Source organism: Pseudorasbora parva, chromosome 14 (genome assembly GCF_024679245.1).
Source record: "Pseudorasbora parva isolate DD20220531a chromosome 14, ASM2467924v1, whole genome shotgun sequence".
Taxonomy (NCBI): domain Eukaryota; kingdom Metazoa; phylum Chordata; class Actinopteri; order Cypriniformes; family Gobionidae; genus Pseudorasbora; species Pseudorasbora parva.
The window spans coordinates 35,695,375-35,767,463 of NC_090185.1; positions in this window are offsets into that span (position 1 = coordinate 35,695,375).

Genomic DNA, 72,089 nt, shown 5'->3' on the forward strand with positions numbered 1-72,089 from the left:
CTCTACTTTTCTCCAAAACTATACAATAAAATGACTGAAAACATAATACAGTAATAGTCAGGGTCACTCTGATCAAAGGAAAGATTTGTATGAATTTTTGAAAATTGGACTGTAAGTCCTTGAATGAATTTTGGGAGAGTTTGATTGCACTTTTCTTCAAAACTATACAGTAAAATTACTTGTAAATAAATACAGCAATAGTCAGGGTCACTCTGAACAAATATCAAATGACTGAATGAGCAAAAGTATAAAGGAAATATTTTTATGAATTTTTGAAAATTGGACACAGTGTAAGTGTTTGAATAGACTTGAACTTTCTATATACGAATAGATTACTTCTGTTGTTTCATCTGTAGTTGAAGGAAGACTTTTTTGAAAAATAAAAATTCTGACCCTCGATCCTATGAACTTGAACTTTCTATACATAGTAATAAATACATCAGTAGTTCAAGTGTGAAATTTTGAATACATTTTTTGGCCAAGGAGTGTTTGAACTTTAAATGTATGAACTCACTTATGGCTTTATGGTGTTTCTTCAGAAGTTCAAACATGACTTTTTGAAACAAAACAATCTGAGCCTGGATTCTGTTAACTTGAACTTTCCATGCATACCCATATGAACTTGAACTTTCTATATATACTAATAGATTCTGTAGTTCAAGGATGAACTTTTGAATTTATTTTTTGCATAAGAGTATTTGAACATGAACTTTCTATATACGTATAGATTCCTATAAGGAAATAATTCCATCAGTAGTTGAAGGATGACTTTAAAAAAAAAAAAAAAAAAAAAAAATTCTGACCCTGGATCCTATGAACTTGAACTTTCTATACATAAACAATAGACTCCTTATATTTCATCAGTAGTTCAAGTATGAGCTTTGAACTTATTTTTTCCCAAACAGTCTATGAACTGGAACTTTCTATACAGAGTAATTAATTTATCAGTAGTTCAAGTGTGAAAAAATTTTGAATACATTTTTGGCCAAGGAGTCTTTGATCTTCAAATGTATAAACAGTTGAAGGGTGACCTTTTTTGAAAAAAAAAATGTTTTGACCCTGGATCCTATGAACTTGAACTTTCTATGCATACCAATAGACTCCTTCTGTTGTTTCATACGTAGTTTATGAATGAAGTTTTGAATTTATTTTTACCAGAGTGTTTGAACTTGAACTTGCTATATATACTAATAGATTCCATCATTCAAGGATGAATTTTTGAACTTATTTTTGACTAAGAGTATTTGAACTTGAACTTTCTATATACAAATAGATTCCTTCTGTTGTTTCATCAGTAGTTGAAGGATAACTTTTTTTGAAAAATAAAAATTCTGACCCTCGACCCTATGAACTTGAACTTTCTATACATTGTAATAGATTCATCATTAGTTCAAGTGTGAACTTTTGAATACATTTTTTGGCCAAGGAGTGTTTGAACTTTAAATGTATAAACTCACTTATGGCTTTATGGTGTTTCTTCAGAAGTTCAAACATGACTTTTTGAAACAAAACAATCTGAGCCTGGATTCTGTGAACTTGAACTTTCCATGCATACCCATATGAACTTGAACTTTCTATATAAACTGATAGATTCTGTAGTTCAAGGGTGAACCTTTGAACTTGTTTTTTGCATAAGAGTATTTGAGCTTGAACTTTCTATATACGTATAGATTCCTATAAGAAATAGATTCCATCAGTAGTTGAAGGATGACTTTTTTGGAGAAAAAAAAAATCTGTCCCTGGATCCGATGAACTTGAACTTTCTATACATAAACAATAGACTCCTTATATTTCATCAGTAGTTCAAGGATGAGCTTTGAACTTATTTTTTTCCAAACAGTCTATGAACTGGAACTTTCTATACAGAGTAATACATGTTTCAGTAGAAGTGTGAAATAATTTTGAATACATTTTGGCCAAGGAGTCTTTGATCTTCAAATGACTTTTTGAAAAATAAAAATGCTGACCCTGGATCCTATGAACTTTAGCTTTCTATGCATACCATTGACTCCTAATTTTTCATTAGGAGTTCAAGGGTGACTTCTTGTGAAAAATATTTTTTTGTATGCAATACTTAAGCACTAATCTCATTGCACAAGTTTTTCCGTATTCAATGCAATGGTATTGCTAATATCTTGTTATTGCTAATACCTTCATTGCACGAGATGTATGCAACGCAAAGGCACTGTCTCTGCAAAGCGAGTTTTTTTATGCAATGCAATGCAAAACCAATAAACTCCTCATTGCACAAGGTTTTTCGTATTCAATGCAATGCAAAAAAACACCTACTCTCAGTGCACAGCGACTTAAATGCAATGCATTAGAAACCACTAATTTCTTGAATGCACAAAAGGTTTTTGTATTTTGCAAAATACAGTTTTTTCGCATGCAATGCAATGCAAAAGCGCTCTTCTCTTTATTGCACCGCGAATTCTAAAATGGAAGACAAAACCGCTATTAACTTCATTGCACGAGATCTATGCAATGCAGAGACACTCGCTATGGGGTGCAATGTGAGTTTTAAGCAATGCAATCCAGAAGCAATAATCTCCTCATTGCACAAGTTTTTTTGCATGCAATGCAATGCAGAATAACTAATCTTATTGCACAAGGTTTTTCGTATTCAATGCAATGCAAAAACACCTACTCTCATTGCACATCGACTTAAATGCAATGCATTAGAAACCACTAATTTCTTGAATGAACAAAATGTATTTATATGCAATGAATGCAAAAAGTCTTCTATGCACGAGTTTTTTGGTATGCAATGCAATGTAATGCAAAAGCACTCTTCTCTTTATTGCACCGCGAATTCTAAAATGGAACACAAAACCGCTATTAACTTCATTGCACGAGATATTCGTTGCATTTCGTTGCAAAAGTTCGTTGCATTTTTAATGCAAAAGCACTCTTCTTTTTATTTATACGAGCTCTATGCAATGCAAAGACACTGGCTCTGCGGTGCAATGCGAGTTTTTTGCAAATGCAAAGACACTGGCTCTTCGGTGCAATGCGAATTTTTTATGCAATGCGATGCAATGCAAAAGCAATAATCTCCTCATTGCACAAGTTTTTTTTGCATGCAATGCAATGCAGAATAAACTAATCTTATTGCACAAGGTTTTTCTTATTCAATGCATTGCAAAAACACCTACTCTCAGTGCACAGCGACTTAAAACAATGCATTAGAAACCACTAATGTCTTGAATGAACAAAAAGTTTTTGTATGCAATGGATGCAAAAGTCTTCTATGCACGATTTTTTTTCGTATGCAATGCAATGCAAAAGCACTCTTCTCTTTATTGCACCGCGAATTCTAATATGGAACACAAAACCGCTATTAACTTCATTGCACGAGATCTATGCAATGCAAAGACACTGGCTCTGCGGTGCAATGCGAGTTTTTTGTATGCAATGCATGCAAAAGTCTTCTATGCACGAGTTTTTTCGTATGCAAAGCATTGCAATGCAAAAGCACTCTTCTCTTTATTGCACCGCGAATTCTAATATGGAACACAAAACCGCTATTAACTTCATTGCACGAGATCTATGCAATGCAAAGACACTGGCTCTTCGGTGCAATGCGAGTTTTTTATGCAATGCAATGTAATGCAAGAGCAATAATCTCCTCATTGCACAAGTTTTTTTGCATGCAATGCAATGCAGAATAAACTAATCTTATTGCACAAGGTTTTTCTTATTCAATGCATTGCAAAAACACCTACTCTCAGTGCACAGCGACTTAATACAATGCATTAGAAACCACTAATTTCTTGAATGAACAAAAAGTTTTTGTATGCAATGGATGCAAAAGTCTTCTATGCACGATTTTTTTCGTATGCAATGCAATGCAAAAGCACTCTTCTCTTTATTGCACCGCGAATTCTAATATGGAACACAAAACCGCTATTAACTTCATTGCACGAGATCTATGCAATGCAAAGACACTGGCTCTGCGGTGCAATGCGAGTTTTTTGTATGCAATGCATGCAAAAGTCTTCTATGCACGAGTTTTTTCGTATGCAAAGCATTGCAATGCAAAAGCACTCTTCTCTTTATTGCACTGCGAATTCTAATATGGAACACAAAACCGCTATTAACTTCATTGCAAGAGATCTATGCAATGCAATGACAGTGGCTCTTTGCTGCAATGCGAGTTTTTTACGCACTGCAATGCAATGCAAAAGCAATAATCTCCTCATTGCACAAGTTTTTTTGCATGCAATGCAATGTAAAATAAACTAATCTTATTGCACAAGTTTTTTCTTATTCAATGCATTGCAAAAACACCTACTCTCAGTGCACAGCGACTTAAATGCAATGCATTTGAAACCACTAATTTCTTGAATGAACAAAATGTTTTTGTATGCAATGCATGCAAAAGTCTTCTAAGCACGAGTTTTTTCGTATGCAATGCAATGCAATGCAAAAGCACTCTTCTTTTTATTGCACTGCGAATTCTAATATGAAACACAAAGCGCTATTAACTTCATTGCACGAGATCTATGCAATGCAAAGACACTGGCTCTTCGGTGCAATGCGAGTTTTTATTGCAATGCAATGCAATGCAAAAGCAATAATCTCATTGCACAAGTTTTTTTGCATGCAATGCAATGCAGAATAAACTAATCTTATTGCACAAGGTTTTTCTTATTCAATGCCTTATTCAATCTTATTCAATGCAAAAACAAAAACACCTACTCTCAGTGCACTCTTCTTTTTATTGCACTACGAATTCTAATATGGAACACAAAACCGCTATTAACTTCATTGCACGAGATCTATGCAATGCAAAGACACTGGCTCTTCGGTGCAATGCGAGTTTTTTGTATACAATGCATGCAAAAGTCTTCTTTGCACGAGTTTTTTTGTATGCAATGCAATGCAATGCAAAAGCACTCTTCTCTTTATTGCACCGCGAATTATAATATGGAACACAAAACCGCTATTAACTTCATTGCACGAGATCTATGCAATGCAAAGACACTGGCTCTGCGGTGCAATGCGAGTTTTTTGTATGCAATGCATGCAAAAGTCTTCTATGCACGAGTTTTTTTGTATGCAATGCAATGCAATGCAATGCAAAAGCACTCTTCATTTTATTGCACTGCGAATTCTAATATGGAACACAAAAGCGCTATTAACTTCATTGCACGAAATCTATGCAATTCAAAGACACTGGCTCTTCGGTGCAATGCGAGTTTTTTATGCAATGCAATGCAAAAGCAATACTTCTCATTGCACAAGTTTTTTTGCATGCAATGCAATGCCGAATAACTAATGTTATTGCACAAGGTTTTTCGTGTTCAATGCAATGCAAAAACACCTACTCTCATTGCACAGCGACTTAAAGCAATGCATTTAAACCACTAATTTCTTGAATGCAAAAAAGGTTTTTGAATACAATGCATGCAAATGTCTTCTATGCACGAGTTTTTTAGTATGCAAAGCATTGCAATGCAAAAGCACTCTTCTCTTTATTGCACCGCGAATTCTAATATGGAACACAAAACCGCTATTAACTTCATTGCACGAGATCTATGCAATGCAAAGACACTGGCTCTGCGGTGCAATGCGAGTTTTTTGTATGCAATGCATGCAAAAGTCTTCTATGCACAAGTTTTTTTGTATGCAATGCAATGCAATGCAATGCAAAAGCACTCTTCTTTTTATTGCACTGCGAATTCTAATATGGAACACAAAAGCGCTATTAACTTCATTGCACGAGATCTATGCAATGCAAAGACAGTGGCTCTTTGCTGCAATGCGAGTTTTTTATGCAATGCAATGCAATGCAAAAGCAATAATCTCCTCATTGCACAAGTTTTTTTGCATGCACTGCAATGTAAAATAAACTAATGTTATTGCACAAGGTTTTTCATGTTCAATGCAATGCAAAAACACCTACTCTCATTGCACAGCGACTTAAAGCAATGCATTTAAACCACTAATTTCTTGAATGCAAAAAGGTTTTTGAATACAATGCATGCAAATGTCTTCTATGCACGAGTTTTTTAGTATGCAAAGCATTGCAATGCAAAAGCACTCTTCTCTTTACTGCACCGCGAATTCTAATATGGAACACAAAACCGCTATTAACTTCATTGCACGAGATCTATGCAATGCAAAGACACTGGCTCTGCGGTGCAATGCGAGTTTTTTGTATGCAATGCATGCAAAAGTCTTCTATGCACGAGTTTTTTTGTATGCAAAGCATTGCAATGCAAAAGCACTCTTCTCTTTATTGCACCGTGAATTCTAATATGGAACACAAAACCGCTATTAACTTCATTGCACGAGATCTATGCAATGCAAAGACACTGGCTCTTCGGTGCAATGCGAGTTTTTTATGCAATGCAATGCAATGCAAGAGCAATAATCTCCTCATTGCACAAGTTTTTTTGCATGCAATGCAATGCAGAATAAACTAATCTTATTGCACAAGGTTTTTCTTATTCAATGCATTGCAAAAACACCTACTCTCAGTGCACAGCGACTTAATACAATGCATTAGAAACCACTAATTTCTTGAATGAACAAAAAGTTTTTGTATGCAATGGATGCAAAAGTCTTCTATGCACGATTTTTTTCGTATGCAATGCAATGCAAAAGCACTCTTCTCTTTATTGCACCGCGAATTCTAATATGGAACACAAAACCGCTATAAACTTCATTGCACGAGATCTATGCAATGCAAAGACACTGGCTCTGCGGTGCAATGCGAGTTTTTTGTATGCAATGCATGCAAAAGTCTTCTATGCACGAGTTTTTTCGTATGCAAAGCATTGCAATGCAAAAGCACTCTTCTCTTTATTGCACTGCGAATTCTAATATGGAACACAAACCCGCTATTAACTTCATTGCACGAGATCTATGCAATGCAAAGACAGTGGCTCTTTGCTGCAATGCGAGTTTTTTATGCAATGCAATGCAATGCAAAAGCAATAATCTCCTCATTGCACAAGTTTTTTTGCATGCAATGCAATGTAAAATAAACTAATCTTATTGCACAAGGTTTTTCTTATTCAATGCATTGCAAAAACACCTACTCTCAGTGCACAGCGACTTAAATGCAATGCATTTGAAACCACTAATTTCTTGAATGAACAAAATGTTTTTGTATGCAATGCATTCAAAAGTCTTCTAAGCACGAGTTTTTTCGTATGCAATGCAATGCAATGCAAAAGCACTCTTCTTTTTATTGCACTGCGAATTCTAATATGAAACACAAAATCGCTATTAACTTCATTGCACGAGATCTATGCAATGCAAAGACACTGGCTCTTCGGTGCAATGCGAGTTTTTATTGCAATGCAATGCAATGCAAAAGCAATAATCTCATTGCACAAGTTTTTTTGCATGCAATGCAATGCAGAATAAACTAATCTTATTGCACAAGGTTTTTCTTATTCAATGCCTTATTCAATCTTATTCAATCTTATTCAATGCAAAAACAAAAACACCTACTCTCAGTGCACTCTTCTTTTTATTGCACTACGAATTCTAAAATGGAACACAAAACCGCTATTAACTTCATTGCACGAGATCTATGCAATGCAAAGACACTGGCTCTTCGGTGCAATGCGAGTTTTTTGTATACAATGCATGCAAAAGTCTTCTATGCACGAGTTTTTTTGTATGCAATACAATGCAATGCAAAAGCACTCTTCTCTTTATTGCACCGCGAATTCTAATATGGAACACAAAAGCGCTATTAACTTCATTGCACGAAATCTATGCAATTCAAAGACACTGGCTCTTCGGTGCAATGCGAGTTTTTTATGCAATGCATGCAAAAGTCTTCTATGCACGAGTTTTTTTGTATGCAATGCAATGCAATGCAATGCAAAAGCACTCTTCTTTTTATTGCACTGCGAATTCTAATATGGAACACAAAAGCGCTATTAACTTCATTGCAAAAGATCTTTGCAATGCAAAGACAGTGGCTCTTTGCTGCAATGCGAGTTTTTTTTGCAATGCAATGCAATGCAAAAGCAATAATCTCCTCATTGCACAAGTTTTTTTGCATGCACTGCAATGTAAAATAAACTAATGTTATTGCACAAGGTTTTTCATGTTCAATGCAATGCAAAAACACCTACTCTCATTGCACAGCGACTTAAAGCAATGCATTTAAACCACTAATTTCTTGAATGCAAAAAAGGTTTTTGAATACAATGCATGCAAATGTCTTCTATGCACGAGTTTTTTAGTATGCAAAGCATTGCAATGCAAAAGCACTCTTTTCTTTACTGCACCGCGAATTCTAATATGGAACACAAAACCGCTATTAACTTCATTGCACGAGATCTATGCAATGCAAAGACACTGGCTCTGCGGTGCAATGCGAGTTTTTTGTATGCAATGCATGCAAAAGTCTTCTATGCACGAGTTTTTTTGTATGCAATGCAATGCAATGCAAAAGCACTCTTCTTTTTATTGCACTGCGAATTCTAATATGGAACACAAAAGCGCTATTAACTTCATTGCACGAGATCTATGCAATGCAAAGACAGTGGCTCTTTGCTGCAATGCGAGTTTTTTGTATGCAATGCATGCAAAAGTCTTCTATGCACGAGTTTTTTTGTATGCAATGCAAAAGCACTCTTCTTTTTATTGCACTGCGAATTCTAATATGGAACACAAAAGCGCTATTAACTTCATTGCACGAGATCTATGCAATGCAAAGACAGTGGCTCTTTGCTGCAATGCGAGTTTTTTATGCAATGCAATGCAATGCAAAAGCAATAATCTCCTCATTGCACAAGTTTTTTTGCATGCAATGCAATGTAAAATAAACTAATCTTATTATACAAGGTTTTTCTTATTCAATGCATTGCAAAAACACCTACTCTCAGTGCACAGCGACTTAAATGCAATGCATTTGAAACCACTAATTTCTTGAATGAACAAAATGTTTTTGTATGCAATGCATGCAAAAGTCTTCTATGCACGAGTTTTTTCGTATGCAATGCAATGCAATGCAAAAGCACTCTTCTTTTTATTGCACTGCGAATTCTAATATGGAACACAAAAGCGCTATTAACTTCATTGCACGAGATCTATGCAATGCAAAGACACTGGCTCTTCGGTGCAATGCGAGTTTTTATTGCAATGCAATGCAATGCAAAAGCAATAATCTCATTGCACAAGTTTTGTTGCATGCAATGCAATGCAGAATAAACTAATCTTATTGCACAAGGTTTTTCTTATTCAATGCCTTATTCAATCTTATTCAATGCAATAACAAAAAAACCTACTCTCAGTGCACAGCGACTTAAATATGCATTAGAAACCACTAATTTCTTGAATGAACAAAAGGTTTTTGTTATGCAATGGATGCAAAAGTCTTCTATGCACGAGTTTTTTTGTATGCAATGCAATGCAATGCAAAAGCACTCTTCTCTTTATTGCACCGCGAATTCTAATATGGAACACAAAACCGCTATTAACTTCATTGCACGAGATCTATGCAATGCAAAGACACTGGCTCTGCGGTGCAATGCGAGTTTTTTGTATGCAATGCATGCAAAAGTCTTCTATGCACGAGTTTTTTTGTATGCAATGTAATGCAATGCAATGCAAAAGCACTCTTCTTTTTATTGCACTGCGAATTCTAATATGGAACACAAAACCGCTTTTAACTTCATTGCACGAGATCTATGCAATGCAAAGACACTGGCTCTGCGGTGCAATGCGAGTTTTTTAAGCAATGCAATGCAAAAGCAATAATCTCCTCATTGCACAAGTTTTTTTTGCATGCAATGCAATGCAGAATAACTAATCTTATTGCACAAGGTTTTTCGTATTCAATGCATTGCAAAAACACCTACTCTCAGTGCACAGCGACTTAAATGCAATGCATTAGAAACCAATAATTTCGTGAATGAACAAAATGTTTTTGTATGCAATGAATGCAAAAGTCTTCTATGCACGAGTTTTTGAGTATGAAATGCAATGCAATGTAAAAGCACTCTTCTGTTTATTGCACCGCGAATTCTAATATGGAACACAAAACCGCTATTAACTTTATGCAATGCAAAGACACTGGCTCTGCGGTGCAATGCGAGTTTTTTATGCAATGCAATGCAAAAGCAATAATCTCCTCATTGCAGAAGTTTTTTTGCAGGCTATGCAATGCAAAAGTACTCTTCTCTTTATTGCACTGCGAATTCTTATATGGAACACAAAAGCGCTATTAACTTTATTGCACGAGATCTATGCAATGCAAAGACACTGGCTCTTTGCTGCAATGCGAGTTGTTTATGCAATGCAATGCAAAAGCAATAATCTCCTCATTGCACAAGAAACCATCTGATATTAAATGGCCAGAAATATGTTAAATATGGAACCTTTTTGTGGCCGAATTTGTATGAATGTTTAATGTTAAAACTCAGACACACAGACTTCAATGTTTCATCGCAGTTCAAGAATGAAATTTTGAACATTACTAGCCAAAGACTCTTTACATTTTTGAATTTATATACATGTATATACTTGTATTTGGATGTTTCATCAGTAACTTATGACTTTCTGATGTTTTATCAAAAGTCCAAATGTGGCTTTTTGAAGAAAAATTCTAACCCTGGATTCTATGAACTTGAACTTTCTCTTCATAAGATTCCTTCTTATTGTTTCATAAGTGTATCAAGGATACGTCTTTGAACTTGAACTTTAGAACTTTCTAATAGATTCTGTAGTCCAAGGATGATCTTTTGAACTTATTTATTGCCAAGAGTCTATGAACTTGAACTTTCTATACATAGTAATAGATTCATCAGTAGTTCAAGGATGAACTTTTGAACTTATTTTTTGCCAAAGGGTCTATGAACTGTAACTTTCTATACATAGATTCAACTTTCTATCCATATGACTTCATGGTGATTCTTCAGAAGTTTAAACATGACTTTTTGAACTATTTTTTTCTGACAGTAGTTCAAGCATGACTTTTTGTGAAAAAAAAATCACCCTAGATTCTATGATCTTGAACTTTCTATACATAGTAACAGTCATCAGTATTTCAAGGGTGAAATTTTGAACTTATTTTTTTACCAGAGTCGTTGAACTTGAGCTTTCTATGCATAACAACAGACTCATAATATGATTAAGGATTATTTTGAAAAAATATTCTGACCCTTGATTCTACAAACTTGAACTTTCTATTCATATGAATAGATTCCTTCTGTTGTTTCATAAGTAGTTCAAGGATGAACAATTGAACTTATTTTTGCTAAGAGTATTTGAATTTGAACTTTCTATATATGAATCCTTCTGTAGTTTCCTCAGCAGTTGAAGGATGAGTTTAAAAAAAACAAAAAACATTCTGACCCTGGATCCTATGAACTTGAACTTTCTATACATAGTAACAGTCATCAGTATTTCAAGGGTGAAATTTTGAACTTATTTTTTTACCAGAGTCTTTGATCTTGAACTTTCTATATATACTAATAGATTCCATTGTTCAAGGATGAACTTTTAAACTTATTTTTGCCAAAGAGTATTTGAATTTGAACTTTCTATATACGAATAGAATCCTTCTGTAGTTGAATGATTACTTACTTACTATTAGTAGTTGAAGGATTACTTTTTTTTGAAAAATAAAAATTCTTACCCTGGATCCTATCAAATTGAACTTTCTATACATAGTAATAGATTCATCAGTAGTTCAAGTGTGAATTGTTGAATAAATGTTTTAGCCAAAGAGTGTTTGAACTTTACATGTATAAACTCACTTATGGCTTTATGGTGTTTCTTCAGAAGTTCAAACATGACTTTTTGAAAAAAAAAAATCTGACCCTGGATCCTATGAATTTGAACTTTCTATACATAAACAATAGACTCCTTATATTTTATCAGTAGTTCAAGGATGAGCTTTGAACTTATTTTTTCCAAACAGTCTATGAACTTGAGCTTTCTATGCAAACAAATAGACTAATAATGAAATATTTACTTAAAATTGACTTTTCAAAGAAAAAATGACTTTTTATGAAAAAAATAAATCTTCTGACCCTGGATCCTATGAACTTGAACTTTCTATATATGGTAATAGATTCATCATTAGTTACAAGTGTGAAATTTTGAATAAATGTTTGGCCAAGTCTATTCAAAAACTTACACTGTGTCCAATTTTCAAAAATTCATAAAAACATTTCCTTTATAGGTTTGCTCATTCAGTCATTTGATATTTGTTCAGAGTTACCCCGACAATTACTGTATTTATTTACAAGTAATTTTACTATATAGTTTTGGAGAAAGGTGCAGTCAAACTCTCCCCAAAATTCATTCAAGCAAGTCATTTTACTGTATACTGTACAACAAGTCATTTTACTGTATAGTTTTAGAGAAAAGTACAATCAAACTTGCCCAAAAAATATCAACGTGCACTCAAAAAATTACACCGTCCCATTTTTTCAAAAATTCATAAACAATTTTACTTCATAGGTTTTCTCATTCTGTCATTTGAAATGTGTTCAGAGTGACCCTGAATATTACTGTATTTATTTACAAGTCATTTTACTGTATAGTTTTAGAGAAAAGTACAGTCGAATATGCCCCAAATATCAACGTGCATTCAAATACTTAAACTGTCCAATTTTTAAAAAAAATTCATAAACAATTTTACATTCTAGGTTTTCTCATTCTGTCATTTGAAATTTGTTCAGAGTGACCCTGAATATTACTGTATTTATTTACAAGTAATTTTACTGTATAGTTTTGGAGAAAAGTGCAGTCAAACTCTCCCCAAAATTCATTCAAGCACTTACAGTCCAATTTTCAAAAATATCATAACAATCTTTCCTTTAAAGGTTTGCTCATTCTGTCATTTGATATTTGTTCAGAGTGACCCTGACTATTACTGTATTTATGTACAAGTCATTTTACTGTATAGTTTTAGAGAAAAGTACAGTCAAAATTTGCCCCAAAAGTAATTCAAGCAAGTGCACTCTCCAATTTTCAACAATCCATAAAAATATTTTCTTTATAGTTTTGCTCATTCTGTCATTTGATATTTGTTTAGAGTGACCCTGACTATTACTGTATTTATTAACAAGTCATTTTAGTGTACAGTTTTGGAGAAAAGTACAGTCAATATCACCCCAATATTAATTCAAGCACTTACACTGTCCAATTTTCAAAAATTCATAAAAATCTTTCCTTTATAGGTTTGCTCATTCTGTCATTTGATTTTTGTCCAGAGTGACCCTGAATATTACTGTATTTTTTTACAAGTCATTTTACTGTACGTTTTTGGAGAAAAGTGCAGTCAAACTGCAAATACTCTGTCTATTCAAACCCTTACACCGTCCAATTTTCAAAAATTCATAAAAATCTTTCCTTTATAGGTTTGCCCATTCTGCCATTTGATATTTGTTCAAGGTGACCCTGACTATTAATGTATTTTTTTACAAGTCGTTTTACTGTATATCTTTGGAGAAAAGTGCAGTCAAACTGCAAATAATCTCTCTATTCAAACACTTACACTGTCCAATTTCCAAAAAATCATAAAAATCTTTCCTTTATTTCCTTTATAGGTTTGCTCATTCTGTCTTTTGATATTTGTCCAGAGTGACACTGACTATTACTGTATTTATTTACAAGTAATTTTACTGTATAGTTTTGGAGAAAAGTGCAGTCAAACTCTCCCCAAAATTCATTCAAGCACTTACAGTCCAATTTCAAAAAATCATTAAAATCTTTCCTTTATAGGTTTGCTCATTCTGTCATTTGATATTTGTTCAGAGTGACCCCGACTATTAATTTATTTATTTACAAGTCAATTTACTGTTTATTTTTGGAGAAAAGGGCAGTCAAACTGCAAATTATCTGTCTATTCAAACACTTACACTGTGTCCAATTTACAAAATTTCATGAAAATCTTTCCTTTATAGGTTTTCTCATTCTGTCATTTGATATTTGTTCAGAGTGACCCTGACTATTACTGTATTTATTTACAAGTCATTTTACTGTATAGTTTTAGAGAAAAGTACAGTCAAACTTGCCCAAAAATCAAATTGAATTCAAACACTGTACAATTTTCAACAACAAAAAACATAACAATATTTTTTAATAGGTTTGCTCATTCTGTCCTTTGATGTTTGTTCAGAGTGACCCTGACTATTACTGTATTTATGTACAAGTCATTTTACTCTATAGTTTTAGAGAAAAGTACAGTCAAACTTGCCCAAAAATCAGATTGAATTCAAACTGTCAAATTTCCAAAAAAAACCCAACATAAATATATTTTCTTTATAGGTTTGCTCATTCTGTCCTTTGATATTTGTTCAGAGTGACCCCGACTATTACGGTATTTATGTACAAGTCCTTTTACTGTATAGTTTTAGAGTAAAGTACAGTCCAATTTGCCCCAAAATTCATTCAAGCGCTTGCACTGTCCAATTTTCAACAATTCATAAAACTCTTTCCTTTATAGGTTTGCTCATTCTGTCATTTGATATTTGTTCAGAGTGACACTCACTATAACTGTATTATTTTCAAGTCATTTTAGTGTATATTTTCAGAGAAAAGTGCAGTCAAACTGCAAATAATCTCTCTATTCAAACACTTACACTGTCCAATTTCCAAAAATTCATAAAAATCTTTCCTTTATTTCCTTTATAGGTTTGCTCATTCTGTCTTTTGATATTTGTCCAGAGTGACACTGACTATTACTGTATTTATTAACAAGTAATTTTACTCTATAGTTTTGGAGAAAAGTGCAGTCAAACTCTCCCCAAAATTCATTCAAGCACTTACAGTCCAATTTCAAAAAATCATTAAAATCTTTCCTTTATAGGTTTGCTCATTCTGTCATTTGATATTTGTTCAGAGTGACCCCGACTATTACTTTATTTATTTACAAGTCAATTTACTGTATAGTTTTGGAGAAAAGTACAGTCAAATTCTCCCCAAAATTAATTCAATCACACACTCTCCAATTTTCAACAATCCATAAAATCTTTCCTTTATAGGTTTGCTCATTCTGTCATTTGATATTTGTTTAGAGTGACCCTGACTATTACTGTATTTATTAACAAGTCATTTTACTGTATAGTTTTAGAGAAAAGTACAGTCAAATTTGCCCCTAAAGTAATTCAAGCAAGTGCACTCTCCAATTTTCAACAATCCATAAAAATATTTTCTTTATAGTTTTGCTCATTCTGTCATTTGATATTTGTTCAGAGTGACCCTGACTATTACTGTATTTATTTACAAGTAATTTTACTGTATAGTTTTTGGAGAAAAGTACAGTCGAATATGCCCCAAATATCAACGTGCATTCAAACACTGTCCCATTTTTTCCAAAATTCATAAACAATTTTACTTCATAGGTTTTCTCATTCTGTCATTTGAAATTTGTTCAGAGTGACCCTGAATATTACTGTATTTATTTACAAGTCATTTTACTGTATCCACCTTTTTCCGGGGGGCGCTACTGTAAAAAAGAACGTGGGTACAACTTCCGGTGAGACAGCGGAAGTAGTATGCCAATGGTATTTTGTGTGCTAGTTAGTGACGAGGCTACGTTTTTATTTAATTATTCGGATCATTGTTTTAATATGTAAAGTCGCAAACCTTTAAGAGAGATGTCGTTGCGGGGCTCAGGGACAACATGTGCTGTTCGCGGGTGTACAAATAACCAGACTAAACTAATTCAGTGGCGTAAACGTGAGTGTTTTGAACATAACTAAGTCAGAGTGTTCCTGCCAACGATGGTACAGTTTCCATCGTCTCCCAATAGACGACGAACCAAAAAGAATATGGTTGAAGAACTTAAACTTAAAAAAAACACCCAAACATCTGTTTTTGTGATCGTTTCACTTCGTTGACAAGAAGCCAACACAGGATAACCCGTACCCAGCGCTTTTTCTGGGTTACGAGAAGCCACCAGAGAAGAGACGCCGACCCAGGGCTAGACATGCTAAATTTATTTAATTAAATGTTCTGGATACCACTGCTAACTGAATGTGCAAGTAAAAAATGTTTTGATAATTACTGTCTTTGTGTATTTATTTCTTCAGAATATCCGTGGACTAAAACTGATTGTATAGTGTAAACCAGGGCTATTCACATCTTAGGCTTTCATTGTGTTGTTGGCAAGGCTTCAAATTTTAAATTTGTACTTTTTTTTTTACCAGATTGTGCCACAAGAGCTACAAGAGCGTCCTGGCCCTGCAATACATGAACAACCCGCTGTCTGTAAGTTAACTTACTTCACCTGTCACCGATGCTAGCACCCAAGCCTTATGATGGGATACGTGAAGGCTCTCGCTCGGCTCAACGTCCGCTATTAGATAAACTAGGTTGTTTCCAACATCCTTAAATAACACCCGACCGACTTTATCACTATGCAAATACTGATACGCCTCTGAGCTTTTCAAATTGCTCATTGCCTTACCATCACAGGCTACTGAATCAAGAAAATAGCTAAAAATACCACCGTACGTGATACGAGGCCACTTTTTTACGTCATCTTCCCAACCAACTACAGCGGAGGGTAAAGGTACTGTTGTTTCACCATTTTTAAGTTCGTTGAGGTTGTGTTCCCACATAGTTAGCACGTTTGGATAGCTTGAATGACTGTCAATTGTTAAATGTCAATGTCGTCCCGCTTGTTTATTTCGAACCGGAAGACGCGCCCACTTTTGACGCAAGTGTTCATGGGGCGTAGGAAACTTGTGGATAGTTTTAGAGAAAAGTACAGTCAAACTTGCCCAAAAATAAAATTGAAATCAAACACTGTACAATTTTCAACAACAAAAAACATAACAATATTTCCCTTTCGTTCAGTCACTCCGACGTAACGTCAGTGACTGACGAATGGGGGTTTCGCTTAGAAGCCTGTCATCTCAGAGACTGGAAAGCGCCCAATGGCAGTGCCAATGCCATGGGCATGCGAGATTTGCATGCGTAACTCCGCCTACCCACGTGGGTATATAAGGAAGTAGCTGGCATCATCGCATTGTTTTAATGCTTCAGAGCCAAGGGTTACATACCTTTCACTCCTATAAGCCTTCTGAGTTAAGTCAGTTCTTCGAGACGATCAGGATCTTCCAGTCGGTGTTGGTGTTCGGCGCGTTCCAGCGGTCACATACTTCCTGCCTGCTGGTCAGACGATTGGTTTCCAGTTGGTGTGTGGTCCCCTGACTGCGAGGTTAATCCTCTCACAAAAAGAGCTCACACGTGGCACGTCCTTTTCAGGATGTCTCGCCCTGCTTCTGGGTGTGGCCGGTCTCTACACTCCTCTGATGGGCAATCGCACTGTCTGGCATGCTTGGGCTTCCAGCATGCTCAGGCGGCGCTTGTGGATGAGTCATGTGCCCACTGCGGGAACATGGCCATCTCCGTGTTGTGGTCGAGACTTAATGATCTCCGTGCGGCCGCCGGAGTGAGAGTCCCCTCCGTCACCCCCCGATCTGACGTGTCCGCGGCCTCGGTCTCATCCGGTCCGCGGGGCGTCTCTTCGGCTGGTGGCCAGGGTGACCTGAGGGTGATGGTGTGGAACACAGCTCCGACGCTCATGCCTCGGCCCACACCCCCCTCTGTTGCACCGGTACCCGCGAGCGTTGTGATGGAGCCCGCGGCCTCGGTCTCGGCCGGTTCGCGGGTTTCGTTCGGCGCTCCAGAGGAGGACGAGATGTCGGTGACCGCATCACAAGGTGGGCTAGAGTCCTCCAAGGATGATGATTCGGCTGTGCTGCCGCCTCCGGGCGCGCCAGCATTGTCCGAGTCGGACCCGGAGCTGACAGCCATGCTTGCCCGGGCGGCCGCGGCGCTCGGTCTGGAGTGGAACCCTACACCCCGGCCGGAGCGTTCGCGGCTCGATGATTGGTTTTTGGGTGCGCCATGTCCTGCCGTGCCCCCAATTCCTTTCTTCCCGGAGGTGCATGAGGAGGTTGCGCACTCATGGAGGGCCCCCGTGTCTTCCCGCGAGCGTTTGGCAACCTCTTCCGCCTTCTCTGCCCTCGATGGGGCGGTGGCTAGAGGGTACACTGGGGTCCCCCCGGTGGAGCGTTCTGTGGCGATGCAACTGTGTCCCCAGAGCGCCTCTTCCTGGCGCGGCGATCCTAAGCACCCCTCCAAGGCCTGTAGATTCACATCTTCAATGGTGTCGAAGACCTACAGAGCTGCGGGGCAGGCTGCTGCCTCTTTGCATGCCATGGCAACCCTCCAGGCCTACCAGGCCAAGTTGCTGTGCGACATGCACGAGGGTGGAGCCGACCCAGGGCTCAGAGATGAGCTGCGTGCCGCGACCGACCTCGCTCTCCGGGCGACGAAGGTTACTGCACGCTCCCTGGGCCGGGTGATGTCCACATGTGTGGTCCAGGAGAGACACTTATGGCTCAACCTGGCCGATATGCGGGACGCCGAGCGGACTCGTTTCCTCGACGCCTCCATATCCCAGGCTGGGCTATTCGGCGGTGTGGTCGAGAGCTTCGCCCAACAGTTCTCGGCCGCCCAGAAGCAGACTGAGGCTATCAAACATATACTTCCCCGGCGGCCCGCTACTGCACCCCAAGCGCCGCTGGCACAGTCACCTCAGCTGCCTCGCCGCCGAGGGCGGCCTCCTGCGGTCCCCCCCGCTCCCGCGCGGCCACAGCAGCAGCCTTCACCCGGGCCGCGCCGCGGAGCGCGCCGCAAGAAGCCGCCCCAGTCCGCGCCAGCCCCGCGGCCCGCTAAACGCCAGGCCAAGCGGCGCTCCTGACGCGGACAGCTCAGAGATGGGCAGTTCTTTCCAGGAGACGGCAACAGGGCCGCTCCTTCCCCCGGTGGAGGGCCGGGGGAGAATCTTTCGTTCCGCTGCCGCCCCCCGGGGTGGCAGCACCCTAATGTGGTTAAAGAAAGAACTGACAAACCCATCTCTGAGCACCCAGAGACCGGTGACGCCAGTGTGCGCCGCCCCCAGGCCACTCCGCTCTCGTCCCTCTCTGTCGCCAGCCCCCTCTCAGAGCAGACCCCAGTGGAACGCGAGTCCTTCCCTGGTTCCACTGTCAGTCCACCGCTACAGTCCACCGCTACGCCACCCGAGTCAGGGCCGGTAACGCTGCCTCGCTGCCCCACCGAGGGTACGCCGGTGCTCCGCATGACCCCGTTGGTACACTCCCTGGGAGCGTGGCTACAGCTGCCGGGACTGTCCCGCTGGGTCGCACGGACCATCCGGCTCGGCTACGCGATTCAGTTCGCGCGAGCTCCTCCCCGCTTCCGGGGTGTCCGGTTCACCATGGTGGGGTCCAATGCCCCAGTCATGCGTGCGGAGATCGCGACCCTACTGGCGAAGGTTGCGGTCGAGCTCGTCCCTCCAGCCGAGATGAAGTCCGGCTTCTACAGCTCTTACTTCATTGTACCGAAGAAATCCGGTGGGTTACGACCGATTCTGGACCTTCGTGTCCTGAACTGATCCCTGTACAGGCTTCTGTTCAGGATGTTGACTGCGAAACGCCTTTTCGAATGCGTTCGTCCATGCGATTGGTTTGCAGCGATCGACCTGAAGGACGCGTACTTCCATGTGTCCATCCTTCCGCGACACAGACCGTTCCTACGGTTTGCGTTCGAAGGGCGGGCATATCAGTATGCCGTACTACCATTCGGGCTAGCTCTGTCCCCTCGCGTCTTCACGAAGATTGTCGAGGCAGCCCTTGCGCCACTCAGGCAACAAGGGGTTCGCATCCTGAACTATCTCGATGACTGGCTCATACTGGGCCACTCTCGGGACCGGGTGTGCGAACACAGAGACTCCACCACTTAGCTTGTTTGGGCCTTCGGGTCAACTGGGAGAAGAGCAAACTCTGCCCCGTGCAGAGGATCTCTTTTCTCGGTATGGAGATCGACTCGGTCGCCATGTGCGCGCAGCTTACCGGCTTGCGCGAGCAGTCGCTGCTGACTTGCCTCAGGCAGATAGAGAGCAAGAGTGCGGTTCCACTGAAACTCTTTCAGAGGCTCCTGGGGCATATGGCATCTGCAGCCGCGGTGACGCCGCTCGGATTGCTTCATATGAGACCGCTTCAGCACTGGCTTCGCGATCGAGTCCCGAGATGGGCATGGCAGTCTGGCACGCTCCGGGTCCCAGTGACTCAGGCCTGCAGACAGACACTCACCCAGTGGTCGAACCTCAGCTTTCTACGGGCAGGAGTGCCCTTAGAACGAGTTTCCCGGCATGTTGTTGTGTCAACAGATGCGTCCACCACGGGTTGGGGTGCCATGTGCAATGGCCAGAGCCGCCTGCATATCAATTGCCTCGAGTTGCTGGCAGTACGGTTCGCCCTGCACCGCTTCCGAGCGTTGCTGAAGGGTCAACACGTACTAGTCAGATCGGACAACACGGCCGTAGTAGCGTACATCAACCACCAGGGCGGTCTACGCTCCCGCCGCATGTCTCAACTCGCCCGCCATCTCGTTTTATGGAGTCAGAAGCGCCTGAGGTCCCTTCGTGCTGTCCATATCCCGGGGATCCTGAACCGTGCAGTCGACGAGCTCTCATGGGTTCAGCCAATCCCTGGGGAGTGGAGACTCCATCCCCAGTCAGTCCAGCTGATTTGGGATCAGTTCGGGGACGCACAGGTAGATCTGTTTGCCTCCCACGACTCGTCCCACTGCAGCCTGTACTATTCCCTGACCGAGGGCACGCTCGGCACGGATGCACTGGCGCACAGCTGGCCGCGGGGCCTACGCAAGTATGCGTTTCCCCCAGTGAGCCTTCTTGCACGTGTTCTGTGCAAAGTCAGGGAGGACAAGGAGCAGGTCATCTTGGTCGCCCCGTACTGGCACGGCCGGACCTGGTTCCCAGAACTAGTGCTCCTTGCGACAGCCCCTCCCTGGCCAATTCCTCTGAGACAAGACCTATTCTCTCAGAGACGGGGCACCCTGTGGCACCCGCGTCCCGATCTTTGGAACCTCCACGTGTGGCTCCTGGACGGGACGCGGCAGGTTTGAGTACCCTACCACCTCCGGTGGTGGCTACCATCACTTCCGCTCGGGCCGAGTCCACGAGACAGGCCTATGCGTTGAAGTGGAACCTCTTCGTCAATTGGTGCTCTTCTCGCCAAGAAGACCCCTGGAAGTGCCCGATCAGGTCCATGCTCTCTTTCCTCCAGGAAGGGTTGGATCAAAGGCTGTCTCCATCCACCCTGAAGGTTTATGTGGCCGCTATCGCCGCCTACCATGACCTCCTGGACGGGAAAACGGTAAGTAAGCACGACCTGGTCATCAGGTTCCTGAGGGGTGCGAGGAGACTACATCCTCCTCGTGCTTCTCTCGTACCCTCTTGGGACCTCTCAGTAGTTCTAAGTGCTCTGCAGAGGGCCCCATTTGAGCCTTTGCGGTCAGTAGATGTTAAGTTCTTGTCTATGAAGACAGTGCTCCTGACCGCACTGGCCTCCATCAAGAGGGTAGGGGACCTGCAGGCATTTTTGGTTGACGAAGCGTGCCTGGAATTCAGGCCGGCCGACTCTCACGTGATCCATACGTGATTCACGTGATTTGTGAACTATACAAATTTTCAACAATCCATAAAAATATTTGATTTAATTCAAGCACTTACACTGTCCAATTTTCAAAATTTCATAAAAATCTTTCCTTTATAGGTTTGCTCATTCTGTCATTTGAAATTTGTTGAGAGTGACCCTGACTATTACTGTATTTATTTACAAGTCATTTTACTGTATAGTTTTAGAGAAAAGTACAGTCAAATTTGCCCCAAAATCAAATTGAATTCAAACACTATACAATTTTCAACAACAAAAAAACATAACAATATTATTTTTATAGGTTTGCTCATTCTGTCATTTGATATTTGTTCAGAGTGACACTGACTATTACTGTATTTATTTACAAGTCATTTTACTGTATAGTTTTGGAGAAAAGTACAGTCAAATTATCCCCAAAATTCATTCAAACACTTACAGTCCAATTTTCAAAAAATCATACAAATCTTTCCTTTATAGGTTTACTCATTCTGTCATTTGATATTTGTTCAGAGTGACCCTGACTATTACTGTATTTATTCACAAGTATTTTTACTGTATAGTTTTGGAGAAAGGTGCATTCAAACTCTCCCCAAAATTCATTCAAGCAAGTAATTTTACTGTATACTGTACAACAAGTCATTTTACTGTATAGTTTTAGAGAAAAGTACAATCAAACTTGCCCCAAATATCAACGTGCATTCAAATACTTACACTGTCCCATTTTTTCAAAAATTCATAAACATTTTTTCTTCATTGGTTTTCTCATTCTGTCATTTGAAATTTGTTGAGAGTGACCCTGACTATTACTGTATTTATTTACAAGTAATTTTACTGTATAGTTTTGGAGAAAAGTGCAGTCAAACTCTCCCCAAAATTCATTCAAGCACTTACAGTCCAATTTCAAAAAATCATTAAAATCTTTCCTTTATAGGTTTGCTCATTCTGTCATTTGATATTTGTTCAGAGTGACCCCGACTATTACTGTATTTATTTACAAGTAATTTTACTGTATAGTTTTGGAGAAAAGTGCAGTCGAATTTGCCTCAAAATTAATTCAAGCACTTGCACTCTCCAATTTTCAACAATCCATAAAACTCTTTCCTTTATAGGTTTGCTCATTCTGTCATTTGATATTTGTTTAGAGTGACCCTGACTATTACTGTATTTATTAACAAGTCATTTTACTGTATAGTTTTAGAGAAAAGTACAGTCAAATTTGCCCCAAAAGTAATTCAAGCAAGTGCACTCTCCAATTTTCAACAATCCATAAAAATATTTTCTTTATAGTTTTGCTCATTTTGTCATTTGATATTTGTTTAGAGTGACCCTGACTATTACTGTATTTATTAACAAGTCATTTTACTGTACAGTTTTGAAGAAAAGTACAATCAATATCGGCCCAATATTAATTCAAGCACTTACAGTCCAATTTCAAAAAATCATTAAAATCTTTCCTTTATAGGTTTGCTCATTCTGTCATTTGATATTTGTTCAGAGTGACCCCGACTATTACTGTATTTATTTACAAGTAATTTTACTGTATAGTTTTGGAGAAAAGTGCAGTCGAATTTGCCCCAAAATTCATTCAAGCACTTACAGTCCAATTTTCAAAAATATCATAAAAATCTTTCCTTTATAGGTTTTCTCATTCTGTTATGTGATATTTGTCCAGAGTGACACTGACTATTACTGTATTTATTTACAAGTAATTTTACTGTATAGTTTTGGAGAAAAGTGCAGTCAAACTCTCCACAAAATTCATTCATGCACTTACAGTCCAATTTACAAAAAATCATTAAAATCTTTCCTTTATAGGTTTGCTCATTCTGTCATTTGATATTTGTTCAGAGTGACCCCGACTATTACTGTATTTATTTACAAGTAATTTTACTGTATAGTTTTGGAAAAAAGTACAGTCAAATTTGCCTCAAAATTAATTCAAGCACTTGCACTCTCCAATTTTCAACAATCCATAAAACTCTTTCCTTTATAGGTTTGCTCATTCTGTCATTTGATTTTTGTTCAGAGTGACCCTGAATATTACTGTATTTTTTACAAGTCATTTTACTGTATATTTTTGGAGAAAAGTGCAGTCAAACTGCAAATAATCTGTCTATTCAAACACTTACATTGTGTCCAATTTTCAAAAATTCATAAAAAATCTTTCCTTTATAGGTTTGCTCATTCTGTCATTTAATATTTGTTTAAAGTGACCCCGACTACTACTGTATTTATGTACAAGTCATTTTACTGTATAGTTTTGGAGAAAAGTACAGTCAAATATGCCCCAAAATCAAATTGAATTCAAACACTATACAATTTTCAACAACAAAAAACCATAACAATATTATTTTTATAGGTTTGCTCATTCTGTCATTTGATATTTGTTCAGAGTGACCCTGACTATTACTGTATTTATTTACAAGTCATTTTACTGTATAGTTTTGGAGAAAAGTACAGTCAAATTATCCCCAAAATTCATTCAAACACTTACAGTCCAATTTTCAAAAAATCATACAAATCTTTCCTTTAAAGGTTTACTCATTCTGTCATTTGATATTTGTTCAGAGTGACCCTGACTATTACTGTATTTATTCACAAGTAATTTTACTGTATAGTTTTGGAGAAAGGTGCAGTCAAACTCTCCCCAAAATTCATTCAAGCAAGTAATTTTACTGTATACTGCACAAGTCATTTTACTGTATAGTTTTAGAGAAAAGTACAATCAAACTTGCCCCAAATATCAACGTGCATTCAAAAACTTACACTGTCCCATTTTTTCAAAAATTCATAAACAATTTTTCTTCATTGGTTTTCTCATTCTGTCATTTGAAATTTGTTGAGAGTGACCCTGACTTTTACTGTATAGTTTTGGAGAAAAGTGCAGTCAAACTCTCCCCAAAATTCATTCAAGCACTTACAGTCCAATTTCAAAAAATCATTAAAATCTTTCCTTTATAGGTTTGCTCATTCATTTGATATTTGTTCAGAGTGACCCCGACTATTACTGTATTTATTTACAAGTAATTTTACTGTATAGTTTTGGAGAAAAGTACAGTCGAATTTGCCTCAAAATTAATTCAAGCACTTGCACTCTCCAATTTTCAACAATCCATAAAACTCTTTCCTTTATAGGTTTGCTCATTATGTCATTTGATATTTGTTTAGAGTGACCCTGACTATTACTGTATTTATTAACAAGTCATTTTACTGTATAGTTTTAGAGAAAAGCACAGTCAAATTTGCCCCAAAAGTAATTCAAGCAAGTGCACTCTCCAATTTTCAACAATCCATAAAAATATTTTCTTTATAGTTTTGCTCATTCTGTCATTTGATATTTGTTTAGAGTGACCCTGACTATTACTGTATTTATTAACAAGTCATTTTACTGTACAGTTTTAGAGAAAAGTACAGTCAAACTTGCCCAAAAAAACAGATTGAATTCAAACACTGTCCAATTTCTAAAAACAAACCGACATAAATATATTTTCTTTATAGGTTTGCTCATTCTGTCCTTTGATATTTGTTCAGAGTGACTCTGACTATTACTGTATTTATTTACAAGTAATTTTACTGTATAGTTTTGGAGAAAAGTACAGTCGAATATGCCCCCAAATATCAACTTGCATTCAAATACTTACACTGTCCCATTTTTTCCAAAATTCATAAACAATTTTACTTCATAGGTTTTCTCATTCTGTCATTTGAAATTTGTTCAGAGGGACCCTGAATATTACTGTATTTATTTACAAGTCATTTTACTGTATAGTTTTAGAGAAAAGTGCAGTCAAACTTATCCAATAATCAAATTGAATTTGAACACTGTACAATTTTCAACAACAAAAAACATAACAATATTTTTTTATAGGTTTGCTCATTCTGTCCTTTGATATTTGTTCAGAGTGACCCTGACTATTACTGTATTTATGTACAAAACATTTTACTGTATAGTTTTAGAGAAAAGTACAGTCAAATTTGCCCCAAAAGTAATTCAAGCAAGTGCACTCTCCAATTTTCAACAATCCATAAAAATATTTTCTTTATAGTTTTGCTCATTCCCTTTCGTTCAGTCACTCCGACGTAACGTCAGTGACTGACGAATGGGGGTTTCGCCTAGAAGCCAATCATCTTCGAGATCTTAGAAAGCGCCCAATGGCAGTGCCAATGCCATGGGCATGCGAATTTGCATGCGTAACTCCGCCTACCCACCTGGGTATATAAGGAAGTAGCTGGCATGAATCGCATTATGTTTCTGCTTCGGAGCCAAGAGCATCTCTTCACTCCGGCAAGCCTGAATTCTGAAGTCCTCTCTTCAGTCTTCGAGACGAGCGGTTCTTCAGGGTGTTGGTGTAACGGCGCGTTCCAGCGATCTCACATTGCCTGCCTGCTGATCTGTGCAGTGATCTGCAACAGCTGTGTGTGTTTTCCCTGGGCGCTTCGGCACTCTGCAGAGCTTCCTCTCACAAAAAGAGCTTGCGTGTGGCACGTCTTTTTCAAGACGGGTTGCCCGCGCACTTCCGGGTGCGGTCGATATCTGTTGCTGTCTTTGGGACGCATTCACTGCTCGACGTGTTTGGGCCCAGCACGTTCGGACAGTGTTTGTGGATGTGCTGTGTTCCCTCTGTGGGAACATGACCATCGCGATGTTGTGGTCGAGACTCAATGATCTCTGTAAAGAGAGAGAGTCCCCTCTGCCACACCCCGATCTACCATCTCCGAGAGAGGTGGTACTTTGGCTGGTGGCCAGGGTGACCTGAGGGCGGTGCTGTGGTATTAAGAACCCCGACGATCATTCCTCGGGCCACTCCCACCCTCTTGCACATCGCTTCCAGTGAGTGTTGGACTGAAACAGCGGGACCGTCTGCTGACGCCCCGTTCGTTTCGTTCATACTCCAGATAGCGGCGAGAGGTCGATTGCCGCATCTCAAGGTGGGCTAGAGTCCTTTGGGGATGACGATTCGGCTATGCTCCGCCTCCGGGTGTGGTAGCACTGTAGAATCTGACCTAGAGTTGACAGCCATGTTATCTCGGGCAGCCGCGAGCCTCGGGCTGGTGTGAATCTCCGCCCTGTCACGAGTGCTCGCGGTTGGGCGATTGGTTTTTGGGGGTGGCACCCGACAGCTGCGGGCCCCGCCCCCAATGCCATTTCGCTCCCGAGATGCATGAGGAGTGCACGCGGTCCGGGAGATCTCCGGGTCTTCCCGCGACCGTTTGGTGGCCTCCTCCGCCTTCTCTGCCCTCGAGGGGTCGCGGCCTAAGGGTACACTGGGGTCCCTCCCCCTCGGTCAGGTGCTCTGTTGCGCACTTTGGTGTCCACTGAGTGCTTTGACTTGACGCGGGGAGGCTATCCTAAGCGCCCTCCCAAACCTGCTGGCTCGTCTACTTCGGTGGCGTAGTCCAGCAGTGCTATGGGGTAAGCTGCCGCCCCGATGCGTATGCACGAGGACAGAGCTGATCCAGGGCTTACGAGCCCCCTGGCAGAGCAGACCCCAGTGGAACGCGAGTCCTTCCCTGGTCTCCTCTGTCAGGGCGCAGTCGTTACCAGTGCCTCGACACCGGGCCGCTATGCCACCCGAGTCCGGGCCGGTAACACTGCCTCGAGGAAGGCGTGCCGCCACCGATCCCGCCCAGCGCGGCATAGGTGACCACACGCCCCCTGGGTCAGGAGATGTCCACAGCTGTGGTCCGGGAAAGACAACTGGCCTTACTTGGTCGATGTGGGACGGCTGAGTGAGCCCGCCTCCTCAGCTCGCCCATATCCCAGGCCGGCCTTATTTGCGGCACAGTCAGGGACTGCGCCCAACAGTTCTTGGCTGTCCCCAGAGGCAGACTGAGGCCATCTGCCCCGGCGGCCCGCTGCTGCACCTAAGCGCCGCCGGCACAGTTGCCTCAGCCTCCTCGCCGCCTGGGCGACTTCCTGCGACCCCCTCCCGCGTGGCCACAGCAGCAGCCTTCACCCTGGCCACGCCACAGGGCGAGCTGCAGGAAGCCGTCCCAGTCCGCGCCAGCCCCGCAGCCTGCTGAAAATAAGGCCAGCGGCGCTCCGGACGCGGACAGCTCTGGGATGGGCAGTTCTTTCATGGGACGGTGGCAGGTCCGCCCCTTCCCCCGGTGGAGGGCCGGGGGAGAATCCTTTGTCCAGCTGCTGGCCCACGGGTCAGCAGCTACCTTTGTAGAAAGAACTGATTAACCCATCCCTGAGCACCCAGAGACCGGTGACGGCAGTGTGCGCCGCCCCCGGGCCACGCCGCTCTCGTCCCTCTCTGTCGCCAGCCCCCTCTCAGAGCAGACCCCAGTGGAACGCGAGTCCTTCCCTGGTCTCCTCTGTCAGGGCGCAGCCGTTACCGCCGCCCCGACACCGGGCCGCTACGCCACCCGAGTCCGGGCCGGTAACGCTGCCTCGCTGCCCCACCGAGGGTACGCCGGTGCTCCGCGTGACCCCGTTGGTACACTCCCTGGGAGCGTGGCTACAGCTGCCGGGTCTGTCCCGCTGGGTCGCACGGACCATCCGGCTCGGCTACGCGATTCAGTTCGCGCGAGCTCCTCCCCGCTTCCGGGGTGTCCGGTACACCGTGGTGGGGTCCTATGCCCCAGTCATGCGTGCGGAGATTGCGACCCTACTGGCGAAGGTTGCGGTCGAGCTCGTCCCTCCAGCCGAGATGAAGTCCGGCTTCTACAGCCCTTACTTCATTGTACCGAAGAAATCCGGTGGGTTACGACCGATCCTGGACCTTCGCGTCCTGAACCGATCCCTGTTCAGGCTTCCGTTCAGGATGTTGACTGCGAAACGCCTTTTCGAATGCGTTCGTCCATGCGATTGGTTTGCAGCGATCGACCTGAAGGACGCGTACTTCCATGTGTCCATCCTTCCGCGACACAGACCGTTCCTGCGGTTTGCGTTCGAAGGGCGGGCATATCAGTATGCCGTACTACCATTCGGGCTAGCTCTGTCCCCTCGCGTCTTCACGAAGATTGTCGAGGCAGCCCTTGCGCCACTCAGGCAACAAGGGGTTCGCATCCTGAACTATCTCGACGACTGGCTCATACTGGGCCACTCTCGGGACCGGGTGTGCGAACACAGAGACCTGGTTCTCCACCACTTAGCTCGTTTGGGCCTTCGGGTCAACTGGGAGAAGAGCTAACTCTGCCCCGTGCAGAGGATCTCTTTTCTCGGTATGGAGATCGACTCGGTCGCCATGTGCGCGCAGCTTACCGGGTTGCGCGCGCAGTCGCTGCTGACTTGCCTCAGGCATATAGAGAGCAAGAGTGCGGTTCCACTGAAACTATTTCAGAGGCTCCTGGGGCATATGGCATCTGCAGCCGCGGTGACGCCGCTCGGATTGCTTCATATGAGACCGCTTCAGCACTGGCTTCGCGATCGAGTCCCGAGATGGGCATGGCAGTCTGGCACGCTCCGGGTCCCAGTGACTCAGGCCTGCAGACAGACACTCACCCAGTGGTCGAACCTCAGCTTTCTACGGGCAGGAGTGCCCTTAGAACGAGTTTCCCGGCATGTTGTTGTGTCAACAGATGCGTCCACCACGGGTTGGGGTGCCATGTGCAATGGACATGCAGCCGCCGGTTCTTGGTCAGAGAGCCAGAGCCGCCTGCATATCAATTGCCTCGAGTTGCTGGCAGTACGGTTCGCCCTGCACCGCTTCCGAGCGTTGCTGAAGGGTCAACACGTACTAGTCAGATCGGACAACACGGCCGTAGTAGCGTGCTTCAACCGCCAGGGCGGTCTACGCTCCCGCCGCATGTCTCAACTCGCCCGCCTTCTCGTTTTATGGAGTCAGAAGCGCCTGAGGTCCCTTCGTGCTGTCCATATCCCGGGGATCCTGAACCGTGCAGCCTACGAGCTCTCACGGGTTCAGCCAATCCCTGGGGAGTGGAGACTCCATCCCCAGTCGGTCCAGCTGATTGGGATCAGTTCGGGGACGCACAGGTAGTTCTGTTGCCTCTCACGACTCGTCCCACTGCAGCCTGTACTATTCCCTGACCGAGGGCACGCTCGGCACGGATGCACTGGCGCACAGCTGGCCGCGGGGCCTACGCAAGTATGCGTTTCCCCCAGTGAGCCTTCTTGCACGTTTTCTGTGCAAGGTCAGGGAGGACAAGGAGCAGGTCATCTTGGTCGCCCCGTACTGGCACGGCCGGACCTGGTTCCCAGAACTAATGCTCCTTGCGACAGCCCCTCCCTGGCCAATCCCTCTGAGACAGGACCTACTCTCTCAGAGACGGGGCACCCTGTGGCACCCGCGTCCCGATCTTTGGAACCTCCACGTGTGGCTCCTGGACGGGACGCGGCAGGTTTGAGTACCCTACCACCTCTGGTGTTGGCTACCATCACTTCCGCTCGGGCCGAGTCCACGAGACAGGCCTATGCGTTGAAGTGGAACCTCTTCGTCAATTGGTGCTCTTCTCGCCAAGAAGACCCCTGGAAATGCCCGATCGGGTCCGTGCTCTCTTTCCTCCAGGAAGGGTTGGATCGAAGGCTGTCTCCATCCACCCTGAAGGTTTATGTGGCCGCTATCGCCGCCTACCATGACCTCTTGGACGGGAAAACGGTAAGTAAGCACGACCTGGTCATCAGGTTCCTGAGGGGTGCGAGGAGACTACTTCCTCCTCGTGCTCCTCTCATACCCTCTTGGGACCTCTCAGTAGTTCTAAGTGCTCTGCAGAGGGCCCCATTTGAGCCTTTGCGGTCAGTAGATGTTAAGTTCTTGTCTATGAAGACAGCACTCCTGACCGCATTGGCCTCCATCAAGAGGGTAGGGGACCTGCAGGCATTTTCGGTTGACGAAACGTGCCTGGAATTCGGGCCGGCTGACTCTCACGTGATCCTGAGACCCCGGCCTGGATATGTGCCCAAGGTTCCCACCACTCTGTTCAGAGACCAGGTGGTGAACCTGCAAGCGCTGCCTTTGGAGGAGGCAGACCCAGCCTTGGCATTGCTCTGTCCAGTACGCGCCCTTCGCGCTTACGTAGACAGGACGCAGTGTTTCAGGACCTCAGACCAGCTCTTTGTCTGTTATGGTGGGAAGCTGAAGGGAAGGCTCTCTCAAAGCAAAGGCTGTCTCACTGGATAGTGGACACCATTGTTTTGGCTTACCAGCAGCAGGGACGCCCATGTCCCCTTGGGGTCAGGGCCCATTCCACCCGGAGTGTGGCCTCCTCTTGGGCTTTAGCACATGGCGCTCCGCTGACAGACATCTGCAGAGCTGCAGGCTGGGCGACACCAAACACATTCGCCAGGTTTTATAACCTCCGAGTGGAGCCTGTATCCGACTATGTACTCGCCTCTACAAGTGGCCGGTAAAGGATTGGCTCAGGTGTCTTCGCTTGCTCGCCATTCCACTCCACGGACTGGATACGTGCGATATTCTTCTCAGGTGAGTTCCCCGAGAGCCCTGAGCTCCTCCAGCACTGACGACGCCGACGCCAGTAAGTCTGCCCTTAGCCCAGACACTCGTGTCCGGCCAGGTGCCCCATGTGCATGGTTCCCCTCCGGCGACCCCCACATGTGTATTTCCACCGTAAGCCTCCCTGAGCGGGTGTATTCCCTTGGCAACCTTGCCACCTCCTGGGGTTAAAAATCCACCTTCGGCTGGTACCCCAGTGATCTTCCGTATGCAGCCCCCCGGGGTCATACGTGTATCCCTAAGTCCTCCCTACGGGTAGGCATCTTGGCGCATATCTCCTCCTGGAATATGCCTCCCAGTGTACCTTGGTATTCCTGCGTTAAGTAGAGGCCTTTGACCGTTCTGCTTGCATCAGGGTTCTCACGCTTGCGCAGGGCACTGGAAGACAGCCGAGTGGCGTTATTGTATTGGGACCCCCATTCGTCAGTCACTGACGTTACGTCGGAGTGACTGAACGAAAGGGAACGTCTCGGTTAGGTATGTAACCCTCGTTCCCTGAGGAGGGAACGGAGACGTAACGTCCCGCTGCCACTTCCGCTGTACCGCTGGAACGGCCGAGAGTTCAGTCTTGGCTCCTCAGCAGGTAACATAATGCGATTCATGCCAGCTACTTCCTTATATACCCAGGTGGGTAGGCGGAGTTACGCATGCAAATTCGCATGCCCATGGCATTGGCACTGCCATTGGGCGCTTTCTAAGATCTCGAAGATGATTGGCTTCTAGGCGAAACCCCCATTCGTCAGTCACTGACGTTACGTCTCCGTTCCCTCCTCAGGGAACGAGGGTTACATACGTAACCAAGACGTTCTGTCATTTGATATTTGTTCAGAGTGACCCTGACTATTACTGTATTTATTTACAAGTAATTTTACTGTATAGTATTGGAGAAAAGTACAGTCGAATATGCCCCCAAAAATCAACGTGCATTCAAATACTTACACTGTCCCATTTTTTTTTCCAAAATTCATAAACAATTTTACCTCATAGGTTTTCTCATTCTGTCATTTGAAATTTGTTCAGAGTGACCCTGAATATTACTGTATTTATTTACAAGTCATTTTACTGTATAGTTTTATAGAAAAGTACAGTCAAATTCTTCCCAAAATTCATTCAAGCACTTACACTGTCCAATTTTCAAAAAATCATAAAAATCTTTCCTTTATAGGTTTGCTCATTCTGTCATTTGATATTTGTTCAGAGTGACCCTGACTATTACTGTATTTATGTACAAGTAATTTTACTGTATAGTTTTAGAGAAAAGTACAGTCCAATTTGCCCCAAAATTCATTCAAGCACTTGCACTGTCCAATTTTCAACAATTCATAAAACTCTTTCCTTTATAGGTTTGCTCATTCTGTCATTTGATATTGGTTTAGAGTGACCCTGACTATTACTGTATTTATTTACAAGTCATCTTACTGTATTTATTTACAAGTCATCTTACTGTATAGTTTTGGAGAAAAGTACAGTCAAATTCGCCCCAAAATTCATTCAAGCACTTACACTGTCCAATTTTCTAAAATTCATAAAAATCTTTCCTTTATAGGTTTGCTCATTCTGTCATTTGATTTTGGTTCAGAGTGACCCTAACTATTACTGAATTTATTTACAAGTCGTTGTACTGTATATTTTGGGAGAAAAATGCAGTCAAACTGCAAATCGGTCCATTCAAACACTTACACTGTGTCCAATTTTCAACAATTCATAAAACTCTTTCCTTTATAGGTTTGCTCATTCTGTCATTTGATATTGGTTTAGAGTGACCCTGACTATTACTGTATTTATTTACAAGTCATATTACTGTATAGTTTTGGAGAAAAGTACAGTCAAATTCGCCCAAAATTCATTCAAGCACTTACTCTGTCCAATTTTCTAAAATTCATAAAAATCTTTCCTTTATAGGTTTGCTCATTTAGTCATTTGATTTTGGTTCAGAGTGACCCTAACTATTACTGAATTTATTTACAAGTCGTTGTACTGTATATTTTGGGAGAAATGTGCAGTCAAACTGCAAATCGGTCCATTCAAACACTTACACTGTGTCCAATTTTCAAAAATTCATAAAAATCTTTCCTTTATAGGTTTGCTCATTCTGTCATTTGATATTTGTTTAAAGTGACCCTGACTATTACTGTATTTATTTGCAAGTCATTTTATTGTATATTTTTGGAGAAAAGTACAGTCAAACTGCAAATAATCTGTCTATTCAAACACTTACACTGTCCAATTTCCAAAAATTCATAAAAATCTTTCCTTTATTTCCTTTATAGGTTTGCTCATTCTGTCATTTGATATTTGTCCAGAGTGACACTGACTATTACTGTATTTATTTACAAGTCATTTTACTGTATAGTTTTGGAGAAAAGTACAGTCGAATTTGCCCCCAAATATCAACTTGCATTCAAATACTTACACTGTCCCATTTTTTTCCAAAATTCATAAACAATTTTACTTCATAGGTTTTCTCATTCTGTCATTTGAAATTTGTTCAGAGTGACCCTGAATATTACTGTATTTATTTACAAGTCATTTTACTGTATAGTTTTAGAGAAAAGTACAGTCAAACTTGCCCAAAAATCAACTTGAATTCAAACACTGTACAATTTTCAACAACAAAAAACATAACAATATTTTTTTATAGGTTTGCTCAGTCTGTCCTTTGATATTTGTTCAGAGTGACCCTGAATATTACTGTATTTATGTACAAGTCATTTTACTGTATAGTTTTAGAGAAAAGTACAGTCAAATTCTTCCCAAAATTCATTCAAGCACTTACACTGTCCAATTTTCAAAAATTCATAAAAATCTTTCCTTTATAGGTTTGCTCATTCTGTCATTTGATATTTGTTCAAAGTGACCCTGACTATTACTGTATTTATGTACAAGTCATTTTACTGTATAGTTTTGGAGAAAAGTACAGTCGAATATGCCCCCAAATATCAACGTGCATTCAAATACTTACACTGTCCCATTTTTTCCAAAATTCATAAACAATTTTACTTCATAGGTTTTCTCATTCTGTCATTTGCAATTTGTTCAGAGTGACCCTGAATATTACTGTATTTATTTACAAGTCATTTTACTGTATAGTTTTAGAGAAAAGTACAGTCAAACTTGTCCAAAAATCAAATTGAATTCAAACACTGTACAATTTTCAACAAGAAAAAACATAACAATATTTTTTTATAGGTTTGCTCATTCTGTCCTTTGATATTTGTTCAGAGTGACCCTGACTATTACTGTATTTATGTACAAGTCATTTTACTGTATAGTTTTAGAGAAAAGTACAGTCAAACTTGCCCAAAAATCAGATTGAATTCAAACACTGTCCAATTTCTAAAAAAACCCAACATAAATATATTTTCTTTATAGGTTTGCTCATTCTGTCCTTTGATATTGTTCAGAGTGACCCCGACTATTACTGTATTTATGTACAAGTCCTTTTACTGTATAGTTTTAGAGAAAAGTACAATCCAATTTGCCCCAAAATTCATTCAAGCACTTGCACTGTCCAATTTTCAACAATTCATAAATTTCTTTCCTTTATAGGTTTGCTCATTCTGTCATTTGATATTTGTTCAGAGTGACCCTGACTATTACTGTATTTATGTACAAGTCATTTTACTGTATAGTTTTAGAGAAAATTACAGTCCATTTTGCCCCAAAATTCATTCAAGCACTTACAGTCAAATTTTCAAAAAATCATAAAAATCTTTCCTTTATAGCTTTGCTCATTCTGTCATGTGATATTTGTTCAGAGTGACACTGACTATTACTGTATTTATTTACAAGTCATTTTACTGTATAATTTTGGAGAAAAGTACAGTCAAATTTGCCCCAAAATTAATTCAAGCACTTGGACTCCAATTTTCAACAATCCATAAAACTCTTTCCTTTATAGGTTTGCTCATTCTGTCATTTGATATTTGTTCAAAGTGACCCTTACTATTACTGTATTTATTTGCAAGTCATTTTACTGTATATTTTTGGAGAAAAGTGCAGTCAAACTGCACATAATCTGTCTATTCAAACACTTACACTGTCCAATTTCCAAAAATTCATAAAAAATCTTTCCTTTATTTCCTTTATAGGTTTGCTCATTCTGTCATTTGATATTTGTCCAGAGTGACACTGACTATTACTGTATTTATTTACAAGTCATTTTACTGTATAGTTTTAGAGAAAAGTACAGTCAAATTCGCCCCAAAATTCATTCAAGCATTTACACTGTCCAATTTCCAAAAATTCATAAAAATCTTTCCTTTATAGGTTTGCTCATTCTGTCTTTTGATATTTTTTCAGAGTGACACTGACTATTACTTTATTTATTTACAAGTCATTTTACTGTATAGTTTTGGAGAAAAGTGCAGTCAAACTCTCCCCAAAATTCAATCAAGCACTTACAGTCCAATTTTCAAAAATATCTTAAAAATCTTTCCTTTATAGGTTTTCTCATTCTGTCATTTGATATTTGTTTAGAGTGACCCAGACTATTACTGTATGTAGTAACAAGTCATTTTACTGTATAGTTTTGGAGAAAAGTACAGTCAAATTCGCCCCAACATTCATTCAAGCACTTACACTGTCCAATTTGCAATAATTCATAAAAATCGTTCCTTTATAGGTTTGCCCATTCTGCCATTTGATATTTGTTCAAAGGGACCCTGACTATTACTGTATTTATTTACAAGTCATCATCTTACTGTATAGTTTTGGAGAAAAGTACAGTCAAATTCTCCCCAAAATTAATTCAAGCACTTACACTGTCCAATTTTCAAAAATTCATAAAAATCTTTCCTTTATAGGTTTGCTCATTCTGTAATTTGATTTTTGTTCAGAGTGACCCTAACTATTACTGTATTTATTTAGAAGTCATTTTACTGTATAGTTTTGGAGAAAGGTACAGTCAAATTATCCCCAAAATTTATTCAAACAATTACAGTCCAATTTTCAAAAAAATCATAAAAATCTTTCCTTTTTAGGTTTGCTCATTCTGTCCTTTGATATTTGTTCAGAGTGACCCTGACTATTACTGTATTTATGTACAAGTCATTCTACTGTATATTATTTGGAGAAAAGGGCAGTCAAACGGCAAATAATCTGTCTATTCAAACACTTACATTGTTTCCAATTTTCAAAAATTCATAAAATTCTTTCCTTTATAGTTTTGCTCATTCTGTCCTTTGATATTTGTTCAGAGTGACCCTGACTATTACTGTATTTATGTACAAGTCATGTTACTGTATAGTTTTAGAGAAAATTACAGTCCAATTTGCCCCAAAATTCATTCAAGCACTAGCAATGTCCAATTTTCAACAATTCATAAAACTCTTTCCTTTATAGGTTTGCTCATTCTGTCATTTGATATTTGTTCAGAGTGACCCTGACTATTACTGTATTTATTTACAAGTCATTTTACTGTATAGTTTTGGAGAAAAGTACAGTCACATTATCCCCAAAATTCATTCAAAAACAGTCCAATTTTCAAAAAATCATAAAAATCTTTCCTTTATAGGTTTGCTCATTCTGTCATTTGATATTTGTTCAGAGTGACCCTAACTATTACTGTATTTATGTACAAGTCATTTTACGGTATAGTTTTAGAGAAAATTACAGTCCATTTTGCCCCAAAATTCATTCAAGCACTTACAGTCAAATTTTAAAAAAATCATAAAAATCTTTCCTTTTATAGCTTTGCTCATTCTGTCATTTGATATTTGTTCAGAGTGACACTGACTATTACTGTTTTTATTTACAAGTAATTTTACTGTATAATTTTGGAGAAAAGTACAGTCAAATTTGCCCTAAAATTAATTCAAGCACTTGTACTCTCCAATTTTCCTTTATAGGTTTGCTCATTCTGTCATTTGAAATGTGTTCAGAGTGACCCTGACTATTACTGTATTTATTTACAAGTCATTTTACTGTATAGTTTTGGAGAAAAGTACAGTCACATTATCCCCAAAATTCATTCAAGCACTTGCACTGTCCAATTTTCAACAATTCATAAAACTCTTTCCTTTATAGGTTTGCTCATTCTTTCGTTTGATATTTGTTTAGAGTGACCCGGACTATTACTGTATTTATTTGCAAGTCATTTTACTGTATAGTTTTGGAGAAAAGTAAAGTCAAATTCTTCCCAAAATATATTCAAGCACTTACACTGTCCAATTTTCAAAAATTCATAAAAATATTTCCTTTATAGGTTTGCTCAATCTGTCATTTGATATTTGTTCAAAGTGACCCTGACTATTACTGTATTTATTTGCAAGTCATTTTACTGTATATTTTTGGAGAAAAGTGTAGTCAAACTGCAAGTAATCTGTCTTTTCAAACACTTACACTGTCCAATTTCCAAAAATTAATAAAAATATTTCCTTTATTTCCTTCATAGGTTTGCTCATTCTGTCATTTGATATTTGTTCAGAGTGACCCCGACTATTACGGTATTTATTTACAAGTAATTTTTCTGTATAGTTTTGGAGAAAGGTGCAGTCAAATTTTCCCCAAAAATAATTCAAAAACTTACAGTCCAATTTTCAAAAAATCATAAGAATCTTTCCTTTATAGCTTTTCTCATTCTGTCATTTGATATATTTTCAGAGTGAACCTTACTATTACTGTATTTATTTACAAGTCATTCTACTGTATATTTTTGGAGAAAAGGGCAGTCAAACCGCAAATAATCTGTCTATTCAAACACTTACATTGTGTCCAATTTTCAAAAATTCATAAAAAATCTTTCCTTTATAGGTTTGCTCATTCTGTCATTTAATATTTGTTTAGAGTGACCCCGACTATTACTGTATTTATGTACAAGTCATTTTAATGTATAGTTTTAGAGAAAAGTACAGTCGAATATGCCCCAAAATCAAATTGAATTCAATCACTACAATTTTCAACAACAAAAAAACATAATATTTTTTTTATAGGTTTTCTCATTCTGTCATTTGATATTTGTTCGGAGTGACACTGACTATTACTGTATTTGTTTACAAGTCATTTTACTGTATAGTTTTGGAGAAAAGTACAGTCACATTATCCCCAAATTCCTTCAAACACTTGCACTGTCTAATTTTCAACAAATCATAAAACTCTTTCCTTTATAGGTTTGCTCATTCTGTCATTTGATATTTGTTTAGAGTGACCTGGACTATTACTGCATTTATTTGCAAGTCATTTTACTGTATAGTTTTGGAGAAAAGTACAGTCAAATTCTTCCCAAAATTCATTCAAGCACTTACACTGTCCAATTTTCAAAAATTCATAAAAATCTTTCCTTTATAGGTTTGCTCATTCTGTCATTTGATATTTGTTCAAAGTGACCCTGACTATTACTGTATTTATGTACAAGTCATTTTACTGTATAGTTTTTGAGAAAAGTACAGTCAAATTTGCCCCAAAAGTAATTCAAGCAAGTGCACTCTCCAATTTTCAACAATCCGTAAAAATATTTTCTTTATAGTTTTGCTAATTCTGTCCTTTGATATTTGTTCAGAGTGACCCCGACTATTACTGTATTTATATACAAGTCCTTTTACTGTATAGTTTTAGAGAAAAGTACAGTCCAATTTGCCCCAAAATTCATTCAAGCACTTACAGTCCAATTTTCAAAAATATCATAAAAATCTTTCCTTTATAGGTTTTCTCATTCTGTCATTTGATATTTGTTCAAGGTGACACTGACTATTACTGTATTTTTTTACAAGTCATCTTACTGTATAGTTTTGGAGAAAAGTACAGTCAAATTCTCCCCAAAATTAATTCAAGCACTTTACACTGTCCAATTTTCAAAAATTCATAAAAATCTTTCTTTTATAGTTTTGCTCATTCTGTCATTTGATTTTTGTTCAGAGTGACCCTAACTATTACTGTATTTATATACAAGTCGTTTTACTGTATATTTTTGGAGAAAAGTGCAGTCAAACTGCAAATAGGTCTATTCAAACACTTACACTGTGTCCAATTTTCAAAAATTCATAAAAATCTTTCCTTAATTTCCTTTATAGGTTTGCTCATTCTGTTATGTGATATTTGTCCAGAGTGACACTGACTATTACTGTATTTATTTACAAGTAATTTTACTGTATAGTTTTGGAGAAAAGTGCAGTCAAACTCTCCACAAAATTCATTCATGCACTTACAGTCCAATTTACAAAAAATCATTAAAATCTTTCCTTTATAGGTTTGCTCATTCTGTCATTTGATATTTGTTCAGAGTGACCCCGACTATTACTGTATTTATTTACAAGTAATTTTACTGTATAGTTTTGGAAAAAAGTACAGTCAAATTTGCCTCAAAATTAATTCAAGCACTTGCACTCTCCAATTTTCAACAATCCATAAAACTCTTTCCTTTATAGGTTTGCTCATTCTGTCATTTGAATTTTGTTCAGAGTGACGCTGACTATTACTGTATTTATTTACAAGTCATTTTACTGTATATTTTTGGAGAAAAGTACAGTCACATTATCCCCAAAATTCATTCAAGCACTTGCACTGTCCAATTTTCAACAATTCATAAAACTATTTCCTTTATAGGTTTGCTCATTCTTTCAGTTGATATTTGTTTAGAGTGACCCGGACTATTACTGTATTTATTTGCAAGTCATTTTACTTTATAGTTTTGGAGAAAAGTACAGTCAAATTCTTCCCAATATTCATTCAAGCACTTACACTGTCCAATTTTCAAAAATTCATAAAAGTATTTCCTTTATAGGTTTGCTCATTCTGTCATTTGATATTTGTTCAGAGTGACCCTGACTATTATTGTATTTATGTACAAGTAATTTTACTGTATAGTTTTGGAGAAAAGTACTGTCACATTATCCCCAAAATTAATTCAAACACTTACAGTCCAATTTTCAAAAAATCATAAAAATCTTTCCTTTATAGGTTTGCTCATTCTGTCACTTGATATTTGTTCAGAGTGACCCTGATTATTACTGTATTTATTTACAAGTCATTTTACTTGTAAAAAAAACTCTCCCCAAAATTGCATTAAAATACTTATTGTCCAATTTTCAAAAAAATCATTCAAATCTTTCCTTAATAGGTTTGCCCATTCTGTTATTTGATATTTGTTCAAAGTGACCCTGAGTATTACTGTATGTTTTAACAAGTCATTTTACTTTATAGTTTTGGAGAAAAGTACAGTCAAATTCGCCCCAAAATTCATTTAAGCACTTACACTGTCCAATTTGCAAAAATTCATAAAAATCGTTCCTTTATAGATTTGCCCATTCTGCCATTTAATATTTGTTCAAGGGGACCCTGACTATTACTGTATTAATTTACTAGTCATTTTACTGTATAGTTTTAGAGAAAAGTGCAGTCAAACTGCAAATAATCTGTCTATTCAAACACTTACACTGTCCAATTTACAAAAAATCATAAAAATCTTTCCTTTATAGGATTGCTCATTCTGTCATTTGATATTTGTTCAGAGTGACCCTGACTATTACTTTATTTATTTACAAGTAATTTTACTGTATAGTTTTAGAGAAAAGTACAGTCAAATTCGCCCCAAAATTCATTCAAGCATTTACACTGTCCAATTTCCAAAAATTCATAAAAATCTTTCCTTTATAGGTTTGCTCATTCTGTCCTTTGATATTTGTTCAGAGTGACCCTGACTATTACTGTATTTATGTACAAGTCCTTTTACTGTATAGTTTTAGAGAAAAGTACAGTCCAATTTGCCCCAAAATTCATTCAAGCACTTGCACTGTCCAATTTTCAACAATTCATAAAACTCTTTCCTTTATAGGTTTGCTCATTCTTTCAGTTGATATTTGTTTAGAGTGACCCGGACTATTACTGTATTTATTTGCAAGTCATTTTACTTTATAGTTTTGGAGAAAAGTACAGTCAAATTCTTCCCAATATTCATTCAAGCACTTACACTGTCCAATTTTCAAAAATTCATAAAAATATTTCCTCTATAGGTTTGCTCATTCTGTCATTTGATATTTGTTCAAAGTGACCCTGACTATTACTGTATTTATTTGCAAGTCATTTTACTTTATATTTTTGGAGAAAAGTGCAGTAAAACTGCAAATAATCTGTCCATTCAAACACTTACACTATCCAATTTCCAAAAATTCATAAAAATCATTCCTTAATTTCCTTTATAGGTTTGCTCATTCTGTCATGTGATATTTGTCCAGAGTGACACTGACTATTACTGTATTTATTTACAAGTAATTTTACTGTATAGTTTTGGAGAAAAGTGCAGTCAAACTCTCCCCAAAAGTCATTCAAGCACTTACAGTCAAATTTACAAAAAATCATTAAAATCTTTCCTTTATAGGTTTGCTCATTCTGTCATTTGATATTTGTTCAGAGTGACCCTGACTATTACTGTATTTATGTACAAGTCATTTTACTGTATAGTTTTAGAGAAAATTACAGTCCATTTTGCCCCAAAATTCATTCAAGCACTTACAGTCAAATTTTAAAAAAATCATAAAAATCTTTCCTTTATAGCTTTGCTCATTCTGTCATTTGATATTTGTTCAGAGTGACACTGACTATTACTGTTTTTATTTACAAGTAATTTTACTGTATAATTTTGGAGAAAAGTACAGTCAAATTTGCCCTAAAATTAATTCAAGCACTTGTACTCTCCAATTTTCCTTTATAGGTTTGCTCATTCTGTCATTTGAAATGTGTTCAGAGTGACCCTGACTATTACTGTATTTATTTACAAGTCATTTTACTGTATAGTTTTGGAGAAAAGTACAGTCACATTATCCCCAAAATTCATTCAAGCACTTGCACTGTCCAATTTTCAACAATTCATAAAACTCTTTCCTTTATAGGTTTGCTCATTCTTTCATTTGATATTTGTTTAGAGTGACCCGGACTATTACTGTATTTATTTGCAAGTCATTTTACTGTATAGTTTTGGAGAAAAGTAAAGTCAAATTCTTCCCAAAATATATTCAAGCACTTACACTGTCCAATTTTCAAAAATTCATAAAAATATTTCCTTTATAGGTTTGCTCAATCTGTCATTTGATATTTGTTCAAAGTGACCCTGACTATTACTGTATTTATTTGCAAGTCATTTTACTGTATATTTTTGGAGAAAAGTGTAGTCAAACTGCAAGTAATCTGTCTGTTCAAACACTTACACTGTCCAATTTCCAAAAATTAATAAAAATATTTCCTTTATTTCCTTCATAGGTTTGCTCATTCTGTCATTTGATATTTGTTCAGAGTGACCCCGACTATTACGGTATTTATTTACAAGTAATTTTACTGTATAGTTTTGGAGAAAGGTGCAGTCAAATTTTCCCCAAAAATAATTCAAAAACTTACAGTCCAATTTTCAAAAAATCATAAGAATCTTTCCTTTATAGCTTTTCTCATTCTGTCATTTGATATATTTTCAGAGTGACCCTTACTATTACTGTATTTATTTACAAGTCATTCTACTGTATATTTTGGAGAAAAGGGCAGTCAAACCGCAAATAATCTGTCTATTCAAACACTTACATTGTGTCCAATTTTCAAAAATTCATAAAAAATCTTTCCTTTATAGGTTTGCTCATTCTGTCATTTAATATTTGTTTAGAGTGACCCCGACTATTACTGTATTTATGTACAAGTCATTTTAATGTATAGTTTTAGAGAAAAGTACAGTCGAATATGCCCCAAAATCAAATTGAATTCAATCACTACAATTTTCAACAACAAAAAAACATAATATTTTTTTTATAGGTTTTCTCATTCTGTCATTTGATATTTGTTCGGAGTGACACTGACTATTACTGTATTTGTTTACAAGTCATTTTACTGTATAGTTTTGGAGAAAAGTACAGTCACATTATCCCCAAAATTCCTTCAAACACTTGCACTGTCTAATTTTCAACAAATCATAAAACTCTTTCCTTTATAGGTTTGCTCATTCTGTCATTTGATATTTGTTTAGAGTGACCTGGACTATTACTGCATTTATTTGCAAGTCATTTTACTGTATAGTTTTGGAGAAAAGTACAGTCAAATTCTTCCCAAAATTCATTCAAGCACTTACACTGTCCAATTTTCAAAAATTCATAAAAATCTTTCCTTTATAGGTTTGCTCATTCTGTCATTTGATATTTGTTCAAAGTGACCCTGACTATTACTGTATTTATGTTCAAGTCATTTTACTGTATAGTTTTTGAGAAAAGTACAGTCAAATTTGCCCCAAAAGTAATTCAAGCAAGTGCACTCTCCAATTTTCAACAATCCGTAAAAATATTTTCTTTATAGTTTTGCTAATTCTGTCCTTTGATATTTGTTCAGAGTGACCCCGACTATTACTGTATTTATATACAAGTCCTTTTACTGTATAGTTTTAGAGAAAAGTACAGTCCAATTTGCCCCAAAATTCATTCAAGCACTTGCACTGTCCAATTTCCAAAAATTCATAAAAATCTTTCATTTATAAGTTTGCTCATTCTGTCATTTGATATTTGTTCAGAGTGACACTGACTATTACTGTATTTATTTACAAGTCATTTTTCTGTATAGTTTTGGAGAAAAGTGCAGTCAAACTCTCCCCAAAATTCATTCAAGCACTTACAGTCCAATTTTCAAAAATATCATAAAAATCTTTCCTTTATAGGTTTTCTCATTCTGTCATTTGATATTTGTTCAAGGTGACACTGACTATTACTGTATTTTTTTACAAGTCATCTTACTGTATAGTTTTGGAGAAAAGTACAGTCAAATTCTCCCCAAAATTAATTCAAGCACTTACACTGTCCAATTTTCAAAAATTCATAAAAATCTTTCTTTTATAGGTTTGCTCATTCTGTCATTTGATTTTTGTTCAGAGTGACCCTAACTATTACTGTATTTATATACAAGTCGTTTTACTGTATATTTTTGGAGAAAAGTGCAGTCAAACTGCAAAAAGGTCTATTCAAACACTTACACTGTGTCCAATTTTCAAAAATTCATAAAAATCTTTCCTTAATTTCCTTTATAGGTTTGCTCATTCTGTCATGTGATATTTGTCCAGAGTGACACTGACTATTACTGTATTTATTTACAAGTAATTTTACTGTATAGTTTTGGAGAAAAGTGCAGTCAAACTCTCCACAAAATTCATTCATGCACTTACAGTCCAATTTACAAAAAATCATAAAACTCTTTCCTTTATAGGTTTGCTCATCCTGTCATTTGATATTTGTTCAGAGTGACCCCGACTATTACTGTATTTATTTACAAGTCATTTTACTGTATAGTTTTTGAGAAAAGTACAGTCAAATTTGCCCCAAAAGTAATTCAAGCAAGTGCACTCTCCAATTTTCAACAATCCGTAAAAATATTTTCTTTATAGTTTTGCTAATTCTGTCCTTTGATATTTGTTCAGAGTGACCCCGACTATTACTGTATTTATATACAAGTCCTTTTACTGTATAGTTTTAGAGAAAAGTACAGTCCAATTTGCCCCAAAATTCATTCAAGCACTTGCACTGTCCAATTTCCAAAAATTCATAAAAATCTTTCATTTATAAGTTTGCTCATTCTGTCATTTGATATTTGTTCAGAGTGACACTGACTATTACTGTATTTATTTACAAGTCATTTTTCTGTATAGTTTTGGAGAAAAGTGCAGTCAAACTCTCCCCAAAATTCATTCAAGCACTTACAGTCCAATTTTCAAAAATATCATAAAAATCTTTCCTTTATAGGTTTTCTCATTCTGTCATTTGATATTTGTTCAAGGTGACACTGACTATTACTGTATTTTTTTACAAGTCATCTTACTGTATAGTTTTGGAGAAAAGTACAGTCAAATTCTCCCCAAAATTAATTCAAGCACTTACACTGTCCAATTTTCAAAAATTCATAAAAATCTTTCTTTTATAGGTTTGCTCATTCTGTCATTTGATTTTTGTTCAGAGTGACCCTAACTATTACTGTATTTATATACAAGTCGTTTTACTGTATATTTTTGGAGAAAAGTGCAGTCAAACTGCAAAAAGGTCTATTCAAACACTTACACTGTGTCCAATTTTCAAAAATTCATAAAAATCTTTCCTTAATTTCCTTTATAGGTTTGCTCATTCTGTCATGTGATATTTGTCCAGAGTGACACTGACTATTACTGTATTTATTTACAAGTAATTTTACTGTATAGTTTTGGAGAAAAGTGCAGTCAAACTCTCCACAAAATTCATTCATGCACTTACAGTCCAATTTACAAAAAATCATAAAACTCTTTCCTTTATAGGTTTGCTCATCCTGTCATTTGATATTTGTTCAGAGTGACCCCGACTATTACTGTATTTATTTACAAGTCATTTTACTGTATAGTTTTGGAGAAAAGTACAGTCACATTATCCCCAAAATTCCTTCAAACACTTGCACTGTCCAATTTTCAACAATTCATAAAACTCTTTCCTTTATAGGTTTGCTCATTCTGTCATTTGATATTTGTTTAGAGTGACCCGGACTATTACTGTATTTATTTGCAAGTCATTTTACTGTATAGTTTTGGAGAAAAGTAAAGTCAAATTCTTCCCAAAATATATTCAAGCACTTACACTGTCCAATTTTCAAAAATTCATAAAAATATTTCCTTTATAGGTTTGCTCATTCTGTCATTTGATATTTGTTCAAAGTGACCCTGACTATTACTGTATTTATTTGCAAGTCATTTTACTGTATATTTTTGGAGAAAAGTGTAGTCAAACTGCAAGTAATCTGTCTATTCAAACACTTACACTGTCCAATTTCCAAAAAATTATAAAAATATTTCCTTTATTTCCTTCATAGGTTTGCTCATTCTGTCATTTGATATTTGTTCAGAGTGACCCCGACTATTACGGTATTTATTTACAAGTAATATTACTGTATAGTTTTGGAGAAAGGTGCAGTCAAATTTTCCCCAAAATTCATTCAAAAACTTACAGTCCAATTTTCAAAAAATCATAAGAATCTTTCCTTTATAGCTTTTCTCATTCTGTCATTTGATATTTGTTCAAAGGGACACTGACTATTACTGTATTTATTTACAAGTAATTTTACGGTATAATTTTGGAGAAAAGTACAGTCAAATTTGCCCCAAAATTAATTCAAGCGCTTGCACTCTCCAATTTTCAACAATCCATAAAACTCTTTCCTTTATAGGTTTGCTCATTCTGTCATTTGATATTTGTTCAGAGTGACCCTTACTATTACTGTATTTATTTACAAGTCATTCTACTGTATATTTTTGGAGAAAAGGGCAGTCAAACCGCAAATAATCTGTCTATTCAAACACTTACATTGTCCAATTTTCAATTATTCATAAAAAATCTTTCCTTTATAGGTTTGCTCATTCTGTCATTTAATATTTGTTTAGAGTGACCCCGACTATTACTGTATTTATGTACAAGTCATTTTAATGTACAGTTTTAGAGAAAAGTACAGTCGAATATGCCCCAAAATCAAATTGTATTCAAACACTACAATTTTCAACAACAAAAAAACATAATATTTTTTTTATAGGTTTTCTCATTGTCATTTGATATTTGTTCGGAGTGACACTGACTATTACTGTATTTATTTACAAGTCATTTTACTGTATAGTTTTGGAGAAAAGTACAGTCACATTATCCCCAAAATTCCTTCAAACACTTGCACTGTCCAATTTTCAACAAATCATAAAACTCTTTCCTTTATAGGTTTGCTCATTCTGTCATTTGATATTTGTTTAGAGTGACCCGGACTATTACTGTATTTATTTGCAAGTCATTTTACTTTATAGTTTTGGAGAAAAGTAAAGTCAAATTCTTCCCAAAATATATTCAAGCACTTACACTGTCCAATTTTCAAAAATTCATAAAAATATTTCCTTTATAGGTTTGCTCATTCTGTCATTTGATATTTGTTCAAAGTGACCCTGACTATTACTGTATTTATTTGCAAGTCATTTTACTGTATATTTTTGGAGAAAAGTGTAGTCAAACTCTCCCAAAAATTCATTCAAGCAAGTCATTTTACTGTATACTGTACAACAAGTCATTTTACTGTACATTTTTAGAGAAAAGTACAATCAAACTTGCCCCAAATATCAGCGTGCATTCAAAAACTTACACTGTCCCATTTTTCCCAAAAATTCATAAACAATTTTACTTCATAGGTTTTCTCATTCTGTCATTTGAAATTTGTTGAGAGTGACCCTGACTATTACTGTATTTATTTACAAGTCATTTTACTGTATAGTTTTAGAGAAAAGTACAGTCAAACTTGCCCAAAAATCAGATTGAATTCAAACACTGTCCAATTTCTAAAAAAAAACAACATAAATATAATTGCTTTATAGGTTTGCTCATTCTGTCCTTTGATATTTGTTCAGAGTGACCCTGACTATTACTGTATTTATGTACAAGTCCTTTTACTGTATAGTTTTAGAGAAAAGTACAGTCCAATTTGCCCCAAAATTCATTCAAGCACTTGCACTGTCCAATTTTCAACAATTCATAAAACTCTTTCCTTTATAGGTTTGCTCATTCTGTCATTTGACATTTGTTTAGAGTGAAACTGACTATTACTGTATTTTTTTACAAGTCATTTTACTGTATAGTTGTGGAGAAAAGTACAGTCAAACTTGCCCAAAACTCAAATTGAATTCAATCACTGTCCAGTTTTCAACAACAACAAAAAATATATATATATTTTCTTTGTAGGTTTTCTCATTCTGTCATTTGATATTTGTTCAGAGTGACCCTGACTATTATTGCATTTATGTACAAGTAATTTTACTGTATAGTTTTGGAGAAAAGTACAGTCACATTATCCCCAAAATTAATTCAAACACTTACAGTCCAATTTTCAAAAAATCATAAAAATCTTTCCTTTATAGGTTTGCTCATTCTGTCACTTGATATTTGTTCAGAGTGACCCTGAGTATTACTGTATTTATTTACAAGTCATTTTACTTGTAAAAAAAACTCTCCCCAAAATTGCATTAAAATACTTATTGTCCAATTTTCAAAAAAATCATTGAAATCTTTCCTTAATAGGTTTGCCCATTCTGTTATTTGATATTTGTTCAAAGTGACCCTGAGTATTACTGTATGTTTTAACAAGTCATTTTACTTTATAGTTTTGGAGAAAAGTACAGTCAAATTCGCCCCAAAATTCATTTAAGCACTTACACTGTCCAATTTGCAAAAATTCATAAAAATCGTTCCTTTATAGATTTGCCCATTCTGCCATTTAATATTTGTTCAAGGGGACCCTGACTATTACTGTATTAATTTACTAGTCATTTTACTGTATAGTTTTAGAGAAAAGTGCAGTCAAACTGCAAATAATCTGTCTATTCAAACACTTACACTGTCCAATTTACAAACAATCATAAAAATCTTTCCTTTATAGGATTGCTCATTCTGTCATTTGATTTTTGTTCAGAGTGACCCTGACTATTACTTTATTTATTTACAAGTAATTTTACTGTATAGTTTTAGAGAAAAGTACAGTCCAATTTGCCCCAAAATTCATTCAAGCACTTGCACTGTCCAATTTTCAACAATTCATAAAACTCTTTCCTTTATAGGTTTGCTCATTCTGTCATTTGACATTTGTTTAGAGTGACACTGACTATTACTGTATTTTTTTACAAGTCATTTTACTGTATAGTTGTGGAGAAAAGTACAGTCAAACTTGCCCAAAACTCAAATTGAATTCAAACACTGTCCAGTTTTCAACAGCAACAAAAAAAAAAAATATATTTTCTTTGTAGGTTTTCTCATTCTGTCATTTGATATTTGTTCAGAGTGACCTTGACTATTATTGTATTCATGTACAAGTAATTTTACTGTATAGTTTTGGAGAAAAGTACAGTCAAATTCGCCCCAAAATTCATTCAAGCATTTACACTGTCCAATTTCCAAAAATTCATAAAAATCTTTCCTTTATAGGTTTGCTCATTCTGTCATTTGATATTTGTTCAGAGTGACACTGACTATTACTGTATTTATTTACAAGTAATTTTACTGTATAGTTTTAGAGAAAAGTACAGTCAAATTTGCCCCAAAAGTAATTCAAGCACGTGCACTCTCCAATTTTCAACAATCCATAAAACTCTTTCCTTTATAGGTTTGCTTATTCTGTCATTTGATATTTGTTTAGAGTGACCCTGACTATTACTGTATTTATTAACAAGTCATTTTACTGTATAGTTTTGGAGAAAAGTACAGTGAATTTCGCCCCAATATTAATTCAAGCACTAACACTGTCCAATTTTCAAAAATTCTGTGTAAAATGATTTTTGGGGCGAGTTTGACTCTACTTTTCTCCAAAACTATACAATAAAATGACTGAAAACATAATACAGTAATAGTCAGGGTCACTCTGATCAAAGGAAAGATTTGTATGAATTTTTGAAAATTGGACTGTAAGTCCTTGAATGAATTTTGGGAGAGTTTGATTGCACTTTTCTTCAAAACTATACAGTAAAATTACTTGTAAATAAATACAGCAATAGTCAGGGTCACTCTGAACAAATATCAAATGACTGAATGAGCAAAAGTATAAAGGAAATATTTTTATGAATTTTTGAAAATTGGACACAGTGTAAGTGTTTGAATAGACTTGAACTTTCTATATACGAATAGATTACTTCTGTTGTTTCATCTGTAGTTGAAGGAAGACTTTTTTGAAAAATAAAAATTCTGACCCTCGATCCTATGAACTTGAACTTTCTATACATAGTAATAAATTCATCAGTAGTTCAAGTGTGAAATTTTGAATACATTTTTTGGCCAAGGAGTGTTTGAACTTTAAATGTATGAACTCACTTATGGCTTTATGGTGTTTCTTCAGAAGTTCAAACATGACTTTTTGAAGCAAAACAATCTGAGCCTGGATTCTGTTAACTTGAACTTTCCATACATACCCATATGAACTTGAACTTTCTATATATACAAATAGATTCTGTAGTTCAAGGATGAACTTTTGAATTTATTTTTTGCATAAGAGTATTTGAACATGAACTTTCTATATACGTATAGATTCCTATAAGGAAATAATTCCATCAGTAGTTGAAGGATGACTTAAAAAAAAAAAAAAAAAAAAAAAATTCTGACCCTGGATCCTATGAACTTGAACTTTCTATACATAAACAATAGACTCCTTATATTTCATCAGTAGTTCAAGTATGAGCTTTGAACTTATTTTTTCCCAAACAGTCTATGAACTGGAACTTTCTATACAGAGTAATTAATTTATCAGTAGTTCAAGTGTGAAAAAATTTTGAATACATTTTTGGCCAAGGAGTCTTTGATCTTCAAATGTATAAACAGTTGAAGGGTGACCTTTTTTGAAAAAAAAAATGTTTTGACCCTGGATCCTATGAACTTGAACTTTCTATGCATACCAATAGACTCCTTCTGTTGTTTCATACGTAGTTTATGAATGAAGTTTTGAATTTATTTTTACCAGAGTGTTTGAACTTGAACTTGCTATATATACTAATAGATTCCATCATTCAAGGATGAATTTTTGAACTTATTTTTGACTAAGAGTATTTGAACTTGAACTTTCTATATACAAATAGATTCCTTCTGTTGTTTCATCAGTAGTTGAAGGATAACTTTTTTTGAAAAATTAAAATTCTGACCCTCGACCCTATGAACTTGAACTTTCTATACATTGTAATAGATTCATCATTAGTTCAAGTGTGAACTTTTGAATGCATTTTTTGGCCAAGGAGTGTTTGAACTTTAAATGTATAAACTCACTTATGGCTTTATGGTGTTTCTTCAGAAGTTCAAACATGACTTTTTGAAACAAAACAATCTGAGCCTGGATTCTGTGAACTTGAACTTTCCATGCATACCCATATGAACTTGAACTTTCTATATAAACTGATAGATTCTGTAGTTCAAGGGTGAACCTTTGAACTTGTTTTTTGCATAAGAGTATTTGAGCTTGAACTTTCTATATACGTATAGATTCCTATAAGAAATAGATTCCATCAGTAGTTGAAGGATGACTTTTTTGGAGAAAAAAAAAATCTGTCCCTGGATCCGATGAACTTGAACTTTCTATACATAAACAATAGACTCCTTATATTTCATCAGTAGTTCAAGGATGAGCTTTGAACTTATTTTTTTCCAAACAGTCTATGAACTGGAACTTTCTATACAGAGTAATACATGTTTCAGTAGAAGTGTGAAATAATTTTGAATACATTTTGGCCAAGGAGTCTTTGATCTTCAAATGACTTTTTGAAAAATAAAAATGCTGACCCTGGATCCTATGAACTTTAGCTTTCTATGCATACCATTGACTCCTAATTTTTCATTAGGAGTTCAAGGGTGACTTCTTGTGAAAAATATTTTTTTGTATGCAATACTTAAGCACTAATCTCATTGCACAAGTTTTTCCGTATTCAATGCAATGGTATTGCTAATATCTTGTTATTGCTAATACCTTCATTGCACGAGATGTATGCAACGCAAAGGCACTGTCTCTGCAAAGCGAGTTTTTTTATGCAATGCAATGCAAAACCAATAAACTCCTCATTGCACAAGGTTTTTCGTATTTAATGCAATGCAAAAAAACACCTACTCTCAGTGCACAGCGACTTAAATGCAATGCATTAGAAACCACTAATTTCTTGAATGCACAAAAGGTTTTTGTATTTTGCAAAATACAGTTCCCTTTCGGGGAACTCGAGCTGCGTCGAAACGCTGTGAGAACGCCTCTGCGTTAATGCGTCGTGAAGCGCCTGTAGAACCATTCCATCGGAAAAAAGATCGATCGTCGGCGTGATGACGTCATCGACCGGAAGCTATAAAACGTCCGTGAAAACAAACAGGAACTAGCTTCTGTGCCTTCAGTAAGCGATCTGTGTGAACCTGTCTGTCTATTTGGTGTTTTTGTCTGTCTATTATCAGAGATTTTCCACCCTTTTGTTAAATATTCCATATATTAACAGAAAAAAGAGAAAATAAAATAGATAGAAATGGCGAGTGAAAGCAGCAATTTCAGAAAGTGTGTTCCTCCCTGCCCACGCTACATCACGGGCGGGGACACACATCTTCTCTGTGTTGCATGCTTGGGAGCGCAGCATGCCCAGGCAGCCCTCGAGGGGGCTGCTTGCGAGCACTGTGAGCGTATGCCACTGAGAACGCTGCGCTCCCGCCGGGCACTCTTCGAGGAGGGTGCCTCGGCTCGTGTTCCCCGCGGCTCTGGTCCCGCTGCTGCCGAGGCAGAGCGGAGGCTGCAGTCGTGGGGTTCACAATTGGATGTTGCAGAGGGGTTTGAGACGGGCGCTGCCTTATCTCTGCCCTCACCTGCTCCATCCAGCGGTTCTTCTCGGGGCTTGGAAGCACGCATTGCGGTTTCTTCCCCCCCGAGAGAGCCGCCGGTGCTCCAACTATTCAGCTCCGAGGAGGTGGACGTTGAGAGCATCGCGACTGAAGATTCGCCACTTCAGTCCCCTGCGAGTGAGGAGCTCGTTGAGGTTCTAACGCGAGCCGTGGCCAGATTAAATATTGACTGGCCCGTAGAGAGATCTGAGGCAGGAAAGAGAAGATCTAGTAAATTAGATGAGAGATTCCTGCCCGCTCGCGCTTCAGAACCTCAGCGGCGGGGCCTGCCATTCTTCCATGATTTGCACACCGAGGTGGCAACATCATGGAGGAGACCGGCATCATACCGTGTGTTCAGCCCTCAGACTTCGGTCTATAGCAACATCATGGGGCTGAAGCACTACGGTTATGGGGCGATGCCAAAGGTTGAAGAGACGCTCGCGAGCCATCTCTCGCCTTCCTCGGCATCGTCCCTAAAGGCCCCGACTTTGCCCACCAGACCATTGAAAACAACGTCGGCACTGGTGGGCAAAGCGTACTCGGCGGCAGGTCAGGCTGCTGCATGCCTACACACCATGGCGATAATGCAGGCGTATCAGGCTGACCTGCTCAGGGACTTAGATGGACGCGATGAAGTGGGGGGTGACGTCATAAATGAGCTGAGAACAGCAGCCGATCTGACTCTCCGGGCCACCAAAGAGACGGCCAGATGTGTTGGCCGCTCTATGGCAGCATTGGTGGCTACGGAGAGACACTTATGGCTCAACCCCACCGAAATCAAGGAGAGGGAGAAGAGCTTTCTGTTCGACGCGCTGCTGTCTCCTGGTGGCCTCTTCGGTGACGCAGTACACACTGTCACCGAGAGGTTCCAGGAGTCAAAGAAACAAGCTGCGGCGCTAAAGCAGTTTCTCCCTCTCCGGGTCCAGGTCCCTGGGGCTGCCGCTGACATCAGGCAGCCCAAGCCGAGTACGAGCTCCGCTCACAGGTCACAACAAAAGCAGAGCGTCGCCACTCGAGCTCCCCCTCAGCGCGGGGACGAGGGGCGGCGCTCTCAGGCGAGGTCTTCGAGGGGCAGGGCTGATCTGCGGACAGTCCTGATCGCCAAGAAGGCCTCGTCGAAGCGTTCCTGACGCCAGAAGCGTCAGGACGCTGAGGGTGGTTCCCCCCATAGGGAAGCGGTGTTTACCCCTGCTAACGGTACCCGCTTCCCTACGGCACCCTCGGGGGGCCGCGCTGCCAACCCCGCCGCAATGCCGGGACGCAGTCGGTCTCCGCGGGCCACCCGAGGGTGGTCCGCACCCCCTCCGGGGGGCCCCCGAGCAGTCAAGTCAGTCGTTCCCTGCCGGTCCGCCGCTTCAGGGCACTGTATTTGTTGCTCAAAATACACCAGAGGCCAGCCTCGAGAGGCTGGTTCCCTTAGTAGATTTTCTAGACGAATGGAAACGTCTATCAAATATATCTCGTTGGGTCCTGCAGATAGTAGAAAGGGGGTACGCCATTCAATTCAAGAGTCGGCCACCTCCTTTCTGCGGTGTCCTACCTACAGAGGTGGGCCCGGAGCAGGCTCTGGTAATGGCACAGGAAGTAGAGACACTCCTGCAAAAAGGGGCTATAGAGAGGGTTCCCCCTCCCAGCAGGGAGTCTGGCTTTTACAGCCGTTACTTCATCGTGCCGAAGAAGGATGGGGGCTTACGCCCGATATTAGATCTGCGGCTATTGAATCGCTCGGTGGCCAAGCTCAAATTCAAGATGCTTACACTCAGACAGATTGTAGCGCAGGTCAGATCGGAGGATTGGTTTGTCACCATAGACCTCAAAGATGCGTATTTTCATGTCTCCATCCTTCCACATCACAGGAAGTTCCTGAGGTTTGCCTTCGGGGGAGAGGCATACCAATATCGTGTACTTCCCTTCGGTCTAGCACTGTCGGCCCGCACGTTCACCAAGTGTGTGGATGCAGCTCTGGCGCCGCTGCGTCTGCAGGGCATCCGCATACTGAACTATATCGACGACTGGCTGATTCTAGCGAATACAGAGCAGATGGCGGTTCAGCATCGAGATGCTGTTCTCGCCCATATGTCGAAGCTGGGGTTGAGGCTGAACGCCAAGAAGAGTGTGCTTTCTCCGGCTCAGAGAACCACTTTTCTAGGTGTGAACTGGGATTCGGTAATTATGCGGGCGCAATTATCGCCAACACGCATAGCATCGATCCTGGCAGCCGCCAAAGAACAGAAGCTAGGCCGAGCCGTCACTGTGAAACGGTTCCAGAAACTGTTAGGTCTCATGGCAGCAGCGTCCAACGTGATACCTTTTGGCCTACTGTACATGAGGCCACTGCAGTGGTGGCTCAAAACAAAAGGGTTCTCCCCGAGGGGAAATCCGCTCCGCACGATCAAAGTCACACGGCGATGCCTACGTGCTCTGGTCATGTGGAAAAACCCGGGGTTTTTATCTCAGGGTCCCGTGTTGGGGGCTCATGTTCGTCGCGTAACGCTAACGACAGACGCCTCTCTCACGGGCTGGGGGGCGACCATGAGTGGTCGCTCATCCCAGGGTCTATGGCAGGAACATCAGCGGCACTGGCACATAAATCGGCTAGAGATGCTCGCAGTGTTTCTTGCATTGAAACAGTTCCTGCCCGACCTCAGGGGCCACCATGTACTAGTCAGAACAGACAACACGTCCGTGGTGGCCTATATAAATCACCAGGGGGGTCTGAGGTCTCGTCCGTTGGACAAATTGGCACATCAGATCCTCCTGTGGGCCCAAGGGAAATTGCTGTCAATCAGGGCAGTATATATCCCGGGGGCCCTGAACCAGGAAGCAGACAGCCTGTCGAGACAGGGGGCGAGGCCCGGGGAATGGAGACTCCACCCAGAGGTGGTGGAGCTCCTTTGGAAGGTTTATGGGAAAGCAGAGATAGTCCTGTTCGCTTCGGCGGAGAACTCTCACTGCCCGCGGTGGTTTTCTCTGACCCATCCGGCCCCGCTGGGGCTGGATGCCATGGTACAGGAGTGGCCGAGGCTGCCTCTGTACGCCTTCCCCCCGATTGTCTTGCTTCCAGGAGTTCTGGAGAGGGTACGCCGGGACGGGGCCCAGGTACTTCTAGTGGCTCCGAACTGGCCGACCCGAGTATGGTTTTCGGACCTGATATCTCTCCTGGAAGGCTCTCCGATGGAGATTCCGACCAGGAGGGATCTACTCTCTCAGGCGGGCGGGAGATTCCTGCACCCACGCCCAGAGATGTGGAAACTGTGGGCCTGGCCCCTGAGGGGGCTAGGCTCATAGAGGAGGGTCTCTCGGCCGAGGTCGTAGAGACCATCCTACACTCCAGAGCTCCGTCCACAAGGAAGCTGTACGCTTTGAAATGGAGACTTTTCTCAGCATGGTGCAGAGAACGCCAGTGGGACCCAGTTAACTGCCCGGTTGGTACAGTGCTGGAGTTCCTGCAGGAGAGGTTCTCTGCAGGGTTGACCCCCTCCACACTTAAGGTGTACGTGGCGGCCTTGGGTGCTGTCCACGTCCCTTGCAGTGGAGTGTCTTTGGGAAGACACCCTCTAATTACACGCTTCCTTCGTGGCACATTAAGGTTGAGGCCAGTTATGCACTCGAGGGTCCCGGCATGGGACTTGGCCATTGTTTTGAGGGGCTTGTCCGGACCTCCGTTCGAACCTCTAGAGGAGGTTTCGGATAAGTTCCTCACCTTGAAAACTATCTTCCTTTTGGCCATTTCATCCCTTAAAAGGATAGGAGATATTCAGTCCCTGTCAGTAGGGCCCTCATGTCTAGAGTTTGCGCCAGGGATGGTGAAAGCATTTCTGCATCCCAGGCCGGGTTATGTCCCCAAGGTTCCTACGAGCCCACGGGGCCCCATCACTCTACAAGCCTTCTGTCCTCCTCCATTTATGACGTCAGACCAGGAAAGGTTAAATCTGCTGTGTCCTGTGAGGGCACTGGATACGTATGTCCACAGAGCTGCCCTGTGGAGAAAAACTGAACAATTGTTTGTTTGCTTTGGACCCCCTAAGAAGGGGGCTCCAGTATCCAAGCAGAGGATGAGCAAGTGGGTGGTCGAGGCCATCTCACTTGCTTATGAAGCTACCGGGCAGCCATCTCCACTGGCTGTCCGGGCGTACTCAACCAGGGGTATGGCTGCTTCTAAAGCACTTTTGTCGGGGGCTTCCCTCCATGATATATGTAACGCGGCCGGATGGTCGTCTCCTTCTACCTTCGTCAGGTTCTACGAACTAGACCTGGCATCTACAGTAGGGGCACAGGTACTCTCGTAACCGTGTGCGCTTCGGCTTCACACATACGAGACACTTGGTCCTATGGCGATGTGGGTATAAGCGTTCTCACAGCGTTTCGACGCAGCTCGAGTTCCCCGAAAGGGAACGTCTCAGGTTACGTATGTAACCCTAGTTCCCTGAGGGAACGAGACGCTGCGTCGCTTTGCCATACTCCCGGCGTGTCCGTGACCACTTACTTCAGGCTTTATCAGAAGTTAGTTCCTGTTTGTTTTCACGGACGTTTTATAGCTTCCGGTCGATGACGTCATCACGCCGACGATCGATCTTTTTTCCGATGGAATGGTTCTACAGGCGCTTCACGACGCATTAACGCAGAGGCGTTCTCACAGCGTTTCGACGCAGCGTCTCGTTCCCTCAGGGAACTAGGGTTACATACGTAACCTGAGACGTTTTTTCGCATGCAATGCAATGCAATGCAAAAGCGCTCTTCTCTTTATTGCACCGCGAATTCTAAAATGGAAGACAAAACCGCTATTAACTTCATTGCACGAGATCTATGCAATGCAGAGACACTCGCTATGGGGTGCAATGTGAGTTTTAAGCAATGCAATCCAGAAGCAATAATCTCCTCATTGCACAAGTTTTTTTGCATGCAATGCAATGCAGAATAACTAATCTTATTGCACAAGGTTTTTCGTATTCAATGCAATGCAAAAACACCTACTCTCATTGCACATCGACTTAAATGCAATGCATTAGAAACCACTAATTTCTTGAATGAACAAAATGTATTTATATGCAATGAATGCAAAAAGTCTTCTATGCACAAGTTTTTTAGTATGCAATGCAATGTAATGCAAAAGCACTCTTCTCTTTATTGCACCGCGAATTCTAAAATGGAACACAAAACCGCTATTAACTTCATTGCACGAGATATTCGTTGCATTTCGTATTCAATGCAAAAGCACTCTTCTTTTTATTGCACTGTGAATTCTAATATGGAACACAAAAGCGCTATTAACTTCATTGCACGAGATCTATGCAATGCAAAGACACTGGCTCTTCGGTGCAATGTGAGTTTTTTATGCAATGCAATGCAATGCAAAAGCAATAATCTCCTCATTGCACAAGTTTTTTGTATGCAATGCAATGCAGAATAAACTAATCGCACAAGGTTTTTCTTATTCAATGCATTGCAAAAACACCTACTCTCAGTGCACTGCGACTTAAATACAATGCATTAGAAACCACTAATTTCTTGAATGAACAAAACGTTTTTGTATGCAATGGATGCAAAAGTCTTCTATGCACGAGTTTTTTAGTATGCAATGCAAAAGCACTCTTCTTTTTTATAGCACCGCGAATTCTAATATGGAACACAAAACCACTATTAACTTCATTGAACAAGATCTATGCAATGCAAAGACACTGGCTCTGCGGTGCAATGCGAGTTTTTTTGTATGCAATGCATGCAAAAGGCTTCTATGCACGAGTTTTTTTGTATGCAATGCAATGCAATGCAATGCAAAAGCACTCTTCTTTTTATTGCACTGCGAATTCTATAATGGAACAAAAAAGCGCTATTAACTTCCATTGCACGAGATCTATGCAATGCAAAGACAGTGGCTCTTTGCTGCAATGCGAGTTTTTTATGCAATGCAATAGCAATAGCAATAATCCCTCATTGCACAAGTTTTTTTTGCATGGAATGCAATGCAGAATAACTAATCTTATTGCACAAGGTTTTTCGTATTCAATGCATTGCAAAAACACCTACTCTCAGTGCACAGCGACTTAAATGCAATGCATTAGAAACCAATAATTTCGTGAATGAACAAAATGTTTTTTGTATGCAATGAATGCAAAAGTCCACTATGCACGAGTTTTTTCGTATGCAATGCAATGCAAAAGCAATAATCTCCTCATTGCACAAGTTTTTTCGTATGCAATGCAATGCAAAAGCACTCTTCTTTTTATTGCACTGCGAAATCTAATATGGAACACAAAAGCGCTATTAACTTCATTGCACGAGATCATGCAGTTTTTAACACTGGCTCTTCGGTGCAATGCGAGTTTTTTATGCAATGCAATGCAAAAGCAATAATCTCCTCATTGCACAAGTTTTTTTGCATGCAATGCAATGCAGAATAACTAATCTTATTTTACAAAGTTTTTCATATTCAATGCATTGCAAAAACACCTACTCTCAGTTTTTGCATTGCAAAAACACCTACTCTCAGCAGAAAAACTACACGACTTAAATGCAATGCATTAGAAACCACTAATTTCTTGAATGAACAAAATGTTTTTGTATGCAATGGATGCAAAAGTCTTCTATGCACGAGTTTTTTAGTATGCAATGCAATGCAAAAGCACGCTTCTCTTTATTGCACCGCGAATTCTAATATGGAACACAAAACCGCTATTAACTTCATTGCACGAGCTCTATGCAATGCAAAGACACTGGCTCTGCGGTGCAATGCGAGTTTTTTGCAAATGCAAAGACACTGGCTCTTCGGTGCAATGCAAAAGCAATAATCTCCTCATTGCACAAGTTTTTTTTGCATGCAATACAATGCAGAATAAACTAATCTTATTGCACAAGGTTTTTCTTATTCAATGCATTGCAAAAACACCTACTCTCAGTGCACAACGACTTAAAACAATGCATTAGAAACCACTAATTTCTTGAATGAACAAAAAGTTTTTGTATGCAATGGATGCAAAAGTCTTCTATGCACGATTTTTTTCGTATGCAATGCAATGCAAAAGCACTCTTCTTTTTATTGCACTACGAATTCTAATATGGAACACAAAACCGCTTTTAACTTCATTGCACGAGATCTATGCAATGCAAAGACACTGACTCTTCGGTGCAATGCGAGTTTTTTATGCAATGCAATGCAAAAGCAATAATCTCCTCACATTACACAAGTTTTTTTGCATGCAATGCAATGCAGAATAACTAATCTTATTGCACAAGGTTTTTCATATTCAATGCATTGCAAAAACACCTACTCTCAGTGCACAGCGACTTAAATGCAATGCATTAGAAACCACTAATTTCTTGAATGAACAAAATGTTTTTGTATGCAATGCATGCAAAAGTCTTCTATGCACGAGTTTTTTCGTATGCAAAGCATTGCAATGCAAAAGCACTCTTCTCTTTATTGCACCGCGAATTCTAATATGGAACACAAAACCGCTATTAACTTCATTGCACGAGATCTATGCAATGCAAAGACAGTGGCTGTTTGCTGCAATGCGAGTTTTTTATGCAATGCAATGCAATGCAAAAGCAATAATCTCCTCATTGCACAAGTTTTTTTGGATGCAATGCAATGTAAAATAAACTAATCTTATTGCACAAGGTTTTTCTTATTCAATGCATTGCAAAAACACCTACTCTCAGTGCACAGCGACTTAAATGCAATGCATTTGAAACCACTAATTTCTTGAAAGAACAAAATGTTTTTGTATGCAATGCATGCAAAAGTCTTCTATGCACGAGTTTTTTCGTATGCAATGCAATGCAATGCAAAAGCACTCTTCTTTTTATTGCACTGCGAATTCTAATATGAAACACAAAAGCGCTATTAACTTCATTGCACGAGATCTATGCAATGTAAAGACACTGGCTCTTCGGTGCAATGCGAGTTTTTTATGCAATGCAATGCAATGCAAAAGCAATAATCTCCTCATTGCACAAGTTTTTTTGCATGCAATGCAATGCAGAATAAACTAATCTTATTGCACAAGGTTTTTCTTATTCAATGCCTTATTCAATCTTATTCAATGCAAAAACAAAAACACCTACTCTCAGTGCACTCTTCTTTTTATTGCACTACGAATTCTAATATGGAACACAAAACCGCTATTAACTTCATTGCACGAGATCTATGCAATGCAAAGACACTGGCTCTTCGGTGCAATGCGAGTTTTTTGTATGCAATGCATGCAAAAGTCTTCTATGCACGAGTTTTTTTGTATGCAATGCAATGCAATGCAAAAGCACTCTTCTCTTTATTGCACCGCGAATTCTAATATGGAACACAAAACCGCTATTAACTTCATTGCACGAGATCTATGCAATGCAAAGACACTGGCTCTGCGGTGCAATGCGAGTTTTTTGTATGCAATGCATGCAAAAGTCTTCTATGCACGAGTTTTTTTGTATGCAATGCAATGCAATGCAATGCAAAAGCACTCTTCTTTTTATTGCACTGCGAATTCTAATATGGAACACAAAAGCGCTATTAACTTCATTGCACGAAATCTATGCAATTCAAAGACACTGGCTCTTCGGTGCAATGCGAGTTTTTTATGCAATGCAATGCAAAAGCAATACTTCTCATTGCACAAGTTTTTTTGCATGCAATGCAATGCCGAATAACTAATGTTATTGCACAAGGTTTTTCGTGTTCAATGCAATGCAAAAACACCTACTCTCATTGCACAGCGACTTAAAGCAATGCATTTAAACCACTAATTTCTTGAATGCAAAAAAGGTTTTTGAATACAATGCATGCAAATGTCTTCTATGCACGAGTTTTTTAGTATGCAAAGCATTGCAATGCAAATGCACTCTTCTCTTTATTGCACCGCGAATTCTAATATGGAACACAAAACCGCTATTAACTTCATTGCACGAGATCTATGCAATGCAAAGACACTGGCTCTGCGGTGCAATGCGAGTTTTTTGTATGCAATGCATGCAAAAGTCTTCTATGCACGAGTTTTTTTGTATGCAATGCAATGCAATGCAAAAGCACTCTTCTTTTTATTGCACTGCGAATTCTATAATGGAACAAAAAAGCGCTATTAACTTCCTTGCACGAGATCTATGCAATGCAAAGACAGTGGCTCTTTGCTGCAATGCGAGTTTTTTATGCAATGCAATGCAATGCAAAAGCAACAATCTCCTCATTGCACAAGTTTTTTTGCATGCAATGCAATGTAAAATAAACTAATCTTATTGCACAAGGTTTTTCTTATTCAATGCATTGCAAAAACACCTACTCTCAGTGCACAGCGACTTAAATGCAATGCATTTGAAACCACTAATTTCTTGAATGAACAAAATGTTTTTGTATGCAATGCATGCAAAAGTCTACTATGCACGAGTTTTTTCGTATGCAGTGCAATGCAATGCAAAAGCACTCTTCTTTTTATTGCACTGCGAATTCTAATATGGAACACAAAACCGCTATTAACTTCATTGCACGAGATCTATGCAATGTAAAGACACTGGCTCTTCGGTGCAATGCGAGTTTTTATTGCAATGCAATGCAATGCAAAAGCAATAATCTCATTGCACAAGTTTTGTTGCATGCAATGCAATGCAGAATAAACTAATCTTATTGCACAAGGTTTTTCTTATTCAATGCCTTATTCAATCTTATTCAATGCAAAAACAAAAACACCTACTCTCAGTGCACAGCGACTTAAATACAATGCATTAGAAACCACTAATTTCTTGAATGAACAAAAAGTTTTTGTTATGCAATGGATGCAAAAGTCTTCTATGCACGAGTTTTTTAGTATGCAATGCAATGCAAAAGCACTCTTCTCTTTATTGCACCGCGAATTCTAATATGGAACACAAAACCGCTATTAACTTCATTGCACGAGATCTATGCAATGCAAAGACACTGGCTCTTCGGTGCAATGCGAGTTTTTTATGCAATGCAATGCAAGAGCAATAATCTCCTCATTGCACAAGTTTTTTTTTGCATGCAATGCAATGCAGAATAAACTAATCTTATTGCACAAGGTTTTTCTTATTCAATGCATTGCAAAAACACCTACTCTCAGTGCACAGCGACTTAATACAATGCATTAGAAACGTCTCGGGTTATGAATATAACCCATGTTCCCTGAGAGGGAACGAGACACTGCGTCATCGTAGATGACACATCGGGGAACGCCCTCGGCGTGACGCTGCTGAGTTCATATCAAAAAAGTCCAATCTTGATTGGTGTTGCGTAATGACGTAACGAGTGACGGCATACCCGGAGGTATAAAGGGACGCCGGCACAAGCAAACGCAGCTTACTGCTATGAAGCGGGCCGCTCTGTAGATAGGCGGGGCTACGAGACGCAGTGTCTCGTTCCCTCTCAGGGAACATGGGTTATATTCATAACCCGAGACGTTCCCTTTATCGAGGGAACTCGCACTGCGTCATCGTAGATGACACATCGGGGAACGAGTACCCACTAGTCCTCGCCTATCTTGCACCCCATGACATGAACGGAGTGCATAATCAGGGGGCGAGCACCCTAGCGCCTGGCGTCGCCGGGAGGTGCAGACTATAATACCTCACGAAGGTATGCGGTGTGGCCCACCCAGCCGCCTCGCAAATCTCTTGCAGAGAAGCTCCGGAAAGGAGGGCTACCGAGGAGGCCATGCCCCTGGTAGAATGAGCCCTCACGGCTATAGGTGAATGCAAGTTGCGCACCTGATAGGCCGTTGCTATTGCCTGGACAATCCAGTTACTAATTGTCTGTTTCGCTGCAGGCAGCCCCTTCCTAGGTGGACCAAAGCACACTAACAACTGGTCTGACTTCCTCCACTGGGCAGACCTCTCCAAATAAATCCTCAATGCCCGCACCGGGCAGAGGAGGTGAAGCCTGCCCTCATCTGCCGTCACATGAGGCGGGGGATGAAAAGCCTGGAGAACCACCGACCGTACCGCATTAGACGGTACCTTGGGGACGTATCCCGGGGTCGGCCGCAAGATAGCTTTCACGTTGCCTGGGGCAAACTCCAAGCAATTGGGTGTTACTGCCAATGCCTGAAGGTCCCCCACCCTCCTCAGAGAGGTGATGGCTAAGAGAAAAGCTACCTTAAGCGTGAGGTTCTTGGCCTCAGCCAACTCCAGCGGTTCGAAGGGGGCCTCAACCAACCCTTCGAGAACCACTGCCAGATCCCACGCAGGGATCCTAGAACGAGCCACAGGTCTCATCCTCCGCGCTCCTCGGAGGAACCGTACAACCAGATGGTGCCTCCCCAGAGGTCCTTCACCTAATGGTGCGTGGAAAGCTCCTATCGCTGCCACATACACCTTAAGTGTGGACGGGGTAAGCCCGGCGGAAAACCGATCTTGCAGAAACTCCAGTACTGAAGCCACAGCGCAGTTCACTGGGTCTACTTCACGGTCTCTACACCATATGGAGAACACTCTCCACTTCAAGTTGTACAGCTTCCTGGTGGAAGGAGCCCTGGAGCTGAGTATAGTACGACACCTGCTGACAGCCCTTCCTCTATGAGCTCTGCCCCCTCAGGGGCCAAGCCCACAGGTTCCATAACTCTGGCTGGGGGTGAAATATCAAGCCCCCCGCCTGAGTCAACAGATCCCTCCTCAGAGGAATCTGCCATGGAAGGTCGTCTAGCAGGTCCATAATGTCGGAGAACCATACCCTGGTCGGCCACCGGGGTGCTATCAGAAGCAGGCGAATGCCTTCCCGGCGAACCCGCTCCAGAACTCCCGGGAGCAGAGCAATCGGGGGAAATGCGTACAGACGCAGCCTCGGCCACGCCTGTGACATGGCATCCAGGCCCAACGGAGCCGGATGCCTGAGGGAGAACCAAAGTGGACAGTGGGTCGTCTCTCGAGACGCAAACAAATCCACTTCCATTCGGCCGAACCTCTCGCATATGGCCTCCACCACCTCTGGATGGAGACGCCACTCCCCGGGCCTCAGCCCCTGCCTCGACAGGATGTCTGCTCCCTGGTTCTGGTCCCCCGGGATATAAACTGCCCTGAGAGAAGACAGTTTCCCGTGGGACCACAGGAGGACTTGATGCGCCAGTCTGTACAGAGAGCGCGATCTCAGACCCCCCTGATGATTTAGATACGATACCACGGCAGTGTTGTCGGATCGTATCAGGACATGGTGGCCGCGAAGGTCCTCGAGAAAACTCCTCAGAGCTTTCCAGACAGCCAGCATCTCTAGGCAGTTGATGTGCCATGAAGCATGCTGGGCTGTCCAAGGACCTCTCGCCCCTCGGCCTTCCATGACCGCGCCCCAACCAGTAAGGGATGCATCTGTTGAAACGGTTTTCCGGCAACACGATGCTCCCAATACTAGCCCCAGGGACAGAAACCAAGGTTTCTTCCATATAACCAGGGAACGAATGCATTTGCGCGTTACCCTGATCATACGAAAGGGATTCCCCTTCGGAGAAAACCCCTTGGTTCTCAGCCACCACTGTAGCGGTCTCATGTGGAGCAGGCCGAGTGGAATCACACTGGACGCTGCTGCCATGAGACCCACCAGTCTCTGGAACTGTTTGACAGTGATGCTGTGGCCCAACCTTATACTTGAGACCTCCGCCCGTATGGTCTCGATACGTTCGGGTGACATGCGTGCCCGCATCGTTACCGAGTCCCACACTATTCCCAGGAACGTAATTCTCTGGGAGGGCGTCAACGTGCTCTTTTTCGCGTTGAGTCTCAACCCCAAACACCTCATGTGTGCTAGAACAGCATCTCGATGCTGAACTGCCATATCGTACGACCTGGCCATGATCAACCAGTCGTCGATATAATTCAGTACCCGGATGCCCTGGAGTCTTAGCGGAGCCAGGGCTGCATCCATGCACTTCGTGAAGGTGCGAGGTGACAAGGCTAGGCCAAAGGGAAGGACCCGATATTGGAACGCTTCGCCCCCGAAAGCGAACCTCAGGAACTTCCTGTGACTGGGAAGGATGGAAATATGGAAGTAAGCGTCCTTTAGATCTATCGTGACGAACCAGTCCTCGAACTGGATCTGACTCACGATAACAGGAATGGTTAGCATCCTGAACCTGTATCTCCTCAGAGACCGATTCAGAAGCCTGAGATCTAATATTGGACGCAACCCCCCATCCTTCTTGGGGACTATGAAGTACCGGCTGTAGAACCCGACCTCCCTTTCTGGCGGGGGGACCCTTTCTATCGCCCCTTTTTCCAGCAGAGAGCGTACTTCCTGCCCCATTACCCCCACCTGCTCGGGACCGACCACTGTCCAGACTATCCCCCCAAATTTCGGGGGGGGAACTCTGAACTGCAGTCTGTATCCCCGTTCTACAGTGCGCAGGGCCCACACAGAGATATTCGGAAGGCATGACCATGCGCCGAGATACTCTGATAAGGGGACCAGCCTCTCGAGGCTGGTCTGGGGTATCAACCGAACCTCTGCCTCGACCCCCTGAAGCGGATAACCGGCAGGGACTAATCGAGGCAGATTTTCGGTGTGTGAACGCAGTCGCTGCTCTGCCGCAGATTTTATATGTGCTGGCCAGAGCCGCGCGCGAACATGGGGAAACGACGTGGTCCGGAGCCCTTTTGACTGCGAGAGCACAACATCGATTTCCCGAGAGCCTCGGGGGGAGAACGACCTCGGTCGCTCCGTCCCGTGGGGGACAGCTCTCAGCGGTCCTGCCGCAGCTAGGACCGCTTGGAAGCCTTCTTGGCCTGAATAACCTCCCTCATGTCGGTCTTCGGCTTTGAAGACTTCCCGCGAGAGCGTCGCTTCTTCTGCCAAGCTCCCTCAGGAGGGGCACGAGAAGCGACGCTCTGCTTCTGCACCTCACGGTGCGAGGAGCCCTCTGCTGGCCGAGACTGCCCGCTCGAGGCAGCCTTGCTGGAGGAGCCCCAGCGGCGAGGGATGAACTGGCTGAGAGCGGCCGCCTGCTTTTTCACCTCCTGAAACCTCTCGACGACGGTGCTCACAGCGCCGCCGAAAAGGCCAGAAGGCGAAACCGGGGAATCAAGGAGAAAGTGTCTGTCTCTCTCCCTGATCCCCGACAGGTTCAGCCAGAGATGCCTCTCCGCGCACACCAAACCCGCCATGGAGCGGCCGATATCACGGGCCGCTTGTTTGGTGACACGAAGAGACAAATCCGCTGCCTTCCTCAGCTCAGTCACATCCTACTGGAGAGGGACCCTCGCCCTCATCGAGCTCCTTCAGCAAGTCCGCTTGGTAGGCCTGCAGAACCGCAAGAGTGTGCAGGCACCCACCAGCGCGACCAGCCGCACTATATGCCCTCGCCACCAGCTTCGAAGTCTCTCGGCATGGTTTCGAGGGCAATGCCGGGGTCTTCAATGAAGCTGCTGTCTCGGGAGAGAGGTGGCCCGCGAGCGCCTCTTCTACCCTCGGCAGCGCAACATATCCCTTCTCAGACGCTCCCAGCACGTTAGCGAAGTCAAGTGCAGGGGGCGTAGTCAAACGTGCTGAGAAGGGTTTCTCCCACGCCCTGCACAGCTCACTGTGCAGGTCGGGGAAAAACGGCAGACCCCGGCGTGGAGGCTGGGCTCGACGCTTGAAGAAGCGCTCGTCCAGCTTGCTTGGCGGCTGGACGTGCACTTCCTCTTGTGGCCAATCTAAGCTCAGCTTGGCCACAGCGCGAGTCAAGACCTCCACGAGCTCCTCCATAGCCTGCGAGTGGGGTGGCGACTGCCCCACTGCGCCTGCTTCGGTGCTCATTGTCAACGATCCCTCGGAATCGGACAGCATGAGCACCTGATCCTCCGCCTCGCGGGAAGAAGCCGCAGCGCGGGCTTCCACACGTGGCGGAAGATCCTCTGAATCGTCAGAGGAAGAGAGAGATGCCTCAACATTCCCTAATCCCGCTGACAGATCCAGCTGCGAGCCCCACGACCTGCGGCGCCGCTCTGCCTCGGCAACAGCGGGCCCAGAACCGCGAGGCTCGCGAGGCTGACCGGCCTCGTCAAAGACCGCCAGCCGCGAGCGCAGTACTCTCAGCGGCAGCTTATCACATTCGCCGCAAGCCGCTCCCTCGAGAGCGGCCCGGGCGTGCTGCATGCCGAGACACTGCACACAGAGCTGGTGTGTGTCCGTGCCCGAAATAAAGCGCGGACAGGGAGGCACACACCGTCTGAACTGCTCGCTCGCCATATCTAATGATATAATAAGCCCTACGGGACAAACAACACCAAATAGACAGACAGAACACAGAGCGCGACCGCTGAAAGCAGGAAGCTGCGTTTGCTTGTGCCGGCGTCCCTTTATACCTCCGGGTATGCCGTCACTCGTTACGTCATTACGCAACACCAATCAAGATTGGACTTTTTTGATATGAACTCAGCAGCGTCACGCCGAGGGCGTTCCCCGATGTGTCATCTACGATGACGCAGTGCGAGTTCCCTCGATAAAGGGAACCACTAATTTCTTGAATGAACAAAAAGTTTTTTTATGCAATGGATGCAAAAGTCTTCTATGCACGATTTTTTTCGTATGCAATGCAATGCAAAAGCACTCTTCTTTTTATTGCACTACGAATTCTAATATGGAACACAAAACCGCTATTAACTTCATTGCACGAGATATTCGTTGCATTTCGTATTCAATGCAAAAGCACTCTTCTTTTTATTGCACTGTGAATTCTAATATGGAACACAAAAGCGCTATTAACTTCATTGCACGAGATCTATGCAATGCAAAGACACTGGCTCTTCGGTGCAATGCGAGTTTTTTGTATGCAATGCATGCAAAAGTCTTCTATGCACGAGTTTTTTTGTATGCAATGCAATGCAATGCAATGCAAAAGCACTCTTCTCTTTATTGCACCGCAAATTCTAATATGGAACACAAAACCGCTATTAACTTCATTGCACGAGATCTATGCAATGCAAAGACACTGGCTCTGCGGTGCAATGCGAGTTTTTTGTATGCAATGCATGCAAAAGTCTTCTATGCACAAGTTTTTTTTGTATGCAATGCAATGCAAAAGCACTCTTCTTTTTATTGCACTGCGAATTCTAATATGAAACACAAAAGCGCTATTAACTTCATTGCACGAGATCTATGCAATGCAAAGACACTGGCTCTTCGGTGCAATGCGAGTTTTTATTGCAATGCAATGCAATGCAAAAGCAATAATCTCATTGCACAAGTTTTTTTGCATGCAATGCAATGCAGAATAAACTAATCTTATTGCACAAGGTTTTTCTTATTCAATGCCTTATTCAATCTTATTCAATGCAAAAACAAAAACACCTCCTCTCAGTGCACTCTTCTTTTTATTGCACTACGAATTCTAATATGGAACACAAAACCGCTATTAACTTCATTGCACGAGATCTATGCAATGCAAAGACACTGGCTCTTCGGTGCAATGCGAGTTTTTTGTATACAATGCATGCAAAAGTCTTCTATGCACGAGTTTTTTTGTATGCAATGTAATGCAATGCAAAAGCACTCTTCTCTTTATTGCACCGCGAATTCTAATATGGAACACAAAACCGCTATTAACTTCATTGCACAAGATCTATGCAATGCAAAGACACTGGCTCTGCGGTGCAATGCGAGTTTTTTGTATGCAATGCATGCAAAAGTCTTCTATGCACGAGTTTTTTTGTATGCAATGCAATGCAATGCAATGCAAAAGCACTCTTCTTTTTATTGCACTGCGAATTCTAATATGGAACACAAAAGCGCTATTAACTTCATTGCACGAAATCTATGCAATTCAAAGACACTGGCTCTTCGGTGCAATGCGAGTTTTTTATGCAATGCAATGCAATGCAAAAGCAACAATCTCCTCATTGCACAAGTTTTTTTGCATGCAATGCAATGCAGAATAAACTAATCTTATTGCACAAGGTTTTTCTTATTCAATGCATTGCAAAAACACCTACTCTCAGTGCACAGCGACTTAATACAATGCATTAGAAACCACTAATTTCTTGAATGAACAAAAAGTTTTTGTATGCAATGGATGCAAAAGTCTTCTATGCACGATTTTTTTCGTATGCAATGCAATGCAAAAGCACTCTTCTCTTTATTGCACCTCGAATTCTAATATGGAACACAAAACCGCTATTAACTTCATTGCACGAGATCTATGCAATGCAAAGACACTGGCTCTGCGGTGCAATGCGAGTTTTTTGTATGCAATGCATGCAAAAGTCTTCTATGCACGAGTTTTTTTGTATGCAATGCAATGCAATGCAATGCAAAAGCACTCTTCTTTTTATTGCACTGCGAATTCTAATATGGAACACAAAAGCGCTATTAACTTCATTGCACGAGATCTATGCAATGCAAAGACAGTGGCTCTTTGCTGCAATGCGAGTTTTTTATGCAATGCAATGCAATGCAAAAGCAATAATCTCCTCATTGCACAAGTTTTTTTGCATGCACTGCAATGTAAAATAAACTAATCTTATTGCACAAGGTTTTTCTTATTCAATGCATTGCAAAAACACCTACTCTCAGTGCACAGCGACTTAAATGCAATGCATTTGAAACCACTAATTTCTTGAATGAACAAAATGTTTTTGTATGCAATGCATGCAAAAGTCTTCTATGCACGAGTTTTTTCGTATGCAATGCAATGCAATGCAAAAGCACTCTTCTTTTTATTGCACTGCGAATTCTAATATGAAACACAAAAGCGCTATTAACTTCATTGCACGAGATCTATGCAATGCAAAGACACTGGCTCTTCGGTGCAATGCAAGTTTTTATTGCAATGCAATGCAATGCAAAAGCAATAATCTCATTGCACAAGTTTTTTTGCATGCAATGCAATGCAGAATAAACTAATCTTATTGCACAAGGTTTTTCTTATTCAATGCCTTATTCAATCTTATTCAATGCAAAAACAAAAACACCTACTCTCAGTGCACTCTTCTTTTTATTTGCACTACGAATTCTAACATGGAACACAAAACCGCTATTAACTTCATTGCACGAGATCTATGCAATGCAAAGACACTGGCTCTTCGGTGCCATGCGAGTTTTTTGTATGCAATGCATGCAAAAGTCTTCTATGCACGAGTTTTTTTGTATGCAATGCAATGCAATGCAATGCAAAAGCACTCTTCTTTTTATTGCACTGCGAATTCTAATATGGAACACAAAAGCGCTATTAACTTCATTGCACGAAATCTATGCAATTCAAAGACACTGGCTCTTCGGTGCAATGCGAGTTTTTTATGCAATGCAATGCAAAAGCAATACTTCTCATTGCACAAGTTTTTTTGCATGCAATGCAATGCCGAATAACTAATGTTATTGCACAAGGTTTTTCGTGTTCAATGCAATGCAAAAACACCTACTCTCATTGCACAGCGACTTAAAGCAATGCATTTAAACCACTAATTTCTTGAATGCAAAAAAGGTTTTTGAATACAATGCATGCAAATGTCTTCTATGCACGAGTTTTTTAGTATGCAAAGCATTGCAATGCAAAAGCACTCTTCTCTTTATTGCACCGCGAATTCTAATATGGAACACAAAACCGCTATTAACTTCATTGCACGAGATCTATGCAATGCAAAGACACTGGCTCTGCGGTGCAATGCGAGTTTTTTGTATGCAATGCATGCAAAAGTCTTCTATGCACGAGTTTTTTTGTATGCAATGCAATGCAATGCAAAAGCACTCTTCTTTTTATTGCACTGCGAATTCTAATATGGAACACAAAAGCGCTATTAACTTCCTTGCACGAGATCTATGCAATGCAAAGACAGTGGCTCTTTGCTGCAATGCGAGTTTTTTGTGCAATGCAATGCAATGCAAAAGCAACAATCTCCTCATTGCACAAGTTTTTTTGCATGCAATGCAATGTAAAATAAACTAATCTTATTGCACAAGGTTTTTCTTATTCAATGCATTGCAAAAACACCTACTCTCAGTGCACAGCGACTTAAATGCAATGCATTTGAAACCACTAATTTCTTGAATGAACAAAATGTTTTTGTATGCAATGCATGCAAAAGTCTACTATGCACGAGTTTTTTCGTATGCAATGCAATGCAATGCAATGCAATGCAAAAGCACTCTTCTTTTTATTGCACTGCGAATTCTAATATGGAACACAAAACCGCTATTAACTTCATTGCACGAGATCTATGCAATGTAAAGACACTGGCTCTTCGGTGCAATGCGAGTTTTTATTGCAATGCAATGCAATGCAAAAGCAATAATCTCATTGCACAAGTTTTGTTGCATGCAATGCAATGCAGAATAAACTAATCTTATTGCACAAGGTTTTTCTTATTCAATGCCTTATTCAATCTTATTCAATGCAAAAACAAAAACACCTACTCTCAGTGCACAGCGACTTAAATACAATGCATTAGAAACCACTAATTTCTTGAATGAACAAAAAGTTTTTGTTATGCAATGGATGCAAAAGTCTTCTATGCACGAGTTTTTTAGTATGCAATGCAATGCAAAAGCACTCTTCTCTTTATTGCACCGCGAATTCTAATATGGAACACAAAACCGCTATTAACTTCATTGCACGAGATCTATGCAATGCAAAGACACTGGCTCTTCGGTGCAATGCGAGTTTTTTATGCAATGCAATGCAAGAGCAATAATTTCCTCATTGCACAAGTTTTTTTTTGCATGCAATGCAATGCAGAATAAACTAATCTTATTGCACAAGGTTTTTCTTATTCAATGCATTGCAAAAACACCTACTCTCAGTGCACAGCGACTTAATACAATGCATTAGAAACCACTAATTTCTTGAATGAACAAAAAGTTTTTTTATGCAATGGATGCAAAAGTCTTCTATGCACGATTTTTTTCGTATGCAATGCAATGCAAAAGCACTCTTCTTTTTATTGCACTACGAATTCTAATATGGAACACAAAACCGCTATTAACTTCATTGCACGAGATATTC